Raw genomic sequence first — 61013 nt, 5'->3', positions numbered from 1 at the left:
CTAGAATCACCTCCTTATCTCTCCATGCGCGCTTGGCATCTCCACCTTATCACACTGTCACACGTGCATGACAACTCCACCTTGTCACTTCGCCCTGCGCGTGGTAGCTCTACCTTCTCCCTCTGTCGTGTGCTAGCGCCGCCTCCTTATCTCACTGTTGCGTTCACAGACATCTCCTCCAACGAGTAGCATGAACATATCTCCTGAGTGCATGTAAAGCCTCCTTTGATTGTCCTTCACTTGTGAGGTTTCAAACGAACCCAAGACCACCTTCTCAATAGAGTTCGCAACATCCGTTCTGTTGTGGGGACATCCCCCAAGTTAAGAATAAATATTATTTAAATAAAATAGATTATTTTTTCATTCAATCAATTACATCAAAATAACAAAAACAATAAAAACTATTATTATTTATATATTATCATGCTACAAAACATTATGCAAACTATTATCTTCTTTCAAATTTCATAAAAACATCATTTTAATTTGAGAGTAATATTAATTTAAATAATATATTATTTAAACATCAATTAATTATCACTTAACTATTTCTCCATACAAAACATCATCTTAACTTGAAAGTATTATTAGTTAATTATTATTTAGATATCATTTTCCTCCAAACTTCATGCAAATATCATCTAACTTGAGAGTAGTATCTTTATTCAAAACATAAATTAATTATCACTTAACTATGTCTTAAATTTTATTTATTTATTTACTCTATCCTATTTTCTTATTTCTACATTATTAGTATTTTCTTATTTCTATATTATAGTTTTACAAGCATTGAATGACAATGTATATTTTGAGTGAAAGCTTATGATTGAATAATAATAGAATATATATTTTCTCATACAACATCTTACCATACAATTTGAAATATATTTGACTTTAATTACTTTATAATCACTATTCAATTTGAAGTCAAATTTGAATATTCAAGATTGATTTCTATGATGTATATAACTAACCTAAGATTGTTTTACACATTTAGTCACAATAATAAACAAACAAAATCAAAATTAAGATTAATATCCAAAAAGTGTATAAAAATTAAATTAAAATTAAATAAAAAACCATTTACCAATTTCTATATAAAAATACCATTTACACATGAATAATTACATGAATAATTATATTATTAAGGATAACCATGTCATGATAAACCCAAAATTAAAGACAAGAAAATCCAAATCTCCATAGGTCATCATAATCTACACGTAAACATGATTGAGACAATAACCTTAGTATTCTAGGAAAAAATCCATCATTTGCTTTCCTTGAGACCAGCAATTCAGCGAGATATGTAACTTACAAACTAAGGTTCATACCAAACTAGGAGAAATCAATAATCCTAGTCAAAGCCATGACCACAAAAAATAAACCTACCTTTCTCACGTCCTATTCACTCTCGCCTTAAAAATTTAGAGAGAAATTAACGGCCTTCAATAAAGGCAACGCTCCTGATAGTAACAAAAGATATCTTCGCCGCTAATCGATCGCCACGTGTACTTCTTTACACGTTTTAATGTCTACACATCTAGTTGTCGTGATTTCATGAATATTCTTGTTCTTCATGCCGCTATAAAAGCATTAACATCTGGTACAATAATCGAGAAAATCTCGTGATTTAGCGCAAGGCTCTGACATTCACAGGGAGACTAAATTTGTGGTTTTGTGCACTAAAAATTAAATAGAAGTTCGTTGAGATCTTGAATTTGCGATACCTAAAAATGGAGGGCGAGTGGAGGAAGAGTATTCTGGTAACTGGTGGAGCGGGTTACATAGGGAGTCACACTACTTTGCAGTTGCTCTTGGATGGTTACAAAGTAGTTGTCATTGATAATCTCGACAATTCTTCAGAAGAAGCTGTACGAAGAGTTGCTAAGCTTGCAGGAGAATATGGTCACAATCTCAGCTTCCACCAGGTTTGTTTTTATTGTCTTTGAGTAGTAATTTCCCTCAAGTCTCTCGTTTTTCTCGAATATGAAACCGTTTGTTGTTTACATAGTTTCTCGTAAGATAAATTTCTGGACTCAACTGTGCAGTGCAATTTTTCTCTAGACTCGTTACTAGGAATTTTTTTTGCTTTCCTTAACTTTTTTTTATCAGTAAATTAAATGGAAACATAGCCCAAATTTGATGTCCATATGGTCGTAATTAGGTATTCTGCCTTAAAATACAATTGAAATTTTAGGAAGACTGAATCACACAAAGCAGTAGATTTAGATGGATCAGACACATTTGTACAGGATTATTTTGATATGTATATTTAAATTACAGATTGTTTTTCAAAATTATAAATAATGTTTATTTTATTATTTTAAGGGCAGGAATAGACAATCATCACAAAAAAATTGCTTGAGAGGTAAGGTCACTTTCAAATTGAGGCCCTGGGTGGAATTGTTCATCTGTTTTCCGTTTTTTTTTTTTCGCTGTTTGTAAGAATATTTATTGTAGAGGGGATTGTTCATATTATTCATTTTCTTTTAATTCTTTTGGCCAAACCTTTTTTTCCCTTCTTTTTGTCCCGTGGACTGTCAATAACGTCGTTAGTCTGATACTCTGCTGTACATAATGTCACTTTTAGTAGCTCATTGGCGAGAAATTTTTGGTCTACGTGAGTACACCCAAAATTTGATCCAGTGTATTGCCTGATTTTACAAGATTTTAAAATAATTTGTGCCCTTGTGGAGAAGTTTTGGTTTGGGTGGGCACACACCCAGAATTGGATTGAATGTGCAGTTTAAAAAGAAATATCTTTTCCCTTTGAAGAAACCTTTGTTCTAGGTAGATGTACCTAGAATTGGATGAGATAAAACACTCAATTTTAAATCTTTTTTTAAATAGCTTATTAATTGGTGCACTTGTGGAGAAACTTTTCTTTTGATACCACGATTTTCGGTTAGTCCAATGAGGTTACTCAATTTTACATATGTTGTTTTTCTTAGTAGTTGTAAAGGATTCTTGTCTTGTGAGTATATGGGCGTATCCTTGAATGGGCATCTATACTAACGTTGGTGTGAACATAAAGGGATGGGGCAGTCATTGGGAAAACTGTCCTAAGACCGCAACATGTCCATTATGGAATCCTTGTAGATTAGATGGTCTAGAAAGTGACTATGGATGGACTTAACCGGTCCTCACCTATTGTGGCTGGTAATCTCAACATAAATGACGTTAATGATGTTATGCTTGGCTCTCATCTCCCTTGCTCGAATCTCATTCGACTGCTTCAGGGTGATTTAGGATACAATTTAGTGTGCAGAACATTCGCAATCTCTGGACAGGTTGAAGCCTGAAGGTAACTAAAAGAGGTGGTAGGATGATGGGTGGTAAGGGGTTGGCAGTTATCAGTCTGGTCTGAGTGGTGGCAGGGTTTTTTCCAGATGTAGACATGTCTGCAATAGGCAGTGGTGGGCTGCAGTTTTTGAGGTTTTTTTTTGTTGATTTTAGTAATCAGATTTAAAGTAAATAACAGAAACTGAAAATGCAACACATTGTGGTGCAAAACAACACAAGAACAACACAGCAGTACCCTGGGGAAACCTCCCTCTTGGAGGAAAATCCCAGCATCAAGGATCCAAATCAAATCTTTTATTCATAAGCAGATTACATGAACAGTATAGATCAGATTACTTATCTGATTGTGGTATCAACCTAGGGCAGATTCACAGAGACTTGGCCCAACTCAAATCAATGTATATGCTGTTGCAGAATATCAATCTTGCTGTCTCAGAAGGGGTAGAATATCGGCGCTACTTGGAGAGGGAGATCGCAGCAGTATGAAGACACCAATTTGCCCAGCAAGATGCCTAACAAGTTCGTTCAATAATCAGATCAGGTCGCAGCAGAATGAAGGCTTAGATCGCTCACCAACTTCGCACAATGATACCCAAGTTCGCTCACCAACTTCGCACAATGATACCCAAGTTCGCTCAAACTGATTATCCTTGTCCTGGATCAGATTCGCTCAAGATGACAACTTGAATGATAGGAGATTTAGTTCGCATAAGGCACATGAGAAATTCGCTTAAATGAAAAAGATGTATTTGATGTATGAAATGAATCTTGTTTATATACAAGATTCATACTCATGATTTATCCAAGTCGGCTGGGCAAGATTGCTGCCCTTTTACATAATTCTGCAATTTGCCTTTTAGCGCTCAATTTTGGGCCTACATAAATTTAACAAGTTATAATGCCTTCAATTTTGGCCCCAGCCCAATAGTACATGTAATCACTCATGTTATTTCAATATGGTTAAATTTTAATTGCCACAAGGCAACATTAAAATATAATCCGAACTAGCTATCCATTTCAACATTTTTGATCTAGCTTTCCAGCAAGAAGGTTAAGGTTTTGATAATTGTTAGTATAGAGCTATAGTTGGATGCTGAGCCAGGCTTGAGTTTTTATATAGTTTTGTAAGTCTGTTTTCCTGTGTATGAGGGCACCAATAAATCCCTTGATTCAGCAATAAAAAGCAGAAACATTGCAATCTACAATTTTCAAGCTGACATCCGTTTGTGTAGGGAATCTTCTCTTGTCAGGCATGGAGAAGTGATACTGTTGGGATTTTAACATTCTCATGACGAATTCTTCTTCTTGTGTTTGTAATCCCCAAGTTGATTGAGATCTTTTGGCCTCTGGGGGAGTGGTATATACCTTCTGCTGGATATTTTATTTAACACCCGAGCGTTCAACTTTAGTTTTCCGATAAATATTGGTTACAACTTGAGCCCTAAGACTTATCAATTCATTAAGTGGTTCCAAAGGCTATGGAAAGGCTTAACTACCCTTCATATATCATGATTGTGCATCTCCATACATTTTAGGCTGTGTATGGCTCCCTTAACTTGCTTCAACTTTGTTTGGTTGCACCAAGGATTTTAGGATTCAGTTTACACCAGTGGGTGTGCAGACAGCAGAGTGTTGCTCTCCACAATTTGCTTGTCCCTGACGAAGAAATTGCAATTTACATCAGTAACTACAGAGCATTGCACTTGGCTCAGCCTGATTGAGAGAATTTTATGGTCTTTCCTCTCTCGTACTTGTCATGTGTCATGGAGCCATATGGTTGTAGTTGGGTTATATTGTGAGACAAATGGTTTTCATCAGTGAAATAACTTTGGGTTAAATGAGGAAAATTTTCTTTTTTGAAGAGGATGAAGTCTTGGAAGCCATGATAGAGATATTTGGTAGATATTTCATTAAAGGGGCTTCAAGGCGCTAGTCAACTCCAATATTTCATCAATGTTTGTGGTTAATGTTCTTTGTTTGACTAGAGATAAGGAGGTTCCCAAAGCTTTGGGAGATACTTCATATGGGGGAAATTTAGGCTAGGCACGCATTGTTGACCAAAGGATATAATTTGAGGTCAAGATGTTGTAAATGGTCTGCCCAAGTTTTGCTACAAATCAAAATGTCATCAAAGAAGATAGATGAATTTATAAAGGGCTGAAAGAGTTTCTTCATCAATCCTTGGAAGGTGGATTGGGCATTAGTGAGCTTGAATGACATGACCAAAATTTCATGGTGACTATCATGAGTGTGGAGGTTTACTGTAGGATATTTGCTTCATTAAGACAAATTTGGTGATAGCCAGAGCACATATCTAATTTAGAGAAAAATAAGGGAACCATGAATCTCATTAAGTAATTTATCAATCACTAGAGTAGGAAATTTGTCCTTGATGTTGATTTTGTTAGCTCATGGAAGGCAAAGCAAAGTTGCCAAGATCCATCTTTTTGCCAAGTAGTAGAATGGGTGAAGAGTATGGGCTAGTACTAGAATGAATAACACCAACCTTAAGGAGTTCCTGTACCAACTTTTCAATTTCTAGTTTTTGGAGGAATGAATACTTGCAAGGGTGAGTGTTAGGAGGTGTGCTCCCTAGAAGGAGTTGAATGTGACATAGCAACAAGTTGTTTGGGGAAAAAAATCTACAAATTAAAAGTATAAGATTTTTTGAAAAAAATGCTATTTAAACGAGAAAAAATTGAATTTAAAAAATGTATAACGCCCTTCAGTACCACGTGAAACGCTTTTGACCCAAATGAACCAGTGAGGTCACAAATGGGGGACTTCATCCCCAATTAACAATGCTAAGGCTCAAACTCGAGAGCACATTGGATTTGTGAAGGCACAAGCTTGCGATCAAAATGGTCCAATGGAGGTTTGAACCTTGGTGGTCACAACAACAACACCACTAAAAACCCTACCAAAATTTGTAGATCCCACCTGCTTTATTATCGAGGGCATTGGGGAGTGCGTGGGAGAGTTGGCTCAATAGTGATTCGGAGGCTACCTAGTTTACCATCAATTAGGTTTCTTTGATGGTTTGCTTCTATCCCTTTCCGGATTCCAAGTCTACCCCTCTAGACTTCTAAGGGCTTCCCTACCATTTGTTTGCTTATCTCACCTTCCTCAAGCTCACGAAGTAAACTTGTTCACTAAATCCTTGCAGGGGTGTAGGACTCACACATTCGTTCTCTCTTTGCAAAACCACCCATCTTGTTTGGTTTAGCAAACTTTTCTCTATGGTTACACAATGTCTCGTTTTCAAGCTTGTAGCCTTTTGGATCTTTTCCAAGTTCTCAACAGTTTCCTTCCCCTGCAAGTTATCTCCTTCAAATTACTGATACCTAGCCGGACTATCACCAAGCTTGCCTAGGCTCAGTATGCAAAAATTGCCATTTCCCGGTCTCTTTCAAATGAAAACCTACTGTACATTTCTGGCTTTGCTTGACAATCTCCAAAGATCTTGTGGAGTTTCAAGTTAGAGCCATTTGATTATTGCAAACAGGGAACAAAAACTGAAAAGGAAAGCTTTATTTACAAATCCCGAATTTATTCACGGGTTCAAACCAACAACTCATAGAACAAAGAAATGAAACAATTACATTAATAGCATACGTGAAACGAACGGAAATGAAACTCTAATTGAAAACCAGAAAGTGGACTTCTCTATTGCATTTCAGAAAAAAACAAAATGTGTTCTCCGAGGCAATCGACAAACAACGATCAATGATCTACCATTAACCATTAGCCTCTTACAGATGCTCGTTGGGTCTTTTTATACATACATCCTCTGTTACCAATGGTTTCCATTTGCAACTATTTCGCAAGTTCCATCGGTCTGTCAGCGTAACAACAAATCCTAACTTCCGATGGCCGATGACAACTTTACGCACTCCGCACTTCCTATATCGAGTCATCGGTGTAACATCAAAATGGGGCTTTCGATGGCCGATGACAACACACACTGCTTCGTGTTTTCCATCGGGTCATCGGGAAGACTTCAAAACCTGACTGCCGATGGCCGATGGCAACTTAGAAAGCGAGGCGGTCCCATCGGGTCATCGATGTAGTACGAAACACCTCTTATCGATCTCCGATAACACCACCTTCGAACGCGCTCCAACTCCAGTGCTTACTCATCGAGTCGTCAGGGTAACGTGAAACCGCTCCTTCCGATACCCGATGGCTCCACTCCACGCCTATGCTTTCTCATCGGGTCGTCGGGGTAACTTGAAACTACTCCTTCCGATACCCGATGGCTCCACTCCATGCCTATGCTTTCTCATCGGGTCGTCGGGGTAACTTGAAACTACTCCCCCCGATATCCAATAACAATACTCCGAGCACTGACGACTTATCAAGTCATCGGGGTAAGTGTGAACCACTCCTGTCGATACCCAATACAACCGCTCCATACTCTGGTGACCTCATCGGGGTAAGACTTGCCGATCGGGGTAGGTCTTGCCGATAAGAGAAATTTTAAAAACTGTAATTAAACAACCATACAAATGGACTAGAGCCAGTCCTTATGTATTTACATTGGTTAAGGGCATTTCAACCCTTAGGTGCTCTTGCACCATATAGCTTGGTCGAAGCATTGGGAGGGATATTTCACTCGGGACCCATCTTGGAATAGACTAGAACATTGAGTTGACTGATCTAAGCCCAATTGTTGGTGCGACTTCAGTTGCTAAATCAATTGCCTATTGTTCTCGCTAGGGCAACTATTGTTTTAGTTTGATGAACATTAATGGTAGACCTATTGAAAATCATTGATAAAAACGTTAAATCGAGATTATACTAAATCAGAGTATGCTCAACAAAAATCCTTGGTCATCCAATCAAATCACCAATCAATGATATTTCATAAAATCATATTTTTCACAAGGAAACAATAGAGAATTTTTTTCGTTTTGTGATTGATAATGATTCTCTCAATATTTTGTTGATTTATGCTTTCTATGGAATGTCATGGTCTTTTGGACATTAAGATGGTAACCTACCAGACTCGGCAAACACATGGACGTGCTTTTCCAAAATTTGTTGTAAATTTGTAGGATTACTAGAATTGAAAGAAGATTTGCATTGAATGGAACAATTGAGAGTGATGATCCCATGGGAGTTATTCTTAAGAATCTTTTCTATCATACGTGAGTTGATAAGACTAGTAGACCTAGGTGTAAGACCCTTCAATGTGTACTTTTGCCCATCATTAGGCCATTGCATCCAAAGTTTAGAGAAATCCCACAAGATTGGGCCATGTAGCCATTGATTCCCAAGAACTAGATCACAAGCACCCAAAGGTAATACAAACATATTTGAATGGAGGTTGTAGGCTCCCATAACAATTCAAACATTTTGACACTTTCCTAAACAAGGAAAGGTTTCACCATTCACTATCATAACTTTGAAGGTGGAAAAAGGATACAAAAAGCAATCAATATGTTCCTTGAGCCATCACTATTCTCATTAGTTGACTGCTTTTTGTAGCAATCATTGGTAGGCAATTCTTCTTTTGGGTTTTTGGAGCATCTTCCCAATCCTTGGCATCTAGAGGCGACTAAAGTTAAGGAGATATAGTTTTTGTTGCACAAATTAATGGGCCACTTATTTTGTCATCACATTTATAACACAGCCCCTTTTATCATTAAGTTTGCATTTCAGCATCAGTTTTGAATGCTGTGGTAGAAGAGGATGTGGTGGTGTGGTGTTCTTGAAGGGAGCAACAAGGGAAAAATGACATTGAGTAGTGAGCTTATCCTCTACAAGGTTTGAGAAACACAAAGATTCCATCATGTCATTATGTTTAAACATTTTGACCTTAGAACGAATGGGATCCTTAAGGCCACTCATGAAGCAGCTTGTGAAAAAAGAGTCAAATAGGCCTTGAGTGTGATTGGCAAGTCATTCAATTCAGTTTGATATTCATAAATTGTACTAGTTTGATGAAACTTGGTAAGAGCGCCAATAAAATCCTCATAGGTACTAGGGCCAAACCAAACTAGCAATTGTTTGAAAAAAGTTACCCTATTGGGCTCATCATGAGACTTGAGATACCACTAATACTACTTGACAACTTCTTTCTCCAAGTGGAAGGATGCAATAGGGACCTTGTGACTATATAAGTATTATGGAGATTGAAGTACCATTTGGCTCTATTAAGCCGACCAGTAGCATCAGGCCATCAAATCTAGGGAAGTCAAATTTTGCGTCATGAGGCACATATCTAGATGAGTTTCCACTTCTAGCTGGCTGTTCATTATTGAGTTGATTGTTGAGAGTTGCATCTTAGGCATTAAGAACATGTATCATTTGTGTCAATTATGAATTTTGAGTCTCTAATTTGGCAAATATCTAGTCCATTTTGTGGGTGTTGGAGTGGGTAGACACAACCATGAGGTGGGCAAGATGTCTAATTTATTCTTTTTGCAAAATTGCCTCAAAATGATGTGTAGTGAGATGATTGCAACGAGGCAATCGGTTGAAAATGGAAAAAAAATCAATTTTTAACTTTTTTCCATTTTTTTATTTGGGCTTTTTTCCCCCCAATTCTAGATCCCTCTAGGGCAAATCTTCAAACCAATTTGTTTTGCGGTGCCTAATTGGAAATTGGTGCCTTTGTTCAAATTTTACCATTCAAACCTTTTTTCATGCATTGCTAACATTGTACTCTATTGTTTTAAAAAAAATACCTACTACTCATACGATGCAATCCCCCCTACATGTATTGTTATCCTTGGAATGTAATGGTGTTGCAGTCGCTGGTCATTGGTGGTGGTTTTTGGTAACTTCCAAATAGGCTAGGATGGACAAGAGTCAAAAGGATAAAAAGGAAAGTTTCTATAAAGAGTATTTGGTGTGTGAACCCATGAATATAGAGATCTTCCTAGGGCTAACTGCTTATTGATGCATCACAATTGACAAGCAATTGATAGCTTATCAGGGCCTGGTTTTGAAAAAAGTTCAGGGATATTTTGATATATCTGAGGCTATGAGAAAGCACAAGACTGTATACGAAGGCTATTTGACAGTGTAGTTCGGGAGGGAACCCCTTTGACCCTCATTAGAATCTAGGTTGTAATCCTGCTTTGTGTAGAACAACATTTCTTTTGTGCTTTTAAAAAAACCCATGCTACATGTTTTCAATCCTTAAAAAGGGGAAAAAATTCAATAACATTATTGTTTTAACCACTTGCTAGTCACCAAGATGCTGGTAGGGTGAGGTGAGAGCATGCAATGGATAGATGTATGAGCCTTGAAACAAAAAAATAGCTGCAAAAAAACTTGGCCTTGGAAAGAGCTTTGATCCTAGATGATACTATCCTGCCTATAAATTATAATCTAGATAACAAAAATACAAAAATATAGGCTGCAAACAGAAACACAAGACTATATTGTATTAAATGATACAATTTTATTAGAATAATTTGCAGACCTCTTTGAGTGGGCGTTCTCTTGGAGCAATGCTCAATACATTATAATTCCTACATAGCCCATATAATAGCTTACGCCTTCTATTTAAACTATTCAAACTAACTGCTATTTCCCAAGCATATGGGATAATTCATATTAGTTCAAGGACCACTTACAAAGCATATGTGTCCAAAGTTTTTATTACAATAAGGAAAGAGTTAGGACTATAGAGGTCCTAACATTGGCCCTGTATTCCCTCGATGTTTTGTTTCCTAAAATTTTGGGAGTCTTTGAAAGTTGTATACATTTTACTTTCTCTATCTAGTTATATGAAATGTTGTTCTAGGCTATGTCATCAAAGAATTTGTTTACAAGATCAACTAACAACGGGTTCTTTTTTATTTGGTGAAATATTGTTTTTGTGGCATGATTATGAGAAGCTGCATTGATGAAACATGGTAGACTTTGGACCTCCATCTATGGGGGTGTGACAGATTATATAGTGGTAATATCTGAATCAGTTTGAATAAAACTTCAAAGTAAATTGATTATTTTTGTGCGCTAGTGAAAATTTGCAAGCATTTTCTATTTATCCCATAAGAACCCAGTGACAAATTAGATGATAAATATACATAGAGGATTGAATCTATAACGCAATAAGTTAAATGCGATGCTTTTGCTTCAGATGCTCATGCAGATGCAATTCAATTTCCATTGGCTCTGTGCTTGAGAGGTTTAAAAAGAACAAACTAAGAGATGATCTGTTTTTTCTTGGTACAGTTTGAGATAGAATGTTGGCTAGATTGAACTAAATTTTAAAATGTAAATAGAAGATGTTTCTATTCAAATTTGAAAACATGAGCAGTTTATCTCTGTAAAATTATTTCTACCTTTAAATATGATTGATGAGAGAATCAATTTATATGAAGATTAGAAGCATTTATGATTCCAGACACAATAAAGTTGATTATATACCTTTTTTGTCTCTCTTTTGTAGGTTGATCTTCGAGATAAAGAAGCTACAGAGAAAGTGTTTTCATTGGAAAAGTGAGGTTTCTTCATTTTTTAATCTTTTAAATTCTATTCAACACTCTTCATATGGCATCCTATTAATGTTTTTGGCATTTTTTAATTCGTATTATGTAATGGTACCTCGTTTGCCTTTAGAGGTACTATCTTGAATTGAACTTCAAAAATTAATTGGTTCATTCAAATGAAAAATTCCCAAATTTCATTTCAGCAGGCCTGAAATATTTTCAATACATAGAATCTTAAAAATTCATATATGCTTAATATCTTGCTTAATATCCTTGGAAATAACCAAAACAAGGAAGCCCAAGAGAAAACAATAGATTAGTATAGTTACACAACAGAGAGAGAAATTAACATAGATAATAGAAAGAAGAGAGTCGCATGAAATTTTCTTTGAAATTGATAGGAAATATGATTTTGGAAAATCTATCCCACCTTCACGATGAGCTTGCAGTTGCACAAAAAGTAGAGAACATGACAAATTCAAAGCCTAAGAATTGGCAGTAGTGCAAACATGAAGGTGAAGGCGTGCATAGTGTTGGTTGTGCAAAGGTCTGCATAAGGACAAGGATGCCACTTAGGAGGTTGGGCCAAGGAATGTACATGGTCAAGGGTGGTACATTGTAGAGGCACAATGACATGTGGCAAAATAGACCACACCAAGAGAAAACTGCATGAGAAGGAATTCCTACACATGAGATAGAAGATTTGTGTAGAAGCACATGATATAGACAATGGAGTTGGCATACGAGAGAAGCTGACAATGGTTTGGCACAACGGTAGGAAGTTGTAGGTAGTCAATAGAAGTCTAGGATTTGTCAGTCAATAGAAGTCTAGGATTTGTCAAAGATGCAAACATAAGTTTTGGACAAATGAGTGCAATCATGGTCAATGGTAGGAGAAGAAGTTGTGCATGAGCTATAGAGATTGTTGGTTGAGGAATCCTTGAGTTGGCTCCACAAGTGGTGGGTTGTCAATCAAATCGTAACATGTATGTTTGTGAAAATTTTAACCAATCGAGTTAACAGAAAGTGTTCTAGTGTAATGCTCATGTTAGAAGGGAGTGAAACTGATAGCATAAGTGGAGTAAGTGTAAGTTGAAGTTCATGCAGTAGATGGAAGTGGAAGTGATGGTCGAACAAATGGCATGTAAGTAAACTAGAGACCAAGGATGGAAGAGTAAGCATCATCTAAGATGGGATAATACTACATAGTTGGCACAAAGAAAAGGGAACCACCAAAGAATCATTGAGGGGCCATAGGGAGGTCATGAGAGATTCCAAGTAAGATTTTGATTCCAAGGGGGCATTTAGAGGTATAGTGAAGTATGCTTTCTTAACTGCCTGAGATAGTGAAGTAGTTGCATGGAACGAAAGCAAGCAAGCTTGTGTCAAAATACACATGAACAAAGAGATTTAAACAATGAACTTCCTTGGAGAAGTCCAATGTGAGAATACTTCATAAGGGTGGGGTTTTGCCTCCTTACCTCTACTTTTGTCTCATAGTTTTTACAAGTCAATTTCTCAACTTAAGACTTAGTTACATCGTCGATTTTTGTAGCACTTATATGGTTCTCTTAGGATACCGTGGGCTCTCATCAGCTCTCACACAATTGTCTAAAATCTTACTTTGGTGTGGACAATATGCCCATTTAATGTGCTTGACCATAGTCACATTACTTACACGGCAATGACATTTCAAACTGAAAGTGTAAATGGAATATAGTTACAGAGGTTTAACTTTAAAATAGGAAAAAACATGGGAAATTAAATGAATGCTAAAATACTCGTACAAACATGGAAAAATACTGTAAATATTATTTCATGTGAAATAGTGTGTAGAAAGAGAAACGAAGTCTAAACATCAATTATAAAACGTGAGTAAATATTCAATGTCATTATATCTGAATTTTTCAGTCTTAAGAGTACATATTTTACTTTTTTATAGACTCATTCCTCATAAGTCATATACAAAATAAAGATGGAGATTACAACATTCAAAATTCAAATAGCCTCGTTGACAATGATTAGATATGTGGAGCAGAAATCAATACCTTTACATTAGTAGTCAGATGCTCCAAACAAGCACAGTCACAATCATCCAAAAACTTATTAAGATATCCAAATCCTGTTCTCTTAATGTGGGGATCTCCTTGGTTGTAATCCATTCTGAATCAGAATCAATCTCATCTAGATCAATTGGTCGATCATCGTCAACACTACCTAAGGTTAACAATGATGAGCACATAAGTCCTTAACTTACGAGTATATGCTACAAAAGTGTCTAAGGTAAGCTGTGCACTATTTTGATAATCACAAAATGTCTATTCTGATGTTTACTATCTCTCAGAGAAGTCTGGAAATTTGTTAACCTGCTGCCTAAAATTTTAAAAATGGGGGAAAATTTTTAAATTTTGAGGTTTTTATAGAAATAATCAATGCCCTTGTGCTTTTCAATTGCATGCATTTTAAACCCATTTCTTTTTGTGAAAAAAACAGTTTTTTTGCGGGTTTGATCAATTTATGGAAAAACCTAGCCAATTTGGTCAAACTGGCACAACATAGGTCTCTGGTATGTTCAAAACCAGTCCTTGTATCTTTTTCACATGTTCTGTTACTATGTGCATGACTACTTTAGTGAGACATACAATTATCTTCTGCCATTACAACTCTCTAAATCATTCTTAAATGCCTTGATGTGACACGTATTCTTTTGACTGAGCATATGAGTCATATAGAGGATTCTTAACTTCCAGTCACACAAAGAAATGAAAGAGAAACCAATTCAATTTCCTTCTAGATGCTCGGTTCTGCAACTTCCTCTCTTATGGAGTTGGTTCAACAGTGGCAACAAGGGGTGTAGTGTAGTGTCATGAGCGTGTTAACAAAAACTCTTACTTTTCATCTTAAATTTTACAGCCATTTACATGTCAAAGTATTGATATTTAATAATAATAAATATAAATATATAAATACAAATGAAATAAATTTTTTTTTTTGTCCTTGCTGCCATTTTCTTTCTTTAATAAACAATGAAAAGAAAAGAATATACAGAGAGGTGAAAAAAAGGAAATGGTTTAGGGTTATTATGAGTAAAATGACAGTAAAGTCAAATTAGATTTTTCTTACTTAGTTATTTGTTTGTGTATATGTAGTAGTTTAAATTAATAAATCTGTTTTTTAAAAATGGCTAAACTGAAGTAAATAATTTTTTTTGTTTTTATTTAACTTTTTCAAAACTATAGAAAAAATAGCTCTTACATGTAAAAATTAAGTAATTGGAAAAGTTGTGTATCTTAGGAAATAAAAAATTTGTTTTCACAAAACTTTCACTATTGATATAGTTATGTACTTAAGATAAAAAAAATATCTTAAAACATTAAATTCCAAGAGATATCACTTGGCGTCTTTTAGATCGATGTATTTAAGATATCTATACTAGTTTTATCCAAATGTAAATAATTTACTCGGTACCAATTTTCATATAATTTAATTTATGTGCTTGTTATGCTTTGTGCTTTCAAAGTTACAGTTATTTTAAATTAAATGATAACACCAACGTCAGATAAAAACATATCACTTGTAACAATGATCTGGCTATAAGTACATTCTTTGAAATGTTGGTTCAAAAATTTGTTCATTTAGTGAGTTTTCTTCAAAGTTATCTATTGTGGGATCATGGATTGGCTTTCCCTCATGAAAAGATATCCTTACTGATTTTTTTATTGTCTCCATGTAAAATGATTCCTTTTGGTTTGTAGATTTGATGCTGTTATTCATTTTGCTGGATTAAAAGCTGTGGGAGAAAGTGTAGCCAAGCCGCTACTATACTACAACAACAACATAGTTGGCACCTTAAATCTATTGGAAATTATGACTGCTCATAATTGTAAAAAGGTAATGCTCAAATATCCATTTCTTAATGTTGCATATCCAATTGTTTGCCAGAGTGCTTTTAAAGTAAGAATAACAGGCATATGAATTATATTCATCCAACTTATTGCCTTTGATAATGATCTGTTAGAGATGTTTCTTGGCTCGCATTATGTATTAGATAGTTAAAACTCACAATTTTTTAACAATACCACGTACATGATAGAAGTGAACTATGAGAGGTCTTCACTCTGGGACAGTATTCAACTCAAATGTGGTGTCACATTTTCTTTATCTAATTTTGTTGTGACAACATTTTCTTTACTTAAAATTGGCGTCTTAGTGTACAGCCTTATCTGGCTTTTACAAGATGGAGCTCATTCTATCATGTTGTTCTGCTATCGCATTTCTTGATTGCTTTTCTTCTTGATACATCATGGTCAAGGGTCAAACCCACATGCCTTCACTGAGCACTGAGTACTCTACTGTCTCTAAAGGATCTTGGAGGTGACATAGAATTAGATGCATCAGCACATTTCTTTCTGCTCTTTACTCCTATTTGCAATTCTTAATTTCTTTTTCATTGGTATTTTTTCCTTTTACTGCACCATCTAAAAGGTCTATATATATATATATATATATGTATGTATGTATGTATGACCAAATGCTTTTGGCCATAGATGTTGATTTTGTGTGAATTTTTCTTTTGTGGATAAAGGCTTGCATATGTTACAAACGAAAATCACAATTACAGTGTTTATAGCATCAAAGTCTTTATCTTTGTCATATAGAGTACACTTTACAAATAAATGGAGCTCAGCACACACCTGAGATGTAAAAAAATATGAAAAGTAGTTTTCCAGAGTTCTTTTTCGTTTACCTGAAGTCACTGTGTGCCTTACCTTCTGAATTAAAAAAATGCTTTACGTGTACAATTGAATAATGGTAAATTACTAATGTCCATCTTTGATCTGTAACTGATCTGGGTATCCAATGCATGATCCACCAATATGATTTACTTTTCTTTATTTGCTGTTCTAAAGTTCTATGCTCATGAAACAACAATCAAAGGCTGTGAATTCATATTAGTACAGTTACATGGCTGCCAACTACATCATATAACCATTATTCAATTGTATACATTTTTTTATACATGCATACAATTCCTAGTTACAAGATTCCAGAATTTGTCTGTGCTACTACTAACCTGTTATTCTCTTGATTTCACAAGAACAATAGCGCAGCAAAATGTGTTAATGTTAGAACCAGAAAGGTAAGACACAGCAATCTGAAAATTAGAAAATCTTACAAGACCAAGATAACACAGAATTTTATCCTGGGAAAACCCTCCACCTGAGGGTGAAAAACCCAGCCACACCAAAAATCGACCTTTATTAAAAGACACAAATCTGATACAATGCTCTCAAGCTTAATCAAGCAATGATTTAAGCAATATTGTTAACACTTAACAATCGGCACTATAAGCCGATAACATCTCAGAACAACTGAAAGCTTCTACACTACAGTCAGCATGGATGATCACATATTAATATAGATTCTCTCTTGAGAACTTCACCCCCCTCCAAAGCACAAACATCAACATGCCTTTTAAAGGGAAGAAAAGGCTTGTCGGAGGTAGACAGAAGGCCAAAAGACACCATAAGCTTATCAGCAGTTACATATATGCCGTTACATAAGCCACATAGACAATCTTTATATTGGATGAAATGTGAAGAGGAAAGAAACCGCTGCCAGCACGCATGAGGCTCCCACGAAGCCGCAAGTCATACATGCAGGTCGGTGACAGTTATTAAGGAAGCTGTTACACATCAGCTTCTCTTGAAGTGTAGGAAGAAACCATCACAGTCATAATAAAATCTCCTGCTGCTAAAACATTAACAAAATGCATGCTAATGCCTTAACTTATGTGAGATTAAATTCAACTTCCATTTTTTTTTTTGTGAACTAGTATTGTAAGCATAAGAATTTACCACAGAGAAACCCAGTTTAGGGAAATTCAACAAGAGTAAAGCTATGCTTCCTCATCTGCATTATCATATTGCAAATTTATAAAAGCCAATTTCTCAATTTGAGCCTCCATGTGCATTTTAGCTTTTATTTGCACCTCTATGATACTCTCTTAGCTTGCCTTGTTGAAGATTACTTGCTTATTCAAGATTATTGACTGCTATTCTGAACTGTTACAGTATTGTCCTACATCAAGACTCCCTTGGATTACTCTTGCCCTATACTCTTACATATCTTTACATGATTCTAAGATGGAATGTTTATTCTAAGGAATCATCATAGGAATCATACAGAGGATTTTAGAGGGTTCCCACATGAATAGGTGGAAGAAGAATCCATGAAACTCCCTTTTGGACACTCATTTCTGCTATTTTGTCCCATCATGGAATGGTTTGTACAATTGAACATGTTTCTTTCCTTTGTTTTGCAGCAATTCACCTATTATGAAGGCCTTCTTGTCAGTAGAAAGTGCAATTATTCTGTTAAATTACACAAATAAATAGGCCACCTAAGTGAAATTTTAAATCACGGGAGTGCAAGAGTACTGCTTTACTATCATGCTCCATGTTGCTTTAGTTTCAACAAATATAGCAAAATCACTGGACAATGACTTCTATCTTCTTGTTTCTTCAAAATTAATTTGTTTCGGAAAATTCTAAGGGGTTGTGCAATGGTAATGGTGGCCCTATAACCCCAGCAGCCATGTGGCAAGGTTCAAATCTCCCCACTTTGATATGGTGGCACATAACTATAAAAGAATGATTGTGGAGCTTTTGAGTGTAACGCATGCTTATAAATCTAAAGAATATGGTCCAAGCACAACCCACACCACTTTAGAGGCGATACATAACATTGTGCAAGATACAAATAGAAATAAAGGAGTTTCAGAAAATAAATTATACATATTTTAAGCCCAATAAACTATAGTTGTGGGCAGGTTGGCGTGTCTGCTAACTTGGTTGTAAATATTGTATTTCAATTATTAATAGCATTGATAGTTTTGATTTTTGCCATAATAATTTTAATTCCTTGACTTTTGTCCAGTACATAAATATTCTGGCTTGCATTACATGCATCATTCATCCTAGTGTTTTCACACTTTTCTACCAGTTAGAACATGATGTTTGGTTAACTGTTGCAAAATTTAAAGGGTAAGCAGGTCATTATTGTTTTTGTTTCTCCATTATCATAACTGTGGGAGTTCATTTTGAATTGAAGCAATCAAACCACTAACATTGATGTATTTTGATGAAAATTGATTATGTGGTGGATCCCTGCAGCTTGTGTTCTCATCATCTGCTACCGTTTACGGCCAGCCAAACGAGGTCCCATGTACAGAAGATTTTCCCCTATGTGCAATGAACCCATATGGACGTACAAAGGTAGATCTGTTTTAACCTGGTCTGCAGAATAATTGGCAATATTACGTGTGAACTGTAGATCGCTGTGCATTTTGAATTTTATGGAAGATCTTGATCATTTTTTTGAAATATCATGTGTACCTTATTTGTGATTCAGTTCTCATGTTTCTGTACAGCTCTTCATTGAAGAAATTTGTCGTGATGCTCACCAAGCAGATCCTGAGTGGAAAATTATGTTGCTTAGATATTTCAATCCTGTTGGAGCTCATTCCAGTGGAAACATTGGTGAAGATCCTCGTGGAATCCCAAACAATCTCATGCCATTTGTTCAACAAGTTGCAGTTGGAAGGCGACCTGAGCTGGTTGTATTTGGAACAGATTACAAGACAAAGGATGGCACAGGGGTACGATTCCATGCTATTTTAAGATTTCAATTAATATGGAATTTTTTTAATATGTAACTCTGGAGCCATGGTCTTATTATGGTTGGATATGTGTAAAGATTTGCAACAAGGGATGTGTATTTTGTAGATTTTATGATTGTGATTCATCATTGGCCTATTACTTGCTTAGACTTATAGTTTGATGGGGATTTAGGGGCAATACCCCAACGAGGTCAAGGGGCATCCCCCTCAAGGGGTTTGAGGGCAGTGATCCTGGCTCGTTTTCTGTCATGATACAGGGTGGGGTTGAGGGGCGGAGCCCCCGCCACCAAGCCCAAATGAAGGCCATCAAAACCACACAAATTTTCATGCCACACACCAATTTCATATTTTTCTATAAATTCTAGATGGGCATGTCATAAACCAAACAGGCATTGAAAGGTTGTAAGTTTTTTTTTTAAAAGTAACCAAAATGGCAAGTCTACCTTGCCAGACTTGCTTAGACTCAATGATTCTGGTGAGTACTTGGCAGTTGATTCTCCTAGGCTCGTCGAGGGTCACTCGCCTTGAGACTCACTAAGTCTAGGTGAGTCTGAGTCTTGTAACACTGGGTATTACACTTGTTTGATGTAATATCCCCTTTTGGGATTGCCCTGAATCTTGTCCTTGTAAATATCAAAGTTTGCTAGTTTTCACCCTTATTAATTCTGATATTAGATATTGATCCATTGACTTTTTCGTCTTCTTTGATCTTAGGAATGATCCTCCAATTCCCCCTTCTCAATTGAATTAATCTCTTCTTTATATCTTCATTTGTGGGAAGTCACACCTCTTCATAAGAAATGAGTCATCCCTCTTCATTGCTGCCCTTTGAGAATAATAAATTATTCTCCAAATTGATCTCCCTTGGATGTCCTCCTCAATTGAGACTTTCTCCTTTTTATATCCTCAAATGTGAGAGAGAGGTCACACCTTTTTATATCCTCAAATGTGTCCCTTTGGCAAAAGACACACCTTTCACTAGTTACCCTTTGAAAGGGTGCAACTCTTCATTATTTCTGCCTTTTGAAAGAGACGGTACCTTTCACAATCAGATCTGCACTTCTGATTCCCATATTATCCACCTCAAATGAGGTTCTCTTCTCCCTTTTATATCTCATGTTTGAGGGAGTCACAAATTTTTATTTCATGCCTTTGACCATTCATTAACTTAATTAAAATTTAATTATATCTTTTATTTTTGTTTTATTATTATCATTTATCATTAAAATGTATTTCAAACTGGGGACATTGCATTTGACTTTTGTATGTAACTTTTAATTTACTTTTAGTAAAGCCACCATTCATTATTTTGGTAATTGTTTTGTTTTGTTTTTAGGTCTTGTTCTTTCTCTTTTTTCTTCTCTAAGTTTATTTGGTACAAAGATTTTTGTGGTCTCATCTAATGGTGTCTATTATGGTGAAGGGGTAGCTTCAAAATGAATTGTCTTATCTTTTGTTTGCTTCATTTTCTTCCCTTTCTTTTCATATTATGTTGTTTATTTTTGTGGTTGCTCTTTAACCACTTGCCTTGTTGCCTTTTCTCCCATTTGCTCTTTCTATAGTGGGTTACTCCCACTAGTCAACCCTAGGTGTTTAAATCCTCAGATAAGGATCCATAATTTTCTTCCTTTCTTGATTAACTTGTTTGTTGTGGTATTTGTTCAATGATTTTCTGATCGCTTCACTCATTGTGAGGTATTTACCAATGTCTCTTTTTTTTCTTCTCAAATTTCCTTCTTAATCCATTCAATGATTTTCCGATTGCTTCATTCCTTGTGAGGTGCCACCCATGTCTCTTTTTTACCAAATTTTCTTCTCACTTGTTCTGCTAGCATGGTTATTATATCTCTAATTTTTCTTAGTATTTTTGTATTTAGATCTGGCTCCCAAAATTTGAAAGCCCTACAAAAATTACTTTTAATGATGTCCCAATATCCATTGTCTTTATAGCTCTTGCAATAAGGGCTTAGGTCCAATAAAATAGTTGCATTATTAGTCTTTCATCTATTTCTCCTAGTTTATCTAAGACCTTTTCACAACTATTGATATGATATTGTGAAATTTAAATTCTGTCATATTTTATATCTCACTGGTATCTCCTTCAAAGTATTTATTCTTAATTAGAATCTTTAAGGCTTTCTAGGTTAATATTTTTGGTTTATGAGTATTCCACCATCTTGTGGCGCTCAGTTCTTTTGTATCATCTAAGGATTTCATTCTAAAATCTTTGTTCACAATTGATTTCTCCATGATTTGAAGACAATTCAACAAATTTTCTACTCTTGATTAATGTGGTAACTTTGTGAAATTCCTCACTGAATATGGCACAATCTCTTGATTTGTGGTGGAATTGTTTTCTTTTTGGTATTTGTTTGTATGCTTTTAGACTCTTTTTTTACCATAAAAACTTTCCTTGCTCCAATTATCTTTATTTTATGCTTTTCTAGTTCATCTCACTCCCAAGCTCCTACCACATCTTTTGTGTCAGCTGAGGAGCCCCCACTTTCTATAACATTTCTCTTTGTGAATTAGGTTCTACATTGAACTCTTGTCCAAGTATTCTTCTAGATGTATACAATGTCTTATTCCTTTTAGCATCCATCTTCTTCTTCATCCATGGTGTGTATTTCTACGTACAATTCATTCATACCTTCATTGAAAGACATGTATCACCTTCCCATTTGTTTCTTGTACGAGTTGTTGTCTTTCTACATAAAATATTGTACCATTTCTTGGAAACCATCATATATCCAATATAATATTAAATATATCTTGAGTCCCTTGATACATTTCTATGACTTCAACATTCACTTTTGTTTTCTTTCTTTTTTTTTCTATGAAATCTACTTGCACATCTCTTTATGTTCCTTTAAGGCATTTGGGACTTCCATTGGCCGGAGCAATGTCATAGGGTGTTTTGTGAAGTTTTGGCAACTTGGATGCCTCCCATGCTTGCTTTGGCATAATATTTGTGTGAGCTCCTAAGTCTAGTGAAGCTTTCTTTAGTATTATTCCAACTAATTTTACATCTAATAGGATTGGTTGTTTCTTCCATTTTTTGTATTTTGGTTAGAGTCTTGACTTCAGGTCTTCTTTGTTCTAGGCTTCTTTAATTCCAATGTTTTGAGAATTGTTTGAGTTTTTCTAATTGATGAATTCTATTTCGTTTTATGCTTCTTGTTTTGAGAAATAACCCTTGTTTTCCAAGGAAACTCGGAGACATGTCCTTGGCCTTTTTAGGTGCATCCCCATTTTTGTGATGTTCTGAGGATGACAGGACACCTAGGGGGCATCCTCAGGCTATCCCAAAAAATCGCAAAATGACAGGAAACGTCTTTGAAACAGGGGGACACGATAGAAGACTGAAGGGGACGGGCAGCTGACCCCTTCGAAAACTCACATTTTTAAAATTAAAGAACACTCAAATTAGAAAAACCATTTTAATGCTCTTTCTTTGTGAACTCTCAATTGAATATGCCAATGATTCATTTATTATCTTGATATCATCTCTATATATGCTGGGTTTGAACACTCTATGATATTCTCTATCTATGTACTTAACTTGCTCGGTAAACAATGTTCATTCTCTGTTTTTGCTTCTCTGCAAGTTCTGGTCCATTTCCTGCTCTGTGTTTTCAGTTTCTCTTTAATGCATATCTACTCTCATATCATAGCAGTATTCTTTTCTATATTTATATAGTAACTTATTTTTCCTATTTCAATCAACACTATCATTATGCCTATCTGGATCCTCGTTTCAGACTACTTGAGTATAAAAATTTGTCATATTGGCATGGCACAAAAATTGAACTCACTACAAAGCATTTCTAGTTTTTCACATCATTTGGAAATGTTATCCTTTGTCAGCATATTCAATGTATCGTATATACTATACAATTGCAACTTCTCTCACATATTACCAAGTTATTTCTGCCCAAGCTTTTGCAACAGGAGTTACAGCTGCTCTCAAATGTTTTCATGCTTCAATCTCACCTTTGAGGCCTACTTAGAGCCCTTAAATAAGAGTTGATTCTATGAATTAAAGCAATGTTTTTCTGCCTGTTGGGCATTCCCTTAAACTCAATGTTGTACAAATTCCTTTTGGGAAGAACACCCCTTACAATAACTCTATATTGATTTGAATGCATTTTTTGGTGTAACCGACTCAAACTTAGATGTTGGTAAGAAGCAAACCCATGTCCCACTTACATTAGCAATTATTACACAAATGAATATTTTGGGCTGTTGTATCAGAGACACACTATAACATGTACCTTGTGATTTTAATAGAAATCAATGTGCATTACTCAATAAGGTAACTGGTCCATGTTTAACACCCTGAATTTGCATTTGACTCTCATTAACTCTCAATTTAACACAATTATTGTGTTTGAGGTTCTATAATGTATATTTGAGTACTTTATTAATTTCATCATATGAATTTTCCCTATTTTTTTATATTATCATCCCTTGCCGTCTCAAAAAATGGCTTGAAAAAACAAGGACCTTCAAATGTGTCCCCTGTCCAAAAACTTGGGGTAACATAGTTGTTTTCTTCTTGTTTATGTATCTTGCAAACAATTGTTTGGATTTCATGACTATTAGATCATGTTGTCTATCATTTGGAATTTTGGATATTTTTCTTTTTATCATTTTCCCTAAACCCGTTTGGAATTTATTTCTTTATGCTTGTACCCATAGATTGAAATCTTGGTAAGTACTCAATGAGTCACCAAGTGCTCATGACTTTTTTCACTCTTGAGCATTTGCAAGATACACTTACAAAAATTTGCATCAACTTTGTTCTTCTTTCAAGTGCTATAAAGTTCTAAACAATGTTTTATGATTTAGGTTCAATTAGAACTTGCCGAAAACTCGATGAGTTAGAGGACTTGACTTGCCATGCCAACAATGTGTCAAACATGCAAAAAAAAATGTGGGCTGAACATTACAAACTTTGTTTTTTTGACTTTATAAGCATTGGTTTTTGCCCTCTAAACAATAATAAAAATGGTGTGTCATGAAGGTCTATGCGGTTTTGATGGTCTTCATTTGGGCTTGGTGGTAGGGATTCCACCTCTAGATTGTGCCCTATATCGGAAGTCGCAACAAGGAATGTGTTAGGGGTACTAGCCCTAGACCTTGCCCTATATTGCATCAAGAAACAGTCTAGGGTCATTGCCTCCAAACCCCATGAGGGATTTTGCCCCTTGATCTCATTGGGGCAACTGACCCTTGACCTCCACCAAACTCATTTGATACATTTTGTAGTTGTATTAGTATAAAATTTATGTTTTTTTTTAAATTAAGTGTTTATTAAGCTGTCAACATTTGTTGAGTTTTTGCTGAGTACTTTTTAAGTAATAAATTTTTGGCTTGCCAAGTACTCTTGAAGTCTGAATATGTGAAGTATGCTTGTATCTATCTTTTCTTGGGTGGTTACTACAGCCTTGATGTAGGGCTTTAATCTTGATATAGATCACTCAATTCATTATTTTTCTGTTAAAGGTTCTTTCAATTTTTCGACTACACTTTTGAAATGTTTGTCATTCTCCACTTATTCATGTGTTCCTTGCGTCATCTCCCTCATTTTGCATACATTTTCAGTTGGTTTGTCCAAAGAATGAAGATTTATTAAAAATAGTGCATCTCAGATCTTCCTTTTTTTGTGTTTAGGATATTCTTTTATATACCATATAAGTACTTCAATCCTTGCGGATTTCTACAAATTCGTTTCGTTTAGTCTGGTCATCATCAATGCCAGTTTTACTCCAATGAGATTCCAAGATAAATAGATGTTCGCAAGCATTCTCAGTGTCTTTTCCAAACAAAAGAAGCTTAGTCTTGTTTGCAACTATTTTTGTAGGAGTTGAAGGTACTTCTGATTAACCTTTTGTGATTTAGGGCTTATCCTTCATCTTGATTTATTTTTTGTTCTTGCTTCTCCTTTTGTCTTTTCTTTAGGTTTTTTCTGCTTGATTCCACTCTTTTGCCACTTCACTAATCTCTTTTGTTTGCCTTTATCTCCAAGCAAACTGAATCGAAGAACTTGCTACCCAATATCTCTGTGAAATCCCTTACACCCTGCTCCCATATCCTCTAGCCTATGCAAGGATTCGCTACTTATGTCTTCTTTAGAGACTTTTCTTGGCTTATAAGGCATGGGGAAGAACTCTCGGTTTTCTCCCAACAATTATAAGGTTTCCATAGAAAATTCAAATTTTTATTGATGTTTTTTATCATCTTATTATCTCATTCATCATTTTTACTGGGTGTTCATTTAAAAAAAATTTCACGTCTTTGTATCCCATTGCACTTGCTTTGGTATTCCGATGGTCATTGGAGAGGTTTAGTGTGCTCTATCTAGAGATTGGGGTTACCAAATCCTCTATAACTCATCGTTTATTGTGACCGTAGATTGGAACCAGTTAGAATCTTAATTGGTGAACGACTCTTATGTTCTCCCTTGTACAAGTGGAGCATAACTGCTTCTAAGTCTCTCCTTTTCCACATCATTTGTAGTGCTTTTCATCCAAGATTGTAAGTCATCGATGCCTTGTATTATTTAGACAGTTTAATCATTTTGGTTAAATTTCCTTTTTTGCTTCATATTAGGGTTATGGACCATTCTAATTCTTCAATATTAGCGAGTATTGTATCCATTGAACATCCTCCTACATCTGTTCTAGGGTTTCCCTTAGTTGCAACCCTCTTGGCATGCTCTCTAGATACCCCTCACACCACCTCTATCATTTTCTAGCACCTTTTTCTCTCTTTACTTGGTCTGTTTATCCCTTCATCTCTACTCTTATGCATGATCATCTGCTGGGTTTCTTCCAATCCCGTCTCAAATTTAGAAACAAGTCGTTCATTTTCTTGCTATCTCCCTTTGCTATTAAATTTTAATTGATTTTTTGTTCATCCTTAATTCTGTTTTGTTCATTCCAAGTGTCACACCAATTTTCTCTCAATGGTCATGTCCTTTTGGATCTGCCGCCATTCCATAATTGCCCCCTAGGTGCCTAAGCCCTCACCAAGAGTTGGCACCTAGTATGTGCTACCCCACTAATCACTACCATAACTGCCATTAATACTCCTTTCTCTAGTAGCTTTCTTCACTACAAACTTCTCTCATTGGTTCTGCAGTTTTTTCGCTATGCACCTACAGATTGGGATCTTGGCAACAAAACCGATGTTAATGATAAAGACATGCTCAAGGTCTAGATTAATTATGTTAAAGCTAACCCCAGGGGGTGATGCAATAAGAAGGAAACCAGAATAGTTGCAATAGATAAACATATCATAAGGTTGCTCCATCCATATATTCATATCACATATCCCTTCTACAATGTACACATCATACCATAAGCATAGATATATACATCGCATATGCTTGGGAGATATTTCTATACTATACAACATTCATTTACATATATTCTCTTTTCATCTATCTTGCTCACACTCCTTGTGGTATATCTGTATGATAATATAGCTTCTAGAGATGTAAAGAGATGCCCCTTTGTATACCTTTGTGTCTCATCATCCCTCAAGAGGTATCATACAACATTGGATGTTGTCTCAATGTCCTCCTTGAGTTTTGTGGTGACTATGGCTTGTTTTATTATGCTTCCGGTTCTTTGTCTGTCTAACACATTTGTTAATCAATCTTTTAGAATGCAGTATACACAAAATTGTTAGATTTAAGCATGGAACAAACACCAGATGTCGCAAAACAGACAAACAATATGGATAACACAGATCATCATAGATTATTAAAAGTAGCATTAGGAGTATGACATAAATATAAACGATAGCTTAAAAATGAAAGCATCAGCAATGGATGATAGCATTGATAACCCAAGGGTCACGGATAACTCCTTGCTTGAGCATTCGAGATGGGCACACTACGAATTGAAACTATCTAGAGAAGAATATAGTGTACATGGAATTTTCACATTTAATCAGATTAATAAGAAGAGTTTATGGAACATATTGTGGATGTTTTGCTAACATCAAGATATGTCTTGCAATAATCTTGAGTTCTTAAGTGTAGAAGTATTGGCTCATCCAACTCACCCTTTAGGCCATCTGGACATTCTTGGCAGCAACCACCAACTCTAGTCACTAACTGAACAAAACCATGCCACTCATATTAGGGATACACATGGTAACTTGGGTTATATAACAGATTGTATTTGGGAACAATTATAAACACAGGAAGGTAACAGTTAAGTAGTGTTTTAGGGGTCCTATATAATTTTTTTGTAATAATCATTTGCACTCAAGTAGAATTCTATGGTGACTCAGAATTGTCTATTTCACTTTTCTGACTATAATTTATTGATCGTGTAGGTCAGGGATTATATACATGTCATGGACTTGTCAGATGGTCACATTGCTGCCCTCCGCAAGCTATTTGAGACTAAAGATATAGGTATTATTTCCTCTCTATATGTTTCTTTAAGTCAACGATATTGGCTGGCATTTTTCCTAGTTCGTTGTTCATTCAATGGTTATTTCAAGTTTCCATACAGCATGCACGTTTGTGTCTTGAATATGCAAATTTTCTCTTAAAGTGACGTCTATAATAAAATGAAATAATGAGACGAGGGTTATCTGTTCTTGGGAGAATTGTGAGAACTTTTGATTTTGTCATGGTATAATCTGTTTGTCACACTTAAACTGCCTTCTAAATTCTATACATTATGTCATTTATAGGTTGTGACTTATGTCACTATAAAAAATAGATATTATGCTAGATTAGTGGTTTTCAAGTTCCTTGTTTTTTCCAACAAAGGTGCCTGGTTTTGTAATTTTTGCATATAATTGTAGTTGTTTAGTTGATAATTGAATTTGAAGTTGCAATGAAAATATCTACTTAATCTTTGCTTGGTAGGATTTGTCAGTATTAGTAATTACACAAGTATTGTTACAACCAACAACTCTATTACCGAGTGAAATGAAAGACTAGAGAATTACAAGCATTGTAATTACGTCGAGTTTACACCATTGTAAACTATATTTTGAGAGCTTTCGAACAAAATATAACAAGTTTATGTTGCAGTTGATTAACATTATGAACCTAGCACAGCACATGGTGCAGCTACACATTAAACTGAGAACCAAGAAGTCCAATTATAACGAATAAGTAATGGTAATTACTTGCACGATATACACATTGATAGGACCTGCAAAATTGCTGCTGTCGAGCAAAAATATGACATGTCTTTTCTTTTTCAGTTGTGTTTTAGTTTAGGTTGATAGTTAAGCCTATACTGTAAGCTTATAAATATAAATATAAATTCAAATGAGTACGAAGGCTGTGTTGAAAAAAGCTTACAGTTTATTCCAAAAGCATACCAACCATTTTCACGGAATGCGGAAAAATCATGTCTAAACAAAAGCTGTGTTGAAAATGGAAGAAAATTTTATTCAAGAAGATAACTTTTATCATATTTTTATTTTAATGTGCCTGATGTTTTACCTACAAACAATTATGGTGCTCTGTTTATGACTGGAAATGTCCATGTAGCTGTTACTAAGGCAATAACATTCATCATTTATGAAGGTTGTGAAGTCTATAATTTGGGAACTGGACAAGGCACATCTGTTCTTGAAATGGTGGCTGCATTTGAGAAGGCATCGGGAAAGGTAAGAGGACTGGATTATTAATCATTCTATGTCGTACAATATATAATTTTATTTGTAGAACTGATCCTGTATAAATCTGTTTTTGATTCTTAGAAAATTCCCCTGAAGCTTGCCGATCGCCGGCCTGGGGATCCTGAAACAGTGTATGCATCTACAGAGAAGGCTGAGCAGGAATTAAACTGGAAGTATGTATCTGACTATTTTATTTATTTTCTTAGAATTTTACATGCATAAGAAGTGAACCTTGAGATGGGTGGTATTGCAGAGCACAGTATGGAATAGAGGAGATGTGTCGTGACCAATGGAATTGGGCAAGAAAAAACCCTTGGGGCTATGGATCACCTGAGACTGATTGAAATTTGAATTTAATTTGCAAGGTACTTTTTATACAAAATAGACCAGAATGCTGATCAAAGGATGTTGACAGTGGCTGAAGGGATTTGATTATACTTGTATCCATAATCTCTCTGAGAACATTTTTTATTTTTATCGACTGACAACAAAGTATAGGTTGCAATTAGGGATGGTGGAAATATTTATAATTCCAGCATGGGATTGCGTAAACATCACTAGTGGCTGTTGGACAGAATAGCTCACAGGTTCTCTGAAGTGAATAACTGCAGTAAATAGCTGTAAACCCTGGATGGTTTATGGCTATAGATGCAAATTTCTACCATCAACTGTGATATATGGTTAATAATTTGGGAGGAAGATTTAGCTAGTCATGATAGTGAAAAGGAAGTATGGCAATTTGTGTCATTGCCTTTGATATTTATTGGAATGGCACATTTGTTGTTTAAAATATGATCTTATCCATCTTTTGGATGGCAGACAGAAAAGCATGCCACAGTGTATTAACGTGGTCTAACAAATTCAATTATAATTTAAGTATTAGTGCAGCTCTAATATGTTTAACTCATTGTGTTTCTCGTTTCCATGACTTTATATTATCGTTTTCAATCAAAACAGTTTTGTATTTCTACTAGAAAACATGTTTGAATGCATGTTCGAAGCAAAAGTTTATGATAAAATAGATAAGTTGGAAGATGTATGATCGTACAGAATCTTATGTACCAAATCATGAGTAGTTGCAAAGAATTGCGCCTTCAAATGGTTTTTGCACCTTTTAACGATCACTGCAAACGGTAAAAATTCAGCACAAATAGGGAGGCCGAGATTTATCTACCATTAATTTTCAGGCTTCAATTCAATTGCAATTTTACTGTAACCTGCCAGAGGCTGGGGAAAGTACATGTATCTGCATTATTATTTTGTCGTCCTTGTTGTGTTTGTGTGTAACATCCCCAGATCGGTGTCAATTGAGGTGTGGTTTGCTAGGGCATTCTATGCACCAAAAATGCCTTATTAATTCTAAAAGCATCAAGGTGTAAGTCTCTAGGCAGTTGTGTTATAGGTCTTTAGTTCTTCTTCATATGTAAATTTTAACACTTAAATCATCAGAGAAACATGGGGAGTGCACCTGAGCATGCTTATTGAAACTTGAACCCACATCATCATCACAGTAACTTCTCTACCTTACCACTAGACTAGGACTGCTGGATCTTTTTTCTCATTACAATTTGTATAAGAAAAGTTTATCCAGAATGGCATCCAGGACTGCTGAATCTCTTCTCATTATAATTCTTACATGAAATTTTTATTCAGAATGGCATCCACCCATGATTTGGCAACTAGAAACGCTGTGTTGTTTTGTTAGGGATAAACCCTATACCAACATTAAAACATCTTAGCTGTGCATATCACCATGCGGCATGTTATAGCTCCTTTCTCCTTGCCTGAGTTTTCCGTACCATGTTTTCACACATAGATGGACAGAATATTGGATGCATTTCTTAGCCCCGCATTTTCTTTCTGATAAAAGTTAGTGTAAAATGGTAAACGATGAAGCCCTAACACTTACCTGGTCGCTGGTGGAGTTGAACATGTGCTGTCATTTATTATTTTAGGTTCTCAACGGACCGATGCGTGATTTCATTGCGGTGGAATGGTGGATAGTTCACAATGGTTTTGACCGAAATTGAACCCTGTAATTTTTGGGTCTAGTTTGGTTGGATGCGAATTAATCGTCTGGTATAAAAGACATCAGCTGACAACCATACAATTTACTTGATATATAAACCTCAATTGATTATTAGGTATTAGAAATAAGTATACGATAATTGAAAAGGCTTACCTGAGAAAAAAAACGGGCAATCAATCCTCTCTACAAATGTGATTTGAAGAGACAATGTGTAACATGCATTCTCTATGTTAGCTTTAAATAACAACTTTTCAACAAAATTGAAATAAACTTGCAACAACTTTCATTCTTTTTAAAATGCAACGGTGAAACTGAAATCATAAACTTTATTTTTCTGAAACAGAGAATTTAAAACTAAAAAGATGTAATCTAGTGCATATGAAAAACTTCTTCAAATTAATAATTCAAATAAAGGAAGTGTTGATGTGTTTTTTATGCACAAGCGAACACAATATAAAATACCAAGGTATCTTATCCTCTCTTAAACAAAGTTTTTCCGAATGTTGAAGATTTCGTTTAAGGATCAATCGAGGCAACTCCAAGGTTATGGTATGTAGGGTTTCTACGTGTGGATAAGCTCTTGTGGTATGATGTGATTATGCTGTAATCACAAAGAGACTTACGTTTGATTGCCTGAGCGTTTGAATTTGCTAGAACTCAAGTCCTATCTACTCACCAGGAAATAAAGAAATAGCAAAAGCATAGGGTTTAGAAAATCTATTCTAGGACTTAGAATGTAAGAAGATAGATGAACGATCCTCTAAGGGATGCTTCAAATATGTTCAAATCGTTACATCATCTGACACTGATCACCATTCAAGTTAATGCATGAACAATAGACGCGTAACGACTTGAGATTAAGCTCATTCAATGCCAGTTGACCACGCAGGGCGTCCTTACAATCAACAAGAGGCTAGTGGTTTGGACTAGGCGGATTCCACGCGAGCATTCAGTAACTTCCTTCATTCAATCTAATTATCTATTATTTAAAATGAAGATTCAACAAGAGATCATGCATATTGCAAAGAAAAGACACACTACACCATAACTTCAATGAAAATGGAGTTCATTTACAATTTAGGCAACAATTTCTTGCCTTCTCCTCCTAATCTACTCTAATTGCTATTCTATTCACTATTCAAGCTACTAACTCTTAGCTATTAACCCCTACAAATAAAGAGCCAAAGCTTTATATAGGGAGCTCTTCACATTTCAATGGCTCTAATTGATTTACAATCAATGGCTAGGATTACAAGATGAAAACCCTAATTAGGGTTTGTTACAACAAACTCTCTTAGCCAATGAGAAAATTACATTTCATGAGTGTGGACCAATAGGAAACCGGGGTAGGTGCCTCGAAGTTTGTGCCATCACTGGTGAGTCAAATACATTGAATCTAGACATGTTGATGTGGACCTATATGACTGGAGGAACAGTGACTGGGATGGCACCTTGTCTTGCGTTTGTGCTTGGTCAGGGAACTTTGTATCTCTTGATATTCGATGATAAGCTTAATTTTGATTAACTCTTCTGAAACTATCTTCTTCTTCAAAGTACCCTTGCACTGACCTTGGTTGATCTTCCTTCGTCCTTGATGTACTTGATGGATGACGTATCCTTCCTTGGCTCTCTTGTGTTTGACGAAGCCTCTTCACGGTCAAGTCACTCCTCTGGTAGCTCACTTCGCCTTGAAGTGTTTGTAAGATCTTTCTTTTGACATCTTGTGGTTTCTCCATGTGGTGAAATGAGGTTCGTGAGGATGGTCAACCCCATTGCTTGTTCCTCAAACATTTGAAGTCCTTCAACTTAGTATCACCTTGAGGCCTCTCTCACGCATTTGAAGTGTCCTTGATGATGATGAAACTTGAAGAGGTCGCCCTTGTCCTGGCTTGATCTTCCTTCATCTTGATTTTGTTGATCTGCAAAACAAACAAAAATGGTGTCAAGCACTTATGATATATTCATCCTAACATGGTATTTCTCACTTAAAACCATTAACAAGAAAGCATTAGGATCAAATTTCTCTGGACCCTCTGGAAGGATAGGACCTATAATGAAATTCACTCTGGACCCTCTGGAAGGATAGGACCTATAATGAAATTCACTCTGGACCCTCTGCAAGGGTCATGAGCGATTATTGACAAAGTTGCTCAATTTTTTTTATATTCACTATCGTGGAATCTGGAGGTGTCCTCACCGAAGCAAGACTAATCCCCCAGTGTGTACAACCCACTCACAAGGTAGCAACACACACAGAGTTAACACAGCCGGGGACTCGAACTCAAGACCATGGGGAGCATACCCACGCCTTAAGTTGCTCAATTTACCTCACATAGACTTCATTTTCAACCTTACCTTACCAAGATTAAATCAATTGCCTCCAAAATTGCTTAGGAATAGGTTTTGCTCAAGGGCCTAGGCAAAACATTAGACCCCCTAGGAATTTCGCTCTGGACCCTCTAGAAGGGTCAAGAGCGAAATTGACATTTTGCTTGATTTTCCTTCATAAAAATCCATTTCTCATCCTTTTCTCATCAAAAACAAGTTTTTTGCCCTAAAAAATGCTTAGGAATAGGTTAGTTCAAACGCTTAGGCAAGGTACAAGACTTCCTAAAGAATGGACCCTTTGGAAGGGTCAAGAGCTTAGGTGAATTTCGCTTTGGACCCTTTGCAAGGGTCAGGAGCGACATTTGTCTTTTAGCCTCAAATTCATCATCTCTTTGTCTCAAATCACTTCTCAAGGTAAGTATACATCAATCTTTTCTCAACCATGCCTTAGGAACCAAGATTTTGACCCCAAACAAGGAGCAAATAGAGGTTTTAGGAAATTTCGCTCCTGACCCTTTGGAAGGGTCAGGAGCGAAATTTGTCTTTTGACACCATTCATCTTCCATTCATCATCAATTTGCCTTGAACTTAACTTATCGAACCTCCTCCTATCATGATCAAGTCAATTCGTCATCAATTTAGCTTAAAACAAGGTTCTTTTAGTGCATTAGGCAAAATAGAGAGTCTTTCTAGGAATTTCGCTCTGGACCCTTTGAAAGGGTCAAGAGCGAAATAGCTATTTGCACTCAAACTCTAATACTTTGCTCAACCTTGCTCTTAGTCTTAGCTTTTAGGTCCTCCCCCCATCTCAATCAAGTCCATTTTCCCTCAAAATGACGTCCACTCAATGCTTTTGGTGACAAATTAGGCCCTTCTAAGGATTTCGCTCTGGACCCTTTGGGAGGGTCAGGAGCTTAGATAAAATTTCGCCCTGGACCCTTTGAGAGGGTCAGGAGCGAAATTTGGTAGATAGGGATTAGGCATTGATAAAGTTTCCTCTTAGCTTGCTTGTTTAGCTTCAAACCATCTTAGGAAAATACCTTGAGGGCAATTTGCTTTAAAATTGGGAGGAAAATACATGTTTTTGAGAAATTCGCTCTGGACCCTTTGGAAGGGTCAGGAGCGAATTTGTTCCTCTAGACCCAATTCTTCCTTCTTTTCGCTCATCTTGCTTTAGATTTGTCCTTTTGAATCCTTTTCTTGCCATGCATGACCACCATTCAATGCTTCTAGTGAGGAATTAGGTCATTTGGGGAATTTGGCTTTAGACCCTTTAGAAGGGTCAGGAGTGAAATTTGCACTCTTGGTCAACTTCCTAACTCATTCAAGGTCCAAGGGAATTCTTTTGGGTCCCAAATCACTTTAAATCATTAATCTTGCCTTAATCACACCATAGGAACAAAGGGTTCGACCCAAACAAGGATCAAATAGGTGTTTTAAGAAAATTTGCTCCTATCCCTTTGGAAGGGTCAGGAGCGAATTTGGTGTTTTTTCCCAAATTCTCCATTTCTTCATGTTCCAAGTGTATTTATCTTCTTCAAAGACGCCATGGGAGCAAGGTTTGTGATGGAAATTTGGACCAGGAAGGGAGATACAAGGAAATTCGTTCTGGACCCTTTGGAAGGGTCAGGAGTGGAATTTTTCCTTAAGCTCAAATTCCAAATTCAACTCTCAAGTTTTCATGCTCAATCTTCATGTTCTTTTCTCCTCGAAGGGTAAAATTGGTATCAAACAAGGCTCTAGACATAATGCAAAGACTCCCTTGCATAACCCCAAGACTAGAGCAAGACCTGACCTAGAGAAGGCTTTCAAAGAGACCCTGACCTGGACCGCTTACTGACCCATTTCAATTCAAGCAGACCCTGCGATCCTAATGATCTCTCTGGCAACTCTCCAAAGCAAAGATTAATAACCAAGAACCTAAAGGACTAAGCTAGGAAGATTAACCCTAGAAAGCAAAAGGCAGGGGTCCCCATTTGCAATGTAGTGATGTGTGAATACGTCACAACATGAAGTAAGAAGGGTTTAGAGTTTACAATTTTCTTGAAACACATTATGATCTTAAAGTATCTTTTCCATTGTTTTGGAAGAGGAAAAGTATCATCAGGGTGCTTTTCCGTCCAACCATAGACTGACTAGGTCCTCGTGTCGTTTCCAAATGGAAATGCTTGACCCTTTGCAAGAAGGTAATGAGAAGTTGAACTCATGTCATTTGAGACTGGTGTTTAACCTTATTCATTCCCTAGTTAGTCACACATCATAGGCTACTCCTATCTAGTATGACTTTTGACCGGTTTGTAAATTTGGATTAAAGAATTGACTGATGCATACAACAAGTGGCATCACTTTAGCCAAAGGTTTAAAAGTAATTGCAATCACGCTAATGCATGAGGTCAATGTTCAAGACCCTACTTGGCTACAACTTGAACTTTTAGAACATAGGTTATTTTCTAAGAAACTTAATTAATGGATGATCAATTGTCTTTCAATTTGGTATCCAATTACAATACACATAATTCGAGTATAGGCACCATTTCTCTACCGAGTATTATAGCTTATTTAGATTTGAAATATTCAGTCATACTCATTTAAGCATAACTTTTCTCCCTCCGGGTTCATTACTCCATGGTCTTACTCTGAAATTATTACCTTAGTATGGAAAAAATAAAATAGGCAACACGGTTGCTAGCTCTCATGTTCGTACTAAGTTTTTGTATTCAACATGCATTATTTGAATATGTTGTCATTGTACTATCCAAGTGAAAATGAATGTTTTTATATATACCAATCTACATTTGAGGATCACTATAGAGCTACTCGTTGTCTAACCTTCTTCATGCTAAGGTTAAATTAGCATTTACCTCCGAGAGGGTTGTTCTCTAGTTTTATTTTGGCTCGGTTTAACAGAGTTGAGGAAAACTTCTCATTAATGTATTTTAAAAACAAAATAAAATCAAGAGATATCATTAATGAATTGTGTCTCATAGCACTTTTGTACAAATAATATAACCTAGCCACATTGTACGAATTATACTTAAATTCTGAGTTTTGTTTATGCTTTAAGCAAACTACCTAAATATTCCTCTTGGTTACAATTTTGCAATTCGTATGAGCCCAACTAATAGGGTTAGTTCCGGTTTTACTTCTTTATTCAGTTGTGAGAAGCTACGACTAACATTTTATAAGCATTGCATTACTCTTTCACATTTACTAAGTTTCTTATGAAAAAATCAGCTCATTAAGATGCATATACTTGATTCAAACAACGCAAGGTTTCTTTACTTTCATAATTAAAAGCAGGGAAAAGAATAAAACAGAGCCTTTTCAAGTTTATATGACACATGACCTGGTTCAACAGAGCAAGGTTTGGCTGGTTGTAGCTTTCTTTCTAGCAAGACAACTTCCCCAATTTCCTTCCTAGTCACCACAAATTTATTTCACATGAATTTGACAAGCATGCCAAGAATTTCGCCTAGCCACTATGTCATTACCCATTCAAACATGGGTAATGCCTTAATAAAAGTAATAATCTTATTCATAAACAAGGCACCCGCAAAAGTGGTCCATATTTAAGCCATACCAAAATTTGGTAAATAGAAGTTTAAAATAAACTTTAGTTTGCAAGAGTATTATTATATATTTATATCTTTATACTACATGTATACAAGTCTATACAAGCATGTATACGTATGTATTTATCAATGTCTTGAATACATACATATATGTAGGTATATGTGTATCATTATATATATACATGTGCACAAATTGCAGTTTTTATTTTAATAATAGTAAACAATTAGCTTCAAGATGTTCCATAATTATAGGAAACATATAAAGTACAAGTTAGGATCTCAAAAATGGTTTGGTGGAAAGAAGAGAATACCAACTCCAAAACTAAGAGGGTAACAACCCTAATCATCTACACTGATCAAATAGGGTTACGTGGCTCACACTGGCTAACAGTAACGAGGTTAACATAATTTAACATGTCTCAACTTATAGATAGGGTTATAGATGACATTGAGTCCTCCTTTCGTTATCTCCCGACCTGATGATACTTCCCCTCCCTTCTCGGAGGACGACGATCTCCTGCACACTCTAGGTCAAATTCAAGTAGTTAGTTTGAAATCTTGATGTATCTCTGTCATTTCATTTATTGATAACAAAAACAAACATCTCATATTTCATCGTGATTAATACTAAATCATCAACATATATGTTGCAAATCATCATTCCATTATACTAAGCACTAATATCAATGCATAGAATAACATCAAAATATCTAGGGTACAAGTGGGATGTAACACAATGAATCCTTGCGATTTGATTTTTGAAATATGCTAACAAGAAAGCCACTAAAGATACTTCCTAATAATGAGAAATTGGGTATAAAATTCTATGATTAATAATAAAACTTCATTTCTAAATTTATTATTTGCAATAAAAAACAAGAGACGCAATGCGTCAAGTTCCTCCAATATTTTGGTTAGTTTAGAGTAGATAAAAGTAGAGATGGAGAGATGAAGAGACAGAAAGTGAAATAGATAAAGAGATAGTGAGAGGTGGAGAGAGAGATAAAAATAAAGAGATAGAGATAAGGAGCTAGAGAGACAAATAGGAAGAGGTAGAGGGAGAGATAGAGGCAAAGAGAGATAGAGAGAAAAATATAAAGAGATAGAAACCAAAAAAAATGGATGTTAACTTCATTCTATAACATGTACAAGTAACTAATGGCACATAGCACAAACAAGTCAATCTTTTTCACTACCATGTTACTTAGGATGAAAACAGTCTCACAGTTTATAGATTGTAGTCACTAACAAAACAATCTCTAATGTTTGTACACAATCTCTATCCAAGATATTTGTTAATCTATATTTAAAACTTGCATCAAATGACTAGCTAAGATATTAATAGGCACAATCCCTCAGACAAATAATGAAAACTTTCAACAAAAATAGATAAAGAAAAGACTAGGATAGATATATTGAGTAGGACCATACACTTTTCAAGATTTCTATCAAACAAAACTATGCAGCAATGTAGGTGCAATTAAATAGTGCCAAGTTTCTATCAACTTTCAAGTTGCCCTTTTCTTTCAATATTACAATTAAAATGATTTTTGAAAAATTATTATTATTGTAGAAACCCAAAATTGTCCAGTCTTTATTTATTTAATTATCTAAGCCTAATTCTTCTATTAATTAAATAAATCTTTATTTATTTAATTAATTAATTTATCCTCTTCTAGCCTTATTTCTCATTTAAATAAATACATTTATTTATTTAAATTATCCTTTTCCTAAATTAAATAAATATCTTATTTATTTAATTGATCTCACTCCTTCTATTAATTAAATAAATCTTTATTTATTTAATTAATTCATTAACCTTTTCTACCCATGACACATGTCATTCATCTCTTAATTCATACACTACCTACCCCTTTCATTATTTTATTATTTCTTTTACCTACCCTCTAATCATAACCGACCTCCTTTTACATTTCTCAATCTTATCCCTCCATTTCATATAGTGTCTTCTATATAAGGAGATGCTTCCTTCATTATCAAACCCCCCGTTGACTACTTGACTACACTACGCTTTTGAACATAGGCGATCCTACTTGCAACCACATTCCGTTCTTTGTTAAGCTCTTGTGCACATAAAATCTGAGAGCAAATATATCAAACAAGATCAATGGAGATATGTAGAATGGAGATCCAAACCCTATTGGACATGTGATGGTATAATCTTTGTGATTTCATTTGATTTGCATTGTCTTAAGTAATCTTCATATGTTATGGTGGATCTTTGTTGTTGTTAGGCTAGGGTTTTGTGGTTGAATTCATTTAGCCTTTCAATATCGTTATTATTGTTATCCATTTTCACCATATACATTTTGGCACGCCCTGTGGGACATGTATTTTTGTTAGATATGGGTTTTTTTGCAGATTTTTCTAACCCTATATTGTTGTTTTGTAAAACAATTTGGAGAATAATCTTGTGATGCTAGGGTTTTGGACACAAAATCAAGATCTTGGAGAGATTTGATCATATCTCACAAACGGCTTGGAAATTTTGCACCAAATTGTTTTTATAGGTTGAAGAAAGTATCAGGAGATCTCAATCCAAAATTCAGAATTTTTGGAGCACATTTTCATTTTCTATGAATTTTTTATGATTTTTCATTAAAAATTAATTTTGAGAGCAAATGAGAGAATTTTTTGGATTTTCTTACATTTTTGGAAATCTCTCATAATTATACATAGGATCTATTCTTTGTGATTTTAATTTTGATGCAAAATATTTCCCTAAAAATTTGATCTTTAAAAATTAGGGTTTTTCCTTATTTTGATCAGATCTCACAAACGGCTTCGAATTTTGGCATAAATTTTTTTGTACACGTTAGGAAAAGTATCAGAAGGATTTAGTAAAAATTTCATATTTTTTGGATCACTTTTTCAATTTATATGAATTTTTTATGAGTTTTCATAAAAAATTAATTTTGAGAGCAAATTAGTGAATTTTTTAGATTTTCTTACATTTTTTGAAATATCTCATAATTATACATAGGATCTGTTCTTTGTGATTTTAAATTTGATGCAAAATAATTCCTCAAAAATTAGATCTTTGAAAATTAGGGTTTTGCATTATTTTACTCATATCTCACAAACTACTTGGATTTGTTGCAGAAATTTTTTTATGTAGGTTTGGAAGACCATCAGGACTCTCCAGTAAAAATTTTAGATTTTTTGGATCGATTTTTCATTTTATATGAATTTTTTATGATTTTTCATAAAAAATTATTTTTTGGAGCAAATTAGCAAATTTTTTGGATTTTTTTACATTTCTGGAAATCTCTTGAAATTTTACAGGTGATATTTTTTTTTATGATGAATCAGATCTTTTAATTGGTCAACAAAATGCATTGTTGAAGGCCCCTATTTCACAAAGTCTTTTGGATCTAAAATTTACCTAACTTGTGTGCTTGCAGAAAGGGGTGATTATTTCAAACAATCCAAACTACTAATAAATCTTTGTTGCAGGTCCTTGGCAAGGGTTTATGAATTTTTATTGTGTGCCTTATTTTCATAGACTAGCAAACACTTCAATTGGTGCATTAAAATTGAATCATTGTCTTTTGTGTGTTGAGCAATAGGCTCTTTTTGTTTAATCTTTAGAGGGTTTGTCTTCCCGTGTGGTCATTAGGACTACTAGTGAGAAGAGAACGACCCAAGTGGTAGCGAAGAAAACCCACCTCTTTCGAACCACTATAAACAACTGTATTCATGGTGAAAACTATGGATAACGTGTGTTGATTAGTTCATACCGACACTATGTCTCCCCATAAACCCATTCGATCAGTTGTAGGGCGTAACCCCTACCGGCTGGGAGCCTTTTGTATTTATAGAGCTGAAAGTGCCACATGTATGGCCACACGAGTGGATGCCCTTACTAGCACCTTTTTGTTTTAGAAGCCAAAATCCTTCTAGTTGTTGAGGCAGGAGGTCAGACCTCTAGTAGCGGCCCACACACATACGGTTCTTAGTAGAGATACAAGGTTCGCCACTGGGAGTTTTCATGGGGACTGATTCTTGGCTGACCCGAGAAGTGAGTGCCGAGGGTGGAGCCAGTGAGGTCAAGCATCTAAGTATCCACTCTGAAGAGCATAGCCTCGGGGGTAAAACCTCATGTGGGATCAACAACTATTGTCTTGGCCAGCCATAAGAATTGTGCTTGACTTATTTTAGACATTCAAAACATTCAAGACCAAATAGCAAAACATTGTGTCTTTTGTGTCTTCAAGTGTATGCAAAACATTTTTACATCAAACAACACACTTTTCTTGGAGTCATTTTGAGTCTAAACACTTGCAAACATTGAGTCCTCTTGTCACGAAAAACAGTCAAACATTCAGATTTGGTCACAACCAACAACTTCACAAATTGGAAAATTTTTATAGTCCAACAAACAAGAGCAATCAGTTTCGGAATTCTTGAGCTTCCTAGGTTGTTTCTCCAAGTTTTCATCTAGCATTCAACTTGTCTTTGGGTCTCACAAAGTCCATCATTGCTTTACATCTTGCATTAAATTTACATTTGTCTAAACTTGAGTCAAAAGGTCACTTGCTTGTCCTCATCATATTTTGTCAACACACTACATACAACAACATTTTGCTAAGTGGTCCCTCATCAAGGTCTATCACCTTTGGGTCTCATTTGGTCTTACTTAGAGTCAAGGTCAACTTACCTCATCAAGAGAAACTATCCTCTCTTTGGAAGTCACACCTACTCTACTACATACATACTTGGTCTTACACTTTGGACATTGCAAGTACACCTCAGATTCATTTACATTCCATCCAACTCTTGGTCTTCCATACTTTTTCCATTTTCATCTAGTCTCACACATCTCGGTCAATACCTAGTTCATGGTTGAAACCCGTCTTCAAAAATCTAGGAGAGAAACTAAAGAGGCTCAAGAGTCCGCAAACATGAGTTCTTATGAGTATGACAATGATATCTTTTTCAATTATGATCATACTACATTACCTGACATGGATGCCTATAGAAACATTCCAAATGTTGAGAACATGGACACTACAAACAACAATGATACACACAATGATGATATGGACAACTTTTCAGTACATTCAACAGATGTGGAAGAATCCATTATGGATCCCCGTTTCAATCGATTGGTTGAGAAAATAATGAGGAGGGATAGACAATACTTCTTACAAATGATGGCACAAAGTGAAGCCAAGATACCTCATGATTTTGACATGTCTCAAATAATGGAAAATCAACCTTTGCAACAACCTCACTCCAACATGGATCAAAGGAGGCCTAATAGTGGAGGCAATAGAAGACCACATCTTGTGCCTGAATCACCATCATCTTTGTTTCAAAAACCAGAGGTCCCACATACACATGGTCAAGCATATGATGCTCACCTTCGCAGACCATTATGGAAGTCTTATGCAGAGAAATATGCTCAATCACATATCAATGCTAAGGATCAACCACCAAAGCAATTGGATATTCAAAGGCATGCTCAAAATTTGGACATAAGGAAACCCCGTGTCAAATTTGGGGGCAACACATTAGATACGATAGTCTCATCTGAATGAACCAATTTTGTTGTCAACATGTACTCCTTTGTTGAGTTGCTTGGTTGCCTTTGCATCCGCAAACATAGCAACCTTTCTCGACCACAGAATTAGTATTTCTAATCTATCTAAAAAATTACCCAAAACTGATAACAACTCCATATATGTTTCGGAATATCTGTTTCAAACTCAAAAAACGGTCTAAAAAAGATTATTCCTATAGATAAACTAGCTAGCCATCATATAAACTGAGTCGATAAAACACACTATGCTGCCTCAACATCAAAGGTAAAGAAAACAAATCATAAACAAATAAAAGAGTAATAAAGGTTAGGAAATTCTTTCCATTCATCTCTTGAAGGGGAAAAATCCATAAGCCCAAAGCTAAGATCTAAGAGGCCTCAGTAGCTCCTCATATCGGTTATCTATGGCTATGACTATGTTTATTCCTTACTTGGTGCCACAAAGATCTCTGTCTGCCTCTAGACAAGGAGCAATAAACTCTTAGTCATAGATCTCCAAAAGTTACATAAGATACAAAACAAGCACAAAAGATAATTCTTTCCCAAACTAATTTCAGCTCAAAACAAAAAACTAAAACCCTACATTCGGTATGCATCTAAAGATATTAAACTATATGACCATTATCAACCATGCTGCTAATAGGAACAAAGCCATAATCTACTAATACAATCACAATAATATAATTAATCTGCACCTTATCATAAAGCTTGTCTTTAGACAGTAAATAAGCATAAATTGCATAATCGGATTATCAAAGAGTGAATCACAACTCTAAATCTAATTAGTATTACTCCTAAATAACAATGAAATAATGCAATATCAATTGAATTGAAATGAAACTAATTAAAGGCTCCCTCAATTGAAATAGCAAGGCTTCCATTGCTCTTCTCCATTGTTGTTGATGTAGGTGGCTCTCAGGTATTGCACTTGATTTCCTACATAAGATAAACAACAATATTGTGATTCTAGATTGAATTGAGAAAAGAGGTTGAATTTATAGATTTTCAACACAAAGGGGGTGAGAAATAGAACTCAAGTGTTGATTGACAGATATCTTATTTAGATTGATCAGTGAACTCAATTGATTGATTTGTTAACTCATTTGATTGAGTAGTCAACTGGACTCATTGAAGAATGAACTCCATTGATTGATCAATAGATTGAATAGATGGATTAGTTGACTGGGTTGATTAGAGAGATAAGTGGATTGATTTTGAGTTAAAAAGGATGATTGATGAGTTAACGGATTAGACAACTGATTTGACCAATCAGTTCTGATTTCAGCATGTGTTGTAGGAATTTGAAATTGAATTTGATTTTCATTTTCAATTTGGATTTGAATTTGGTCATTCGAATGCTGAAATGCACATGAAATTAATTGAAATTCAGATTTGGGGAAAATGTGAATTTGAAAATATGAAATTAGATGAAATGAAGTGAAATTGGAATTTGAGGAAATATGAAATGAAATTAGATGGAATTATAATTTGGGGAATTGGAAGAATAAGTTAATTAATTTAAATAATTAAATGAAATTATTTAAACTTAGGAAATAGAATTAATTAATAATAAAGATTATTTAATTAAGGAATAAATCATAATTAATTAAATAATTGATATTTAATTAATAATTGAGATAAGGTTAGTTGATTGAAACGATTTGAGAATAGAAATAGGATAATTAGAAGTGTTGAAGGGTGTTGATTACAGTTTAATCAAATAATTAAATAATTACTTAATTAAATAGATGAATAATTAGTGTAGAATTAATGAGAAATTTTTAGGTGTCTACATTTGCCCCTCTTTGAGAAAATGTCGAAATGATGTTGTTTCAAAGAAAAAGAAAAAAATGTCCCAGTATGCCTTGGTGACACTAGGGTATAATGCCCCCTCGGAAAAAGTGATCGGGAAAATGTGAAATGGAGACCGTTTTTTCAGAAATGTGGTAGATAGTGATTAGATGAAGTTTGAAATATTTTCAATCTCTTTTGCTATGTTTACAACTGCGTTGAAGCTGGAGGGGTCCACGGGCGTTTATGTTGAAAAACCCTAATTTTGAGCTTATAAATTGAGGATTGGTATGGATTTGAACTCATTTGCATTTTTTTGTTTTGAAAGAATTCCTTAGAGATATTAGTGCTTCCGACATTCTTGGAGCGAAATGGTAGGTCATAGAGTGAGGCTGCATTTATCCGAGTGAGTGCGGTCATATCAGAGACCTCCTGACACTGGTGGCATGGTGAGTTGGCTGATTTTTTTTTGCTAGTTTATGTCTATATTTTGCAAAAAACCATTTTTTGGTGTGTCATTTTCATGTATGTTGCAATTGATTATCGATATTGCTGCAATTGATTTAATCAAGTCACAATTGATTTTAACGCTTCACAGTTGATATTTTATGTTGCATTTGATAACATTTTGTCGCATTTGATAAAATTGGATCGCAACTGAAAGTTTTGAATCGTATTTGATATTATCGTTTCACATATGATACATTTGATTCGCAATTGGCATAATTATGTCGCATTTGATTCTTTTACTTCGTAGCTGGTAATATTGAATCACAATTGATAATAAAGGGTTTTTTTTTTCTTATTTATGCGTCCTAACAATTTTGATGACGTAGTTGACTCATTTTTATATTTTTCAAATGCAGGCGCATTATCCAGTACTTCTTTCTAGGCAGACACAACCAGATAGTCTTAATTGATGCCATGAGTTGGATGCAAAGGATACCGCTTTGTTACGACATGTTGGATTATATTATTTAGTGCATTTGCCTAAGGTTATGACCAATAGGGCTATGATTACTTCTTTTATTGAGCGGTGGCATTTAGAAACATGTTCTTTTCATCTACCGACTGGTGAGGCATCCATCACACTTGAGGATGTGTGGCGTATTTTACACATTCTGATATTTGGTAGACGAGTTACTTTTGATCGTCATGATGGTATTTCTTCTTTGTGTACATTGTTTGAGTGTGAGGAGCAAGATCTGCATATCTGTGGTCGTTACGAGATTCGTTGGGATGATTTTGATTATGATGATCTCACTGTTGTGCTTTCTTGTCTTGTTGCTGGATTATTGATTCCTGATAGACGTGCCCATGGTTTTTTTGTTGGATGGGGATGTGTCATACATGATATGATTATTGATAGATGTGTGTTTGCTTGGGGTTCTTGTCTTCTTGCCACTTTGTATCATTAGATGCATGGGATTTTTTACTTGCAGCATAAATCAGTTGGATGTGGTATTACTTTGCTCCAGACATGGGCTTGGGAACACATAGCTATCTTTCATCCTGCGTTACATATGGATTTAGAGCCAGAGCAGCCATATGCTTTTGGGTATACTATCGGTGTGAGACACATGGCATCAGGTAACATCTTGTATTGTTGTCATCAGATTGATATCTTATAGTATTTCTCATGGATACCTTATCTTACTTGTCCTGGGTGGACTGATGATGCTCAACATCTTCCTTTTTGTCGACAAAAGAGATATCTTATTGGTCGATACGTGGGTGGTCACATGGTTATTGATATGTATCTTCCTATCCATGTACTCAGATAGTTCAGGGAGGTATAGGGTATTCTAGACGTGACAAATTATTTTGCTCACACTACTCGAGAGGTTGGTGATTGGGGTGCTTGTGTGCAGCCTCATGTTGCTATTGTTGAGTTTGATGCTCTTGCTCCTATTTTGTGGGGATGGTGTCTTGGTGTAGCGGATCTAGGGTCCACAATGTAGTATAGTGTATGGTGGATACAACACATGCCTATACCTTTGATAGATCCGATAGTTCCAATTGGTGCTCAGTAGATTATACATGATAGGGGTCCTAGAGGGAGAGGGAGAGGTGGAGAGGGTGGAGATGGAGGAGGGTGGAGATGGAGGAGGTAGGGGTGGAGGAGGTAGAGATGGAGGAGGTAGAGGTGGAGGAGGTATAGATTTGATAGCAACAATTGCAGAGCAGGTGGATAGTGGAGAGGAGAATGTGGATATTGGTGGAGAGACTACATCCATGAACAATTCTGATGAGAGTGATGAGTCAGGATCAGGGTCATCGAGCAATGATGGAGATGAGGGTGGGGATGATGGATATGATGTGAAGATTCCCCAGGCTGCAGAGTCTGTAGGTGTGGAGAGAGGAGATGAGGAGGGATTGAGAGATTAGGTTAGGCGTTTAGAGGACTTGGTTGCTACTTTGCGGCAATGATGAATGGAGGATAGAGATCAGTATTGGCCTGCAATGGAGGAGTTGACTGTAGAGAGGGATCGAATAGTTGCTGATAGAGATCGACTACAGAGGGAGAGGGATCAGGTAGTTAGGAGAACTCAGATCACTATGGATGCATGTGATCAGTTATTTGGTTCGGTGACGGAGGCACGTATCTAGGCAGATAGATATTTTGTTGCTGCACAGGAGGCTATTTATTATCGGCAGGCTTATGAGAGAGCTATTCCTGAGGGTCAGAGGGAACCTAGTTTTAGTGATTTTATGGGGAGAAGATTGAGTTGATCTACCTCTTGACAGACTAGCAGTGGAGGAGTGATGAGTCCCCCTAGAGCACCATCGAGACAATTTGCAATTAGTCGAGATGCACCTATTGATAGAGGCAGTATAGGTTGAGAGATTGGATATTGTTTTGATGTTGTAGATACAATGTATTTTGACACATTTATTTATAATATATGATATGCGTTTTGATGGTGAACTTCATGGTCTAATGTTGCTATTATTGTGATGATGAATGCAATATGAATGTGATATCATGCAGTGCATACTGATTGATGAAAACTTTATTATGATTATGGAATGATAATGAACATGTAATGTGATGATGTTTATTTTTTGTGTGTCAAAATACATGTTGAAGATCTTAGAAGAAATGTTAATTGTTAGACGTAGAATAGATATAAAATGATCAATCAACTGAATCAATCTTTGTTTATTCCAGATTTTGATGTGATAATGGATGATATGATATAAATTTTAATGAGAAAGTCTTCATTGCTTTATTCGTAGTGCAATACATTATCATCGTTGAGCCTTATTGTATAACAATGGAGCTTATTACATCGGGGTATGAGGAACCAAGATGTATAGATATCTCATTGCAAAGAAACAAACATGTAATAGATAAGGAATGAACCCTTCATTCTGGGAATTACACTAGGGATCAAGGTATGTGTGGCATTCACAAGCTAAATGCTCCTATCACAAACACCCACAAACAACAAACAAAGAAAAGGATCATGCCCATCATGGCTTCTCTAGTCACTTTTGGACATCCTTGAGTAGCTAAAAGCAATGATCTTCACCAATTTGATAAAAAGAGTCAACCGAAAATAGACAAAACTCAGTAGTTAGACTGGCTGTGCCTTTGCTTTGATATGTTTGATGTGATTTTGATAATGTTTGGTTTTAGAAGTTTTGGACCTTGTATAAGACCGATCTGTTTGGTTTCGAGTGTACCAATTCTATTTAAGACAAGATGTTGATCACATTGATAGTTTGATAAATCGGTAGATTAGACAATTGGTCAGTTTGATTGTAGACGTTTTTGACAAGTTAGTTGTATCCTTTGTTTAACTTCGTGCGAAGTGTTTGCTAGACATCTGTCGGGGTGTTTGATTCTTGCGAGACAATTTATTGCATTTTTTTTAATTTATATTTGAATGTTTTTGGATTGGATTTTGGATTTTTTCTGTATGTTTAGGATTTTTTTTCAGGATCGTTTTTCTGAAATGTTTTGATTGATTTTGATGTTTTTTGATGTTTTTGGTATTTTCTTAGGACTTTATATGTGAATGTTTATAATTTTTTCAGGATCATTTTTTTGTTTTTAGGATTTCTCCAGGATCGTTTTTGAATTTTTAGGATTTTTTCAGGATCTTTTTTTATTTTTTTAGGATTTTTTCAGGATCGTTTTTTATTTTTAGGGTTTTTTTTCAGGTTCGTTATTTATTTTTAGGGTTTTTTTTTCAGGTTCGTTTTTTATTTTTAGGATTTTTTCAGGATCGTTTTTTATTTTTTTAGGATTTTTTTAGGATCGTGTTTTATTTTTTTAGGATGTTTTCAGGATCGTTTTTTATTTTTCAGGATCATTTTTATTTTTTCAAGATCGTTTTTTATTTTTAAAGGAGTTTTTTAGGTTATGCCCCCAAGTGTGGACCTATGATAATGATATGCAATATGCATGTGGGGACAATAATTTTTTTATATGAGTTATGCAAATGCATGATGCATGACCAGTATGCAGTTCTTATTCAAACAAGGATGCGTGTGTGTGACTTTCATTCTAAAAAGCACTAATTGGATTTCAAGGTGTGAAACGTTTAAGAGATAGGAGTTCAATCCATTCTTAAAAGACTTAGACCATCCAACCTAACACATTATGTAACCAATATTTATGAATGGAAGCGCAGAAAACTTCTCCATCAATTCTTGAAACTTTGATCTTTCTTTTGCCCATGTGTGTGCAACTGAGTTTATTCTGACTCTTATAACCATCAAAGACCCTTGGAATCCTATGTGGCTAGTTACGTGAGATATTCTGACTTCAGAAGCAACCTGGATAGAGCCTCACTGCCAACAATCTTTTAGGGCTTCGATGAGGTTATGCACTATAATCTCTCAAACATTGCTCCATTGCCAGCATGCGTCCATAGCCCTGATGGAGTTATTTGCATGTTCCCATACTCAAGCTTCTTTTGTCACACTTGTATGCGTGATATTTCAATAATATATCATTTATTTATTTATTTTTTATTTTCTTGCCTTGACTTGTAAGAAATGAAAACTACTTGGGTATGACAATTACAGTGGCACTGAAGCAAAATATTGGATTTTTCACTAGCCACATGACCAACTAGGTATCTGTAATGACTTAGAATTTTTGATTAATGTGTGAGATATAGAAATTGATAGATTTTTGGTAACAAGACTTGATAAGGAAACCTCTACCCAACCAAGGATAAAGCGTAATCACAATGTAACGTTGAAGATGAATGACTTAAAGACTTCCTAAAGACTTCATGAACAGGAATCTACGAAATGAGACAACCTTCATTCCTTTTATTGTAGGAAGGTGAATGACTCAGACAATCACCTTGTTTTATTGATGCAACTATATGAGAAAGGGATAATGCAATGCAGTTAAGAAATATGTGAATGCAGTACTAAAAATTGAAATGAACCCACCCTTAGATGTAATATCTTTTTAGGTGCAAACTTGTTGATGGGATTAGGGAGTGAATCTCCCTCCATTGTTTGCAAATGATAAGTGCCATTTCCAATTATTTTCGTTATGACAAAAGGACCTAACCAGTTAGGTTCCAACTTTCTTGGTTTTTCACGTTCAACAAGGTTCCTTTGATTTTATTTAAGAACGATATCTCCTATTTCGAAGCAATGTGGGTTGACTCGTTTGTTGTAGCTTCTTCTCATTATGTTTTGGTAGCCTTGTAAATGGTTTAGAGTGCTTTGTCATTTTTCATCTAGGAATTATAATTCTTGCAAACGTGCTACTCTATAGTTTTCTTTTGAGATAATGTTTTTTAGAGAGATTCTTAACGATGGCAATTCTACTTCGATAGGTAAAATGGCTTCCGCTCCATAAACCAGAGAGAATGGTATTGTACTGGTTGTCGTACGTATACTAGTTCGATAAGCCCATAGAGCTGGATTAAGTTGGAGATACCAATCTCGTCCATTGTCATTGACAAATTTCTTTAAAATTTTCAAAATGGTTTTGTTTGTTGCCTCAACTTGACCATTGCTTTAGGGGTAGTAGGGTGTTCCAAAATATTGCTGGATTTTAAATTGTTCACACAACTTGCTCACGTCTTGATTTTTAAAGGGTTGTCCATTATCAGTCACAATGCACATGGGTACCCCATACCTGCAAATGATATAATTTAGGGTGAATTTAGCTATTTGTTTTCCTATAGTGAAAGTCATCAGGATTGCGTGTACCAATTTCGTGAAATATTCTATAGCTATGAGAATGAATTTATGTCTGTTGGAGGAGGTAGGATTTATTTTTCCTACAAGATCTAATCCCCATTGTGAAAATGGCCATGGTGATGTTATTGGCTGAAGATCTTGAGGAAGTGCATGAATAAGATTCCCATGTATTTGGCATTGCTTGCATTTTTGGACATACTTATAAGTGTCCTTTTCCATTGTAGGCCAATAATAACCTGTTCGCAACAGTGTTTTTGCTAGAGCAGGTCCAGCAGAATGTGCGCTACATATTCCATCATGAAATTCTTTCATAGCGATTTGTGCTTCCTGAATATCAAGGCATCTAAGTAAGGTGTTTTCTACACCTTTTCTGTATAAAGTATCAACAATAATTTCATGTTTTGACAATTGTCAGATAATTGCTTTCCTTTGATTCTATGAAAGATCGAGAGGTATATATTGATCATGCAGGTATGCGTATATATCTCTGTACCATGGAGACTCAGGTCCTACTATCATACAAACATATTCAGTGGATGGTATTTCATAAGCTGGGACAATGAGTTGTTCTACTTGAAATTTAAAGTGAGTTCCATCGTTTGGCATATCCAAGAGAGATCCTACTGTTGCCATTGCATCTGCTGTCCTGTTTTGTACTCTTGGTATTTGTTCAAATGTGACCTTGGTGAAGTATTGTTTGTATTCTTCTACCAATTGTTTGTACTGTTGTAAATTATCATCTTTTGTATTGTAATCATCATTTACCTGATTAATGATGAGTTGTGAGTCTCCAAAGACCTGTAGATCTTTGATCTTCTATTGTAGTGCAGTGCGCAGTCCTACCATCAGGGCTTCGTATTCAACAATGTTATTGGTACAAGGGAAGATAATCCTGAATTATTTGGGAATTGAATCTCCTTAAGGAGTTATGAACAAAATTCTTGCTCCTACTCCATGATTTTTATGTGAACCATCAAAGAATAATTTCCAACGTGTCTGTGTAGATAGTGTAAATGTTGATTCATCAGGAAAATGTATCACCATTGGATGATTATCTTGTAAAGGTGCTTCTACAAGTTGGTCTGCTATGATTTGTCCTTTTATAGGCTTTCTACAAATGTATTCGATGTCAAATTCACTAAGTATCATGACCCATTTTGCAAGTCTTCTGGTTAGTGCTACTCTATTCATTAGGTATTTGAGTGGATCAAATTGTTCAACAAGTTGAACTTTATGATTCAACATATAATGCTTCAGTTTTTGTGATGCAAAGACTACTGCAAGACATTCTCTTTCTGTCTGTGTGTAGTTGAGCTCATATTCGATGAGTGTTCTACTAATGTAGTAGACAACTCTCTCTTTTCCTTGTTCATCTTGCTATGCTAGGAGAGCGCCTAAAGAATAATTTGTTGCAGCTATATATAGGAGTAAGGGTTTCCCATGTACAGGTGGAAACAATATTGGAGTGGACAATATATATTCTTTTAGTTTTTTGAATGCCTCCTGGCATTGTTGTGTCCATTTAAATGTAACCTTTCTTTAAAAGATGTTGAAATGATTGGCACTTTTCTACCAATTGGGCGATGAAGCGCCTTATGGATTGTAATCTCCCTTGTAGACTTCTAAGTTGTTTGAGTGTAGCAGGTGATGGCATGTCTAAAATAAATTTCACTCTCTGGATCTATCTCGATTCCGCGATTGGATACAATGAAGCCCAAGAGTATACCAGATGTTACCCCGAAGACACACTTTTTTGGATTTAGTCTTATATTGTATTGCTCAAGTCTATCAAAGATATTAGCCAATATGTTTAAGTGACTATCCCTTGTTTTGGACTTTTCTAGCAAGTCGTCTACATAATCTTCCATGATTGTGTGTATCATGTCATGAAACCAGGTGGTCATTGCTCTTTGATAAGTGGCACCTGCATTTTTAAGGTCGAATGACATCACATTATAGCAATAGGTTCCCCAATGTTTTCTTTGGTTAGTCTTCTAGTGCAATTTTGAATTGATTATAACCGGAAAAACCGTCCATGAGTGATAGCATTTCATTTCCAGCTGTCAAGTCTACTATGATGTCTATATTAGGGAGTGGAAAGTCATCTTTGGGACAAGTCTTGTTAAGATCTTTGAACTCGGTGCAGATCCTGATACCTCCAGTATGTTTGGATAGCGGGACTAGATTTGAAATCCATTCAGCATAGTCTATAGGTTTGATGAAACCCACATCTAATAATTTTTGTAACTCAATTTTGACTAACAATCCTATGTGAGGGTGCATTTTCTTGAGCTTTTGTTTGTATGGTTTTACCCCTGGAAGTAAAAGAAAGTGACGTAAGACCAATTCTGGGTCTAATCCAAGCATATCTACATAAGACCATGCATAATTGATGGGTCTTTGCTTAAAGAATTTGATAAATTTCTCTTTTTCCACGGGATCAAGGGATTTTTCCAAGTGAATGTTATGAACCTTCTCAGCATCATCGATGTTGATTTCCTTGGTTTCTTCTACCAATATTTTTGACCATTCTTCATCAATAGGTAGGGCATCTATTATGTGTTTGACTTTATTATCATTGTCGTTATTAAGAGAGGAGCTTGGTTCTCCAAAATATGCAGTTTTGTCCAGATCTACCGCATAACTAGCTTTGTGATCATTATAAGGGAATCCATCCCTTGCACCCAAGAATTATTCTATGGCTTCGTCATTTTGAAACCAATCTAATTGTGGCTTTCCTTCTTGCCCCCAGTCAATCAAACATGGATGCATGAGGAGAAAATATTTGTCCCTTGTCATCTTAGAGGATCCAGATATCATGCATACTTGATTATGATCTGTTGTTTCTTCATCATAAATTGGTGATGGGTTGTCTTCATTGTCAGATGGAAATTCATAGTCATGAGAATCTGTGACGCTTTCTATGTATGTTTCAATTTCTGATTTTGTATCACTTATCTTCTCTTGTTATGGTAACCGAATTTGAGTGGATCTTCTTTGTATTGTGGATACCCTTCTTAAGCCTGGTATTAGTCTTTGCGGTCTTTCTTCATCTGATTCAAATGGAGGTGCTGAAGTCATTTCTCTTAGAAAAAGTATTGACAATAACCAAGGATTTGGTTCATCTAATGGTGCTAAGCCTGTATCTGTTGCTATGTTTGCTTTTGCAAATGATTCAGGTACTGTACTGCTAGATGTCTCTGTGGTAGGTTCTTGCAGGAGTTGCCTCATGTCTTCACCATCTGATTCTGTGATAGGAGATGTTGGTAGTCTCTTTATTTTTTGAGGTGGAGAGAAATACATCTTTGATGATGACTAGTTTATAGGTATGAACTCTGAGGGTAACCTTGGCCTATTCAATATATCCAATGTTCGTTGTCTGGCTTCTGTTATTGGTGGCACATATTTATATCCCAAGCCTTGATTCTTTGGGTTTTCTTGTGATAAAATAGGTTCTAATATTCCTTTTTTTTATAGTCCTAATCATGTGGTACCATCATACCCATGTCTTTGTAATATCTTGTAGCCATTTCCATATTGATTTAGCGGTATCCTGGGTACTATCATGCCATCTTCTTCTCTATATATCCAGTGATTGATATATTCATTTAGAGATTCATCTTGTAAGTCGCCCCATCTAATGAAAGAAAAAGAATCTAAATACTTTACTATTCCTTTTCTCTTATCTTGTTTCACTTGTGTATTCCGAGGCTTCCCAAAAGACTGAGGAGAAAATGATGATTGTTTGCTGCCTGATGTGTTCAAAATAGAATATTCTCCACAACTAACTTCTTTAATATGCAAATAAGATGTGGTTGGTGTGTTGTTTTCTATTTCTTTAATTGATAATGTTTCCATTTGCAGGTGAATAGGAGCTTCCTGATTGTTTGGTACTTGATTGTCTAAGCTTGCCCTTAAATAATTACAGTGTTGAAAAGGTTTTGGGTCACCATGAACAGTGATCTCTATACCATTGTATGGGAACATTACACATTGGTGAAAATTTGATGGTACTGCTTGCATTGTATGTATCCATGGGCGAACAAACAACATATTGTATCCCAATTCTCTATCTAGGACTTGAAAGGTGATATTTGTTGTAATTGGTCCCACTTGTACTGGTAAAGTCACCACACCCTTAGAAGGGCATTCCTCATCATCATAGGCTTTGATATTGATTCTCTTGGTAGGATCAATCTAATGTTCTGAATATCCTAAGGCTTTGATCAAATGTAGAGTTCAAATGTTGAGGCCAACACCACTATCTATAAGTACTCTTTGAACCTTTTTTCGATCAACAAAATCTTCCAAGTGTAAGAGATCATTATGCATAGGTCGGTTTTTAGGGATATCCTTATCAGTGAATGCGACCTTTTTAGTTGCCAAGTTCCAACCATAGATTGAAATGTGTTCTCATAAATATCTCTAGCAACAACTGAATCTTGCAAGGTTTTATCTAGGATTGCTTTATGAGTAGGTGATATGCGCAATAACTCAAATAGTGAAATTTGGGTTGGAGTTCATTTCAACTGATCCGCCATGTTGTAATTGCTAGTTACTGAAGGCATGTTTGAGGGTACTCCTTGTAATGTGACTTTTGTTCTTCTAGTGACGACGACACAATCTCTACTTTTAGGGTTCACTGTGATTGTAGCTACCATTTCATGTCCTTCACTTAGTGTGTTAATGGCATAGTCAAATGCTACATTGGTATAATTGGCAATATTGTTTTGTGCATTAGAACCAAAAGCCTTTACTTTGTCATGTTTGACAAAAGGATCTTTGAAAATGGTATGATCTATGTTTGGTGCTTTATTATTATCCATTGTAATGTCACCTTGATCAATGAGATATTGGATGAGGTTCTTTAATTTGTAGCAACTTGCTGTCTTGTGACCCTTATTGCGGTGATATTCATAGAAGTCATTGTCATTCCACCAAGCGGGCTTGAATGGACATGGTTAATATGGCCTAGCTTCTGGTAAAGCTATAGAATTTCTCTGTATCAACTTCTTCAGTGCTGATTGGATAGGTTCCCCGAGGGGTGTAAAGTTCCATCTAGGTGCATCTATCCTTGGAGGCCCTGGATTATTTGACTATAGTGCATTGGTTTTGTTTATCTGAGACTGGTTCTTATCAGTTGGTCCTTGTACAGATACTGCCGGTTGTGCTATGTTTACAACACGTGTGTCAACAACTCCATCGTTTGTGACATTTTTGTTTCTAGACCAAAATTTTGTCCTTTCATTGTTTGTGTTGGTGGTTGGTCCACTATCCTTATTTCAATATCCCTTGTTCTAACAGACCTTTCTCACATTTGATGCCCTTTTCTATTATCTCTTTAAAATTATTCAGACATTGCATTTGTAATGGATATTTATCGGAGGCACAAGATTTTCATTAAAGATGTCTACTTGCTCTACTTCAGGGATGTGACTAAGACATCTACGATATAGGCCTCTCCATATTTGTAAGAATGTGGCAAAAGTCTCACCTTCTTTTTGCTTTCTTTCACATAAATCCATTAAGGTAATTGGATTATCTATGTTGAAGGCAAAGTTGGATATAAATAATTCAGCCAATTCTCCCTATGAAGTAATTTTTGGCGGAAGGTGAGAAAACCATTCTCATGCGGTCCCTCCTAGGCTCTTGGAGAATAGTCTCATCAAGTATGTATCATTGTGAGCTACTTCAATACATGCCATAAAAAATTCTCTTATATGGTCTCAAGGATCTCCTTTCCCTCTATATTTGTCAAACTTTGGAGTTTCAAAGTGTGGGGGAAATGGTGGCATGTATAATTTTCTGTCAAAATGATACAAACAAATATCTTCCATGGTATAGCTCTTTTTATCATTCCCCGCTTGCATACTGGCCATTTGCTTTTGAAGGTTCTCCATTTGTTGAGTCAAAATTTCTGTTTGGGTTATTGGTGTATTGATTTGTTGAATGTTTCCCACAAAAGGCATAGTGTTTGAATATCTTTGAGCTTGTTGAAATGTAGAAAAACTAGGTAACTGTGTGCCATAATTCCTAGTAGGTGGTGTGAAGTATGCGAATTGCAGAGTGGTATTTGGCTGAGCCAAGCTTGTTATCCCTTGATTCACCTTCTGACCAATGTGGGTGGAACTGATCAAAACTGTTGGTTGAGTTGTATTTGCCAAGGTAGAGGTATAGGTTATTGGAGTTTGTAGCGTCATATTTGGCGTTGTCAATGTTATAAGATTGGTACTTGTTGGTGCCACCGTTGACTGTATTGAGGTTGTAGCCATATTTGCATTTTGAGATATACCTTGCATTACTGTAGCAATTATTGCTTGTGTCTGTGTTGTAACCGGTATTTGAGGTATATTCTGGTTTAATGTCACACCTTGTGGAAATATTGTTGAAATATCTACCCCTGGCGGTAACTTGGCCCCATTTTGGACTAAGAGAGCGAGATATCTATCTTTGTCACTATTAATGAGAGCATTGAGAATCATTAATGTTGCGGGATCTTGTTGGGTTGCTTCCAACTCTTCCTTTGTCAAATTATCTTGTATTTCATCAATGGAAGGCATCTTGTTCATGTTTTTTGATATTGTTGTGGGCGTGTAACCCTATGTTTGTTGTTGTGTGGATAGATCCATATTCCATGTTGGGTTGACCAGAGGGTCATTGTTAGGATCCATTTGTTTTTTTGCCTTTTGAGAACACGTTAATGACATGAATATTGCTTGGAAGTGATCTTAACTCTCTAAGATGTGTATGCAAGACTTAGTTAAATGAAACTAAATATGCTTCTATGACTTCCTAAAGTGTAGACAACGTGATCTATGAATGATGACTTGCTATCTAGGATTCTAAAATTTGAACACAAGATTTTTCAGCGTATTGCCGGAAAGCTTCAAACTCTGCCTCTTCTTTAATTTGGTTTTCGAGGTCTATGTCTATCTATACTGATTTTCGACCTTCTTCATCTATGACAACAAGGACTATGTTGTATTGGTCTTGATCAATTATTAATTCCTCAACAAGGATATTCTAACCGTCAATTATTTCTAATTGAATGTTGTTTGCCCCAAGATTGGGTTGTTCAATCATTTCCTAATTGACCCATGAGTTGAAGATTACTATGCAGACAATGCAGAATCTAGAAATGAACGAATGATACCTAAAATGATTATCTTTTCTAACATAGTTTGAGGAATGTTGCTATGGTTTTATCTACCAATTGTCTAATGGCTTCTTTCTGAGTTGTTCTTTGTATCTTTTTCCTTAGTTTTTCATCGAGACAAACAAACTTTCAAATTTCATCATCTATGACGGCCTCAACTATATCATATTGGGCACGATTGACTCTTACTTCCCAAGCGAGGTTGTCTAAGACATCAATTATTTGTAGTTGATCATTGTTTGGCCCAAGATTTGGTTGTTCGAATGGGAATTCTCCATCTCCTCTAATACCCATGGACTTAGGTATGATTCCTATAATCTAATGCAACACTAACCTTAAGACAATTTGGTGGAATGACTTGTGTGAAGACATCATGTGATGATTATAATGGAACTTCTACATAAATTGAATACCTAAGACCTATGATCACTTGAAGGTAACATGTTCATCATCTTTGAATTTGTGCAAAAAGGTTTGGTTCTGATGTTGTTGAAACTTGTCTTTGTTGAAGTTTTATTTGATCTTGTTGGACACTGAAAGTTTGACTTTGTTTTGATTTGTATCTTCCAATGTTTTGAATTTGTTGAAGTATAAAAAAGTACACAACAATCATATCAAAAGGAATAAAACCATGAATATAGCAATTGTTTAGGAAAGTTTTTCAAATTTCTATGAATGTTGGAATCTTTTTCAAGACCCCATTTTGTTTTTGTTGTATTTGGGCAATTGAATATCACATCATACATACTCTCCTAATGTCAAAAGGTCACAAGTATTACCACAACCCACATCTTGATACTTTGTCAGCTCAAACAATCATGTCACACCCTAGGGTGCACTTGTTTTTGTACCTTTTTTCGGAAATTAGATCAATGAAATTGCTCCTCAATTGGTCTGTTATCCTGGGAGATATATGGTGAGTATCTTGGGGGAAGATTCTTCCCCACCCTTGCACTATGATAAAACAAGTGTCTGGTTACTGACTCAGCTTGGATTCTAATTTCTATGGTGCTTAGACAGGGTTCCGTTCGAGTGGTCACAATCAGCAGCGTTTTACACTCCGTTGAGGGAGGTCTCCCAGTCTGTAGAGGTTGCGCTCTACATATTTTAACGCACCGTATAGGCACCGAGGGAGGCATAACATCATTTTGACAACATGTAACACTCGTCACACATGATTATCATCACATACACATTTTATTATAGTGGCTTTGATTACTTGGCTTTTGTCATTGGCCACTTAGGTCGTTCCCCTCTCACCGGCCTTAATGGCACCCTAAGGACAACTCGGGAGGGAAGGCCTTCTAAAGGATTTAATTGCAAGAAATAAATGAAAGCATGAAAGAAGAGAGTCTAGTTTTCTAGTCACCCATTGAAGGGGAGAGCATAATACCTATCCCTTCGAAGACACAAAAAACAATGGTCTTTTTTATCCTTTTATTGCAATGATTTTCTATTCTAAGTGGAGATGTTGCTCCACACAGACATGGTGTTCATTTTAACTAGCATAGCAATGATGAAAGTTGTATTGTTCTCTTATTAAAAACACCAAAAGGAAATATTTATTCTCTAACCCTACATAAAAGATAATGTTAGTCAACACATGGTGGGCTATCCAACCTAAGTTACAAAGTTATTTCTTTTCACAGACAAAAAGATATCTTGGTAAAAACCAGAACTGCAACAAAACAAAAAATAAAAAATTGAATCTATCAAATGTGACTTACCTACAAATCAAATGCAAATTGATATCATATCAAATGCAAAATTGTAAATCATCAATTGTGAATTATTGTGTAAGCAATTGTGACATGATGATTGCTCAATTGCGATATGATATGATAGCAATTGTGATTTTTTTTTTTTTTTTTGAAAATTTTAACAAAAAAATAGAAGAAAAAGACAGAAGATAGAAGGGTTATTCTGAAATGATATTATCCCACAGTACGTGATCCATCACATCAATTTCATCAAAGAATTTGTACTTGGTTAAAAAATGGTGGATGGTTCTATGATACTGAGCAATCTCCTCTTTTTCTTCAATCTCATAGAGCTCCCTTTCAGCCTTTAAAAGCCTTTGATAAGCCTTTTGTTGTCTCTTATTCTGCTCTGCCTTCCTTGCACCTGAAATTCAAAATCTCACCTTTCCTGCCATTAGATTAGATACATTTTATATGCATAAATCAATTTTTCCAGAATCTAATAAAATTTTAGGGTTAGATGTGCAAGACAAAATAATGCAAAAATGACACAAGAATTTTTTAATTTGCAATCATTTAGAGAAATTACGATCTATTTAAGAAATTGTAATATCTTGTCTGAGCAATTGCGATATTCTATCATGGCAATTGTGATATGTTATCGACAATTGCAAATTTCTATGTATGCAATTGCGACATCCAATTTCTTATGCATGTACGGATCTACAAAATTTGTCAAAACAAAAAATGAAGGTCAGAGTGTTTCACGTCGGGTTCACCAAATGTCCCCAAGCAGTAAATAGGCATAAATTGCACAATCAGATTATCAGAGTGAATCACAACTCTAAATCTAATTAGTATTACTCCTAAATAACAATGAAATAATGCAATATCAATTGAATTGAAATGAAACTAATGAAAAACTCCCTCAATTGAAATAGAAAGGCTTCCATTGCTCTTCTCCATTGTTATTAATGTAGGTGGCTCCCAAGTATTGCACTTGTTGGCATTATGTGAACCGGTATGAGGACATAATGATATTGTATGTTGTTATTGATGTCAATATGTGATATGAAGAGAGAACCGACATATGTGAGAACCAGTATATATGCCAAAGTAAAGCGGTATATTTGTTCAAGGCGAACCGGCATGTCAAGGTGAACCGACATGTAGTCATGGGAACCGACACATGGAAGCATTGTATGACTACCAGTTGGTAGGTAGTTTCCACTTCAGGATTTCTAGTTGGAGTACCTCAAGCCTGTGTGACTCAAACTGTGATCTTTGTGTGATGAGTTAGCAGTATAACAAAGAACAGATCATGTTGCCACGTCAGCCTTGTGCGCGTGAAGGATCTTGCATGAAGAAGACTATCCCTATCTACCTCGGGAATGTGCGAAGTTTGTAAACAGTGAAAACGCGTGGTGGATTATCAGCCACCATGAAATCAGTGGATAATGAACGATGGAGAATGTCTTGAGATTTATTCAAGATTTGTTGCATTTAATGCAGTATGTTCAATGGTTAGGATTGAACCATTTGAATTGCTTAACCTAATAGGTTTAGGGTTTAAGGTTTATGCTACTGA

The 61013-nt window shown here is 35.6% G+C and overlaps 1 protein-coding gene across 1 annotated transcript; it reads left to right on the top strand.

Moving 5' to 3' along the window:
• Positions 1 to 1565: 1565 nt before the first annotated feature.
• Positions 1566 to 30007, top strand: LOC131078546 (UDP-glucose 4-epimerase 5). The gene is made up of 9 exons (XM_058016267.1): positions 1566 to 1931; positions 11717 to 11766; positions 15512 to 15647; positions 18932 to 19033; positions 19189 to 19416; positions 27790 to 27871; positions 29006 to 29088; positions 29182 to 29273; positions 29354 to 30007. The coding sequence occupies exons 1-9, from the start codon at positions 1737 to 1739 to the stop codon at positions 29442 to 29444; spliced, it is 1059 nt and encodes a 352-aa protein (XP_057872250.1). The 5' UTR covers positions 1566 to 1736; the 3' UTR covers positions 29445 to 30007.
• Positions 30008 to 61013: the final 31006 nt, after the last annotated feature.

Source organism: Cryptomeria japonica, chromosome 8 (genome assembly GCF_030272615.1).
Source record: "Cryptomeria japonica chromosome 8, Sugi_1.0, whole genome shotgun sequence".
Taxonomy (NCBI): Eukaryota; Viridiplantae; Streptophyta; class Pinopsida; order Cupressales; family Cupressaceae; genus Cryptomeria; species Cryptomeria japonica.
Note: the sequence above shows the minus strand (reverse complement) of the source record. Positions and strands in the feature narration are given on the sequence as shown.

Coding starts and splice junctions, on each gene's coding strand:
- LOC131078546 (XM_058016267.1), top strand. CDS start 1,737: ATGGAGGGCGAGTGGAGGAAGAGTATTCTGGTAACTGGTGGAGCGGGT. Junction 19,417..27,789: donor AGACAAAGGATGGCACAGGG/GTACGATTCCAT, acceptor TTGATCGTGTAG/GTCAGGGATTATATACATGT. Junction 29,274..29,353: donor GAGCAGGAATTAAACTGGAA/GTATGTATCTGA, acceptor GTGGTATTGCAG/AGCACAGTATGGAATAGAGG.